The sequence below is a fragment of the Eretmochelys imbricata genome, chromosome 9 (assembly GCF_965152235.1).
Source record: "Eretmochelys imbricata isolate rEreImb1 chromosome 9, rEreImb1.hap1, whole genome shotgun sequence".
In the NCBI taxonomy this organism is placed as follows: domain Eukaryota; kingdom Metazoa; phylum Chordata; order Testudines; family Cheloniidae; genus Eretmochelys; species Eretmochelys imbricata.
In genome coordinates this window covers 6,471,551-6,541,815 of record NC_135580.1, presented here as the reverse complement: position 1 = coordinate 6,541,815, position 70,265 = coordinate 6,471,551, and the positions used below count along the sequence as shown (strand labels likewise).

At 50.9% G+C, this 70,265-nt stretch overlaps 2 protein-coding genes and 4 non-coding genes across 6 annotated transcripts in view; 5 read left to right on the top strand and 1 right to left on the bottom strand.

Moving 5' to 3' along the window:
- Positions 1–40,907: 40,907 nt before the first annotated feature.
- Positions 40,908–52,306, top strand: NCL (nucleolin). The gene is made up of 15 exons (XM_077826278.1): positions 40,908–41,058; positions 42,163–42,273; positions 42,957–43,194; positions 44,047–44,184; positions 44,833–45,012; positions 45,281–45,367; positions 45,687–45,822; positions 47,255–47,391; positions 48,015–48,141; positions 48,347–48,480; positions 49,165–49,291; positions 49,484–49,635; positions 50,338–50,464; positions 51,340–51,590; positions 51,838–52,306. Exons 1-15 carry the CDS (start codon positions 41,041–41,043, stop codon positions 51,918–51,920), a joined length of 2,046 nt encoding a protein of 681 aa, XP_077682404.1. The 5' UTR covers positions 40,908–41,040; the 3' UTR covers positions 51,921–52,306.
- Positions 45,121–45,201, top strand: LOC144270704 (small nucleolar RNA SNORD20). Its single transcript, XR_013347210.1, has one exon. It is a non-coding gene; the product is annotated as a small nucleolar RNA SNORD20 (small nucleolar RNA).
- Positions 45,542–45,609, top strand: LOC144270703 (small nucleolar RNA SNORD82). Its single transcript, XR_013347209.1, has one exon. It is a non-coding gene; the product is annotated as a small nucleolar RNA SNORD82 (small nucleolar RNA).
- LOC144270705 (small nucleolar RNA SNORD20) lies at positions 49,806–49,874 on the top strand. Its single transcript, XR_013347211.1, has one exon. It is a non-coding gene; the product is annotated as a small nucleolar RNA SNORD20 (small nucleolar RNA).
- On the top strand, positions 50,644–50,781 carry LOC144270698 (small nucleolar RNA SNORA75). The gene has a single exon (XR_013347204.1). It is a non-coding gene; the product is annotated as a small nucleolar RNA SNORA75 (small nucleolar RNA).
- Positions 52,307–70,168: 17,862 nt separating the features above from the next.
- The window catches only part of B3GNT7 (UDP-GlcNAc:betaGal beta-1,3-N-acetylglucosaminyltransferase 7), a 5,378-nt gene continuing 5,281 nt past the window's right edge, over positions 70,169–70,265 (bottom strand). Inside the window, exon 2 of the mRNA XM_077826847.1 lies at positions 70,169–70,265. This exon is cut by the window's right edge and continues 1,098 nt beyond it. Coding sequence (XP_077682973.1) covers positions 70,169–70,265 — 97 coding nt within the window.

Genomic DNA, 70,265 nt, shown 5'->3' with positions numbered 1-70,265 from the left:
ATGTATTCCCTTTCCTTTCTCCAGCGTTGTTTGTATTTAGTTCTGACCTGCCAGAGCCCTAACCTCTCCAGGTCCTGTTTGATATCAGCTCGCTGACCTCCTTGGTGTTTTCAGTGCTGCCCAGTTTAGTGCCTCTGCTAATGCAATTAAAGGGAGACTCAGGCCTTTTTTTCCAAGCTCATTAATTAGCCAGAATGAACCTTGGACCCTGGTCTGCACTTTTCCCTCAGAACTCTTAGCTAGTTTTGATTAAAATAACCAGCCTGCACAGATGGAAAAGCAAATAGCCTTGGCATGCTGGTTTTGTTTTTATTTTTGGTTTTTAATGACAGCGCCGGCTTGCAAAATGGAGCCCAGCTGGCAGGAATATCAAACGCCCAATTGCAGAAGCTCTAACACTAAACCATCATCGGTGTGAACTGGGGGCGCTAAAGGAGACCTGTCAGGGGACAAAGCATTGGGGCATGCATCCTCTTCTGTTTTTATATGGTGTACAATGAAGGCCTGAACCTCTCCTTGTAATCTTCTTGAGTTTTGCCTTTCCAATCTCAAGTTTTGTCGTCCCTGGTTTGGTTGGAGGACTCATTGGAGGACCAGAGAGCTGGAGTGGGAACTTTCTCAGTTTGAACTGAAGGAGTGGGTGTGTGTGTTTTGTTGAATTTTTCACAAAGTACATTTTCCTCCCAGTTGTGCGTCAGGCATTTGAGTTATGTAGATACTAATAAACACACAAAACAACTCAAAGAATTTTAAACAATAGGACTAAAAATCCCATCCTTTCTCAATCAGTCAGTGCTCATTTCCATGGTACCTGTGATCCCCAAATCTTACTGCAAGTTTTCCATGAAGTCTTCCAGGAGAAGAAGGGGAGATAAGACCTGAATTTCTAATGTTAACAAGAAGCAGAAGAGACAGCTTGGGCCTCAATCCTGCAAACACTTTATTTAACTTTATGACAATGAGCAGTGGAACTGCAGTTCCCTGAAGTCATGTAGGACTATTCCTGCGTGCATTAGTAAGTCTTTGCAGGATTAGGATCCTAAATGAAAACCCAAACATTTTTAGGCCTGTTCTCCAGGAGGCTGGAACAGTGTCTCTCACTGCAGATAGGCCTGCTGGGGATAAAACCTGGCAGCAAATAGGCTAGCCCGACTCCAAGCACACCAGCTACATTATGTAACGATCATTCTCTGGAGCCTGCCTTTGACGGATTCAGCTGATCCGTGAGTCTTGAATGTCCCTCATCCCCCACCTGAATCCCAGGCTCTTCACTTGCTATCATTTTCCACATCAAGCTCTGCTCCCTTCCTGGAAGTTTAACATCCCCGCTTCCGTGTTTAATTTTCCCCAGAGCTGACGCAGGGTGCTTTGCAGACACCTGTACAATTTTAATGTCCAGATCTGGCTTGTGAAATCCTGGGACAAACATTGAGACACCCTGTGCATAGCTCGTGGATCGCCCCTGGGATACCTACCTGGGATGGCATCTCCAGAAAGCCACTGGCTTGGGCATTATTCCCTACATCAAAGTGAGTCATCAGGGGGTCCCAGAGGTTTCAGTACCTTTCGCATGGTGAGCTGGCACATACCAGAGCTGTCCTTCTCTCCCAATGACGGCTTAACCCTGGCCCTCGCTCCATTTATCACGGGGTTTAGGAGATATATAAAACAAGAAAGCCCAGGCCAAGTAATCTGGTATCTTTCAAATAAGGAGCCATGGCAGGTGCCTGAGAATTCATCTGAGTGAAAGCTGCGAGGGATGCAGTGGAAATTTACATGTGATGGGAGAACCTGTATAGCAAGACTTAATGCTGCTGCCTGGAATGTCTATTGCTTTCCATCTGAGGCTCTCAAAGCACATTGTGAGCATTAATTAGAGCGCTTGAATCTGAGCTGTGCCCTGCCTGCGGTCATTCACCTCTGCTGACTATAAGGACTGAAGGAAGTCTCTATTCCTGGATAGCCCTGCAGAGCTAAGACAGCTCTGGGAGAGGGAGCTGGATTCTATTCTGACTCGTGCATCATCAACAGAATTAACTCATGTCTGATCGCAGAGTATTTTGTCAGCGGTGCTGATGCACCAGCCGGAAAGAGCCTGGCTTGACACTCAGAACCCAGGCTGAGTTTGGAGGTGCTCCAGGTCCTCCATCTTCTCACTTGTAAATGGTAAATTCAGTCTGGATTCAGTGAGACAATGAACATGTCTCCCGCACAATGCCATCCCATGATCAAATTTCAGACCACACCTGAGGCCTGCTAACACACCTACAAATAAGGAATTAGACCAATGGGGAACATGAGGCCTAGAGAGATTTGGACAGGGTTCCCCAAGGAGTCAGTGGGAACTGGTAGCAGAACCCAGGAGTCCTGACTGCCGGGCCTCTGCGTTAGCCACAAGACCATCCCCTTAGAGACACAGTTTAGATATGTTTGAAATCTTCTTCCACACGTTAATCCAATTCTCTCTTAGCTTCTTGGGTCTGGATTCCCCAGTGAATGAAGGGAAAGTAGCAAAGCTGCCTCATTAGTAGAGCTGGGTGAATAACGGATTTTTCAGTCCAAAAATCAATCAAAATCAAAACCATTCTGGACTGAACTGAAAATGAAATTTTTCAGCAAGGCCAATTGAAAAGCTGAAAAAAAGAATCACGTCAAACAAAGAGTTTCCTTTCGATTGCGGACGTTTTAAAACGGTTTTGATTTAAAAAGAAAGTAAAAGTAAGGGAAATGTTGAAATAAAACATTTCCTTTTTTTTCAGATTATTTTTAGGGTTGTTGGGAGGGTTTTCAACTGAAACAATGGGGCAACACTGACACGCCTTTGGGAAACAATCCAGTGTGGCTGAATCTGCGTTTTTCACCAAAAACATTTCAGCCTGACCTTGCGGCTGGACCAGGCCTCTGTTCTTTTGCTTGCCCATTTCAATGACTTTTCACTGGAGGAATGACCATCTCATGGCTCACACGCTGGGCTGCCCCCCTGGAGTCTTGGGTTTAATTCCTGCTCCTGCCACAGATGCCCTGTGTGACCTTGGACAAGTCACTTATGGCTGGATTATTAAGAGTTCTGCTCCAGAAAAAGCTAGCCCTCGATCTCGGGGCCTTGGCTCCCCAGTTTTTGGCTCGTGTCTTAGCCCCCTTCCTCCCACCCCTTGTCAGCCTCGCCTGTTTAGAGTGTGCCGCACGGTGCCTGGCCGGCACCCAGCCCAATGAGATCCCAATCTCAAGGCACTTCTGTAACAAATGGTTGGATGAAGCCTCTTTAGGGCTGAATCCCCAGCCTTGGGTCAGCGGGGTACCCGGCAGAAATCGTTACACCCCGGACCTCTGCCCATTGGGAGAGTCCTTGCCTAGCAGCCCTGCAGCTCCCAAGCATGTGCATGAACACAGAGGGCTTGTGGGCATGCCCAAGGCACAGGCATTGCTGGTGTGGGAACCTCTGACCCTTGCAGACTGTGATGGCTGGGGACTGGGATGGCGTTTGGTTTTTCTTTGTACATTTCCCCCTCTATTTTGCTTGAACTCCAAGCTGCTAGCAGCTGAGTTAAGCAGGAAGCTTCTGTTTCTGCTGCAGACTTAGTAATGCCCCTTCTGCCCTCTCTGACTCAGTACTGCCCCCTGTGCGTCCCCTGGGGTCAGCACTGCCCCCTGTGACCCCAGGGTCAGCACAGCCCCCTGTGCCCACTGTCTGGCTCAGCGCCCCTTTGAGACACAGCCCAATGTGGGACTGATGTTTTCACATTGCCAGATGGGTCAGAAGGCATCTGCAGGAACTGGCCAGTGGTGATGAATTCGGGGGACCCAAGGCGGGGGGACGGCGACAAACTAACAACCTTCAACGCTTCTCAGCTGCTGGGTAATTCTCTGCACCCCAGAGAGGAGAGTAACAATCAAAGACAGAGGGGAGGTTAAGCTTTAAACAACCCTCTTGGCTAGGGATCATGAGCAGCTAGGTAGGGGCCAGGCTGCAAAGAAGACCCCATCATTATTGTGCACTATTTATAAAGCGCCCACAGCATGGTCTGGAAGCGGGAGATGGGCGGGAGGCCAGTCAGCGAGTTCCTGGCCCAGGCCTGTGCCCAGATACCTGAGCAGAAGGCCCTACCTCGTGTTTGCCTGCACTCGTCACAGATACTAGCCCCGCTGATCCCCCTTGATGCAGCAAGGATTAGCTCTGGATTTGTGAGCTCGCAGACTCCCCTGAACTGGGCGAGGCTTGTGATCCTGGCTCTGCCCTACAGCTGGACGGAGACCCAGGGGTGTGAGGATGGGGGGGGAGGGGAGGTGGAGGGGCTGTTTCTGGGACCCCGCTTCTTGGGAAATGATCTCCTCTCTCTGCGTTCAGAACGTGGAGCAAGACAAGCGGCGACTCACTCCCGTTTGGGGCCTAGCCTGGAGCCCTGACCCTAGCGTCTGCGTCAGGTGGCCCGTGGGAAGCTTGGTGTCTCAGCTGCTCCTGGCCTTTTCCCTGCACTGGGGATGGCAGCGAGAGGAGAACCAGGTGCTTGGTGGAGGGTCAGATTGTGCTGCCTGCAGGGATTCAACCATTTCCAGCTAGGTATTTCTGTGGGCCCAGCCCCCCAGTGCCTGAGACGCTCCCCTCCCCCGGGAGCGTTCTCGAGCCCAGAAGGGCTTGCAGGGCGAGATCCTGACCACCGAGCCGCCGTGTGATTTTGCCGGGGGTCGCTCAGCGAGTTACCAGCAGGGCTGGGAATAGGACCTGTCTCCTCGCCATTGGATGCTCTCCACCCACTGTCACGTCAGACGCAAACCTGTGCTAAGGGAGATCCCCTCCCCGGAGACCTGTCAGGGGGCTGGCAGTGAGCTCTGCCCAATGACCGGAGTCTGGGTCTATCTCCTGGAAGCCAGCCGAAGCAGAGACACTCCATGCCAGGAGACTGGCGCCCTGCAGATATGGGGTTACCATTGGATGCTGGGATGGGTAAAACAGTGGCCATGTTCCCTCTTGTGTCCAGAACCTTGTCCCAGGTGGCTCAAAGCTCACCTGTCACTCGCCATCCATTAGCAATATTTAACCTCCTTAGAAGAAAATTATAGGCCTCTCAGCCACCCGTGCTGATGGCAGATTGCTGCAGGAGCCGGGGAGGGCAGGAGTAGCAGGACTCTTAAGAAAAATTGATCTTGACTTCCCAAAAATGTCTCTGAGTCACAGAGCCCCAGGGGAAGAGAAGCAGGACCATGTGCTTCAGAGCAGCAGGATTCTCTCTGGATAGTAAAAAGAACAGGAGGACTTGTGGCACCTTAGAGACTAACAAATTTATTTGAGCATAAGCTTTCGTGAGCTACAGCTCACTTCATCGGATGCATGCAGTGGAAAAGACAGTGGGGAGATTTATATACACAGAGAACATGAAACAATGGGTGTTACCATACACACTGTAACGAGAGTGATCAGTGGATAGTGTATTTGGCAAAAGTTTCCAGGAGGCGTCCTTAAGGCGCTTGATTTCAATGGAAGTTAGGAGCCTAAATGCCCCAGTGAGGAGCCGGCCCTAAATGCTTCTTAAATACCGAGAAGACTGCGAGTTAGCCACAGGAGTCAGTGGCACCTTAGGCCCATTAGGATTTACATTTTCGGCACCACCTTATTTCAAAGCAAGCCCTGCTAATCGTGAGGCGTCATCTTCGGCAGCCACCTGCAGTGTTCTTAGCTGCTGGGCCCTCACTGCCACCCCTTTGCCCCGATATCGGGGCCTTGCAGGGCTTTTTCTGTTGGGAGGAGAAATTGTTGATAGAGATCAGGTCTATTCTTGGGAGTAATCGTGTTTGTTTCCATAGAACGGACACCACGTCCTGTTTCCCTGAACACAGTAGAAGCAAATAGCCACGAGCTGTCCAGCAAGCTCTGTGCCTGGGAGCCCTGTCTGGCTGCTTCCCCTCAGGGTCACGCTCATAGTCACAGCTGCTTCTCCAGGCTTTTGGTCTGTAACCTGCACTGGCTGCAAAACCAGCGCAGGAGGTCCACCCTTTCCAGTGACATGCGCCGCATACCTAGTTGGGCGCATGTCACTCGGCAGGCAACACACAGGAACAAAATGGCGTCCTCCACGCCGCGCAAAGCACACCAATCTGAGAGCAAAATGGCGTCCGCCAGGCGGCATGAGTGGCCTTGCACACACCGTACAGGTGTACCTTTCATATTGCTGGTAACCGGACCCCCGAGGCCCCATCCCTGCTCCACCTCTTCCCTCGAGGCCTCTGTCCCCAAGGCCCTGCCTCCATTGCTTGCTCCTTTCCCCTCGCCCCCCATCACTTGCTGGATTGTCTCCACCTAGTCCCTCCCCGCCGGCTGGGCATCCTCTGCTCTGGGGCTGGGAGGGGAGCTGCTGCAGCCTGACAAGGAGCCTGCCGGCAGGTAGGAGACAGCCCCAGCTGAGCAGGGGCTGGCGTGGGTTAATGACCCGGCATCTCCCCCCACCCTGCGGTAACTGGACTTTGGGTGTCCGGTCAGTACATCTGACCGGACACTGCCAGGTCCCCTTTTTGACCAGACTTCAACCCTAAATGGCACCTGGATACAGGAGGCAAAAACCGGACTGTCCGGGTAAAACCCAGACAGGTGGCAACCCTCGGCCCCCAGGCCGCCAGGTTGGACCTCACCGGGCCCTGAGCCAGGCTCAGCTCTAAGCAGCCGTATGCCTGCAGCAGTAGTCCCTCCCTTGTGCTCGCAGTGGTAGTTTTCAATATAAAGGGGCTTGATTGCTCCTTCTGTTGAGCCTGAAAGGCTTGGCCCAGCCATTAGCTTTAACAAGGGCTGTGATTGCCTTTGGATCAAAGACTCCCTGAATGGCAGCCATTAGCACCTATCCACGCAACAATGCCCGGGCCTGGCAGAGGTGTGGATTCAGTGTTCTTGGGCTTTACATCTCTGTCTCAGAGGACCTTCTAGTGACTAGTGATTTGGGCTGCCTGCTCAACCATGGGACTCCTTAAAGAGCCCTAAAGAAAAGGTTTCAGAGTAACAGCCGTGTTAGTCCGTATTCGCAAAAAGAAAAGGAGTCCTTGTGACATGTTAGAGACTAACCAATTTATTTGAGCATAAGCTTTCGTGAGCTACAGCTCACTTCATCGGATGTATAAAGTGGAAAACGCAGTAAGGATGTTTTATACACACAAACCATGAAAAATGGGTGTTTATCCCTTCAAAAGGTTTTCTCTCCCCCCACCCCACGCTCCTGCTGGTAATAGCTTATCTAAAGTGATCACTCTCCTTACAATGTGTATGATAATCAAGGTGGGCCATTTCCAGCACAATCCAGGGTTTAACAAGAACGTCTGAGGAACAGTGGGGGGCAGGGGGTAGTAGGAAAAAACAAGGGGAAATAGGTTAAAGAGCCCTGAGTCTCGGGGGGGGAGGGGAAGCTCAGCACTGTCTGAAAATCAGGCCCCTTTAAGATGTCTCAAGCTTGGCCCCCAAAATCTGAGGGACAGCAAAACACTGCTTACTTTTAAAAATCTCAGTGTGTGCTCCTAACCCCCAGTGCCGCGCCCCAGCATAGACTGAATCAGGTGTGACTAGCAGGGTGAGGGTTCATATCTAGTGTGAAATCCAGGCTCCACTGAAGTCCATGGCAAAACAACCATGGATTGAGCCAGGATTTCACTCTTGCACTCTACTTTGTTCCCAAATCCATCTGGAGTTGGATCTGCCTGGGACATTGCAGGGAGGGCCGGCTGCGGTTGGAACGCACCACAGTTCCAGCTTCCAGTCCAGTTGGGGAATGGGTTGTGAAGACAGCTAATGACTTCATACTTCCATCAAGCTAGGGGAAGCCCTCCTGGGTGCCGGCTGGGCAGCGATGGTGCCTTAGAACCAAGAGAGAATGGAAAGAATCCAAAAGGGAAATGAGAACCTGCCCCCACCCAGGAAGGACTCCAATGATCTCGCTGCTCCAGTGAATTAGTGCTTCACTCTGCCAGCTTTGTGTCTCTGCAGGTGGTCGCCGAAAACACCAGAAAGGCAGGGGGCTTGGAGCAAGGAACAGACATGAGTCGCTTCAGAGCCGGGGCTCAGATCAGTTAGGGGTAGTGTGGATGGGGGCAGCTGGGGTGATTTGCTAACGCTTGGGGCCACCTGGACCAGGCAGGAAAGTGTCACGCTGCAAGCAGCCATTAGCGGTGATGCAGATTCACATGCAAAGCACTATGGGGCAGCTCAGGGGCAGTCTGGGGCAGCTGAAGAGCAGGCTAAAAGACTAAACATGCCCCTCCCCTGGGGTTTTTTGCAGTTGCATCTGGAAAGAGGCTGTTTCTTTTTGTATGGATACAGTTGGCAGGGAAGAGTCCCTCTCTCTGCTGGGGGCTCAGGAGGTCTGGTCTGGAAGGAGAGCGGCAGTTCTAAAAGGCTAAGATTGATCAAGGCAGGTCAATGGATGTAGTTGCTGTGTGAGATCCAGGAAGGCGGTGACACTGCAATCAGCTGTTAACTCTGGTAGGGCTGGACTTTTTCTCACATAACTGGCACAAATACCAAGTGTCGGAGCACTGTCCCCTGTCCTTTCCCAGTCTGCCCAGAGAGGGGCCCAACACATCACAGCAAAATGGTACCAACCAGTACTAACCATCACCACACTCACACCCCCAACAACAACAGATACTAACCATCACAACCCCACGCACCCCACAACAACAACAACCGGTACTAACCACCACCAACAACTGGTACTAACCACCACCAACAACAACAACCGATACTAACCATCACCACACTTACATCCCCATCAACAACCGGTACTAACCATCACCACCACACACTCCCAGCAACAACAACCGGTACTAACCAGCAACAACAACTGGTACTAACCACCACCAACTACAACAAAAACAACTGCTACTAACCACCACCCCACACTCCCAACAACAACAACAACCGGTACTAACCACCAACAACAACAAAAACAAGCACTACTAACCATCACCACTATCAACCATTACTGACGGCCATCAACAACAACAACAACTGATACTAACCACCTTCAACAACCGGTACTAACCACCACCACCACCAACAACAAGTGGTACTGCCCTCCCCCACTCCCACCACCAACTGGAACTAACCACCACCACACCCATACCACCAACAACTGGTACTAACTGGCCCCTGGGTTGGCGGGCTCAGCAGAGGCCACGTAATGAGGGCACTATGGCGACTTGCCCCCCTCGAGTGGTGAGAGAAGTACAGAGTGAGCTTGAACTCCAGAGCTAGGAGCCTCCCAGGCTGGGCAGTTCAGCCACATGAAGAGGAAGTGAAAGGACAAACATGGCTTGATTCTAAACTAAGGGACTCCCAGACGGACCCTTAAGATTATCCCAGGGTCTTACCCTGGCTGGCCCAGCACTGACCCCTGGTTCTGATCCACCGCCCGCTAGCTCCACAGTCTCCCAAGGCTGCTGCAAAGAGCCAGCTTCTTGCGATGCACGGAAATCTGTGGCTGTGGTTAACATGCCTTCATGGCAGCTGGAGTCGATCGATAGCCATCCATCTCAGCTGAGCCGTGACTAATGCTGCTCAGCTCACAGCCGTGCTGGCTGCGGGGAGGGAGGGGGGTTGAACTGGTGAGAACAAACTGTGGTGCCCTCCCAAGAAGGTCTTGCCCATGAGATCCATGGGAGAGGACCCGTGTGGAGGTGCATGGGTCTGACTGCAGGATTGGGGTCCAGGTGGGCACCTCCTTGTTATGTGATGGGTCCCCTTCCCCCACCTCTGGGACCTGCTGGCCAAAGGACCCCAAAGGTGCCCCTCACTCCTGATCTGCAGCTCCCCTGCTTTTCCACTCCTACCTTTCCCTGCCAGCTCCTCAGCCCACACCTCCTCTCTGCTCTAGCCCTGGGCTTCCCCTGGCCACAGACAGCCAAGAGAGAGCTCAGATTGCGTGGCCCTGCTTTCAAAACATCCAGCACCCAAGCATCTGCTGGGGATCAGACCGAGGCCACCCCATTCATCTCAATTGTGTCCTCGGTGATTCAGGGCTGTCAAAACTGAGTCTCACTCCATAGCTATTTACACTAGCTTGAAGCCCTGGCCCTCAGTTCTGAATGCAGCTCTGCCCAGAGAACAAGAAATAACTGCTTTTAGAAATAACAGAAGCAGGGCTTGGCATTAGTTTGGGGGTTGGTTTGTTTTTTGTCAATCCGGAATGTTATTACAAAAGATCTCGGTGCCTTGGATGTGAAAGCACGGGGGGCTCACGGGGCCGGGATCCTGCCGCTGGGGAAGAGCAAGGGTTTATTTCAAAGGAACAACGCGAACACAGCGCAAAACCCACCAGAGCCTTCTTAAGGAGACAGTACGATCCTGTGTGCGTGTCACCCCACAGGACGGCCATCCTGCGACTGAAGGAGAATTGCCCCAGGGCGAGGTCGGGGGAGGGCTGCCGGACACAGCCCCCACGTTCAGCCCGTGGAGGGAATGGCCGGATCACTCTGCAGTGCAGTGAACTGAAGTCAGAACAGCACCTAGGAATCTGGGCTGGGGGTGGCCTTCGTCTTGGATGGTACTGGAGGGGGGACGCCAAGGGCTGCACCTCCATAATAAAGCACGAAAGCAGCCGCAGTCTGCTCCCGCTGAGGCAAATTATCTGCTGCCCTCAGCCAGCGCTGATGTCAGCTGGGTAAAGTTTGGGTAGGGGCTGGCGGGGGACAGGAGAGCGGTGGATGTACGGGAGGGGAGGAGTCTCAGGGCAGGAAGGGGCGGAGCCAGGGGACCCATTGTTTTTCCTGAGTATTTTTTCTTTGCCCTGCCCAGTGGGGGAGCTGCTGAGAGTTGAGCTGGAGCCTGGCCACCACCCCTGCTAGGATGCCTGCTTATGGGGCTCACCCCATTGATGCGGGCAAGGCGGGGCAGCTCTGCCTCACAGCCAGCTCCTCCTGCCAGCTACAAGGCGACCAAACCTCCCCACTGGGGCTCCGGATGAAGCGAAGGGAGTTCCATGCCCTTGTTGAGGTCCCGCTTGGCATGTCTTAAAAGGCTCTGAGTATCACCGCGAGCCCTGTCATTGAATTCCTGGAAGCCGCCCGTGTCACAAGCTAGCAGCCAGCATGACCCAGCAGGCTACCTGTGACAGGGGCAAAAAGCCATAGGGCCAAATGCTTTGAGGAGTGATGAGGACACTGGTGTGGGCGGCAGGAAACCTGGGTTCCATTCCCAGCTCAGTCACAGATTCCCTGACCAAGTCATTTAATTGCCCCACTGCCTCAGTTTCCCATCCGAGATGCATCAACAGAACTGGGTGGGGGGGGTGCGCGCTGCGCTGCAATAGTGTAGGGAACTGTGGGTCTGGACTGAATTGCTGGATTGCAAGGACTGGGGTGTTTTTGGCACCGTATGGAGGCAGCTTTCCCAGTGTCTGCATTGTGCCAGTCTGGCCAGTGCAAATCGCTCTCATTCAGGAACGATACAGGTACATTCACTTGCAAGCTGAATGGCAAGGATTAAGCATCCCTTCCGCAGGCTGGGAGTCACTGTGGTGGGCTGGAGGCTGGACAAAGTGGGAAAGGATTTCTGACTTTGTCCAGCATCCAGCCCACCACGGTGACTCCCAGCCTGTTGAAGGGATTTTGAATTCTCGTTTTATAGCTTTCCCAGTCAGGGAGCTTCGTCATCAAATTTTCAGCAGCCTCCTTGTGTTTGACGGAAAGGACCTCCAGAGAGGGATTAGCCTCCCAAGGCTCCTGCATCCAGCCAGCGTGCACAAATGCCAACAAACGGCCAAGGCCCGGCTTTCTGCCTCATGGCACCAACTCAGAATTAAGACACAAATGCCACTTAGCAGGGGTGGTCAGAGCTGCGCTGCTTGCAAACGTCTGTCTGAGCCCGGGCTCTTGAACCAGAAAAGTGACTTTTATGCTGGCTCGAACGAGAGGAGCCTGGGGTCTGATGGATGGTGTGAGCAGAAGGGATAGAATGCAGAGGCAGGAACAGGATTTGGGGGGATGTGGGGCTCAGGGAAGCAGTCACAGGGTCTGGGGGTGATGGGTGACAATATAGGAATTGGTTAAGCAGGATCCAGGGAGTAGGGTCTAGAAACAAGACAGAGCAATTAACTAAGCCTGTCTCTCTCTCTCTCTCTCTCTCTCTCTCTCTTTTTAGGGGAACCCTGATATCTTCTAGCTGTGCTCAAGAAAAATACTCTGGGTCCGGTTCTCTGTTACTCCATCCTTGTGCCTGGAATGGGAATGAGGAGGGTGGGATTGTGGTGCTCCGGGAGCATCCCAGATCCTGCCCAGCCCTGGTTTAAGTTAGAGCAGCCCTGAGGCTGCTCTGACCTACGCTTTGCTTCCTATGGCCCCCAGGGATGAAGTGGACAGCTGTAGTACAATGCACTTCATCCATGCACCTTTCCCATCCCAGGGCTGGCTCTCCCTGTACCCCAGTGCAGGAGGGCTGGCACAGAGCCCTCAAGCTAGCTCTACCCCAGTTGGGTAAGGATCCTCAGGAGGCTGCATAGGCTCCTTTCAAGGCCCCTATATGCTGCCAGAGCACAGGCATGGGGCATGCGTGTAACTGGGACTCAGGCCTTCTGGTGTTGGTAGGGGCTGGGAAGGTTTAGAGAGTTGGGCGTGGGAGCGGGGCAGGCAGTGGGGTTAGCAGCTCAGAAATAAAAACCCCCAGTCCATTGATAGCTGTGGATCCATCGGCTACAGCAGCCGAGGTGCCTTCCTGCGGACTCCCGGCAGAGTCAATTAAGAGGCTTTTTTTTAAAATGAAGCAGCTTCACTTCATGCCCTGAATCAAATCATGAGAACAAATGTGGCCACACAAAGCTACCTCAAGTGATCAGCCGGGGGCGGGCTAGTTACCCACCCCAGCTGAGATGGTAAGAAATCCAGTGACGGCTTCTCTCAGGGGCCTGCAAGCCTGTGCTTCCGGATGCCGTGCCAAGTGACAATTAGAGTACAATTAGAGTACATTGTAGTCACAGCCCTGTCCCTGGAGAAAAGGATTAGGACGCTTGGTAGTGAGTGCGAACATGACCCTTGCTAATAGCTTGCAGTTATCGTATTTGGTGTGAACTGAATGTTGTCTGACAAGTGATTGCAGCATAGGGGAGTTTCTGCGCAGTGTCCCCGTGGAAGCAGCCCCATGGAAATTCAGCAAAGAGGGGTGCTTAGCAGCCAAATTCACCGGCTGTGTGGCGGGGTTTGCAGCTGGGGATTGGGAGTCAAGGGGAAACTGGGGGGGTCTAGGGGCAGATGCAGCAACACCGAGAGCTGCAAAGGGAAGGAGGAAACTCTTGAGAAGCTGGGCATGGACGAGCAGGGGTTCTCTCGCCTAGTCAGCAGAGCCAAATCAGGCAAAGCCCCTAACTCTGAGCAATAACCTGGTTTTGGAAGAGCTCAGAGGACCTTCCCGTTCTAGTGCAGGGGAGTGGGACCTCTGTGGTCCTGTCTGGCCATGAAAGGAAGTATTAGCTAGTGGTTAGAGCACTGGGCGAGGACCTGGACTCCTGGGTTCTCTTCTTGACTGTGTCGTTGCCTCACTGTCACCGCATCTTTCCGTGCCTCAGTTTCCCCATCTGTGAAACAGGCATTACACTTGCCTCCCTCCCAGGGTAGGTGCATGTGAGTCTCCGTTACTGAGAGAGAACAAAGGGCTTGGAGACCCTCGAATGTGAGGTGCACCGTGCTGGGCACTGTAACTCAGCCGGAGCCCGCCCACGCCCAGACTGTAACTCAGTCCATGGTGTGTGCCTCGGTGCTTGGCAACCCAGCTCGTCCTTCTGCGGGGAATAAACGGTCCCCTTTTGTTTAGAACGTGCACAGTCCGCCGTATTTTAGCTGAATTAATCACAGGGACAGGCATTCGTTCCCCGCTACTAGCAGCCTGAGTCATAAAGATGCCAAAGTGGCCACCCAATTATTGAATATATACAGGCAAGTGCTAGGCGAGCAGGCTCTGCCGTGACCCATTCCCTCAGCTCGGTGCAACATGGCATAAAGGACTCTCTCCACTTGATGTAGTGTCATTATGTGGGCACAAAAGACAAATCTCTGGCCCAAAGATGTTACAGGGGAGGAATGAGCTGGCAGGCTCCATGAGATGGGCTTATAGGTCAGGCACTGGGTTGGGGGTTAGGTGCCCTAGGTGCAATTCTGGACTCTGCCACAGACACCCAAGGTAACCTTGGTCAAGTCACTTAGGATCCAATCCTGCAACTTTTTTTCCTACGAGCAGAGTGCTGGGCCTCTCCTGAAGTCAGTGGGGTCTGGGAGAGCAGCTGCAGGATCGGGGTCTAGTCCCCTAGTTGCTGGCCTCAGACTTTCCTGGGCCCTGGAGACTGAACCATCCCCCTTACGCTAAGGGCTGGTCTACGCTACAAAGCAGGAGCGATGTAGCTAAGCCCACCTATGCCCCAACGCAGACAGTGCTCGGACGCCTCTCGGGGAGGCGGCTTTACTCCAGCGACACAAGACCCTGTCCCCTCACTGCAGTAAGTGTCTGCACGAGCGGGGAGGGGTCCTGGGAAGCTGCACAGCTCTGGGGACACAGACACTGTCAGACACCAGGCCCATTTCTGACTACAGATGTCCCTCTCTGGATCCCGTGTTTGGACCCGGTGTTCTGCGGCCCCAGCCCTCTTCTTCCATTCTTTGTCACATGTGTGGCTCCGCCCCGCACAGAAGGGGGTGGGGCCTTTCGTTACTCTGCGGGGCTCCGCCTACTGGCCCAGCGCTCAGCTAGGCTGATGCCTTTCACCCAAGCTGATGGCCAGTGGGTCTGAGTGTGAGTGTGTGTGTGCGTGGCGGGGAGTGTCAGGCGGCAGGTCGCCCCATCGTAGGGCTGTAGCTCACATTTCCCTGTGCAAAGCGGCCTGAGGAGGGGTTGCCAGAGAAACCGCTTCACACCCCAGCTGCCTTTAATTGTCACATTGACCAGTGGGAGCCCAGACAGCACCCTGCAAGCCGAGTGTCCCCAGGACAGGCTCGGATCTCAGTGGTCCATCGGTGGCCCCTCTCTCAGGGAGCCAAAGGAGAATCACACCAAGCTGGTCTCAGCTGAGAGTCTCCTTACTCCAGTGAGGCTGCTAGGAGCCATGCTGAGCCAGTCTTCACTGGGACTGGCCTCCCTCTGGCTGACCTGAGCTGGTCCTGCCTTGGAACTGCTTCCTTCTCGCTGCGTCAGTAGACGTCACCTTGAACTGGTCTCCGCTGGGAGGCCCCGGAGAGAGGAAGGCTGGCCTGACAATCTGGCTCAACTGCCCATATGCTCTGTTTCATCCCATTAGGTCTACTTACCCTTTGGATCCCCTGAGCCTTCCCTCTCCCACCTGGGGGTTTACACCCTCCAGCTAGCCAGAGCTGTAATTCAGCTCCTCCATTCTTTCAATATGATTTTTTGCTCCTGACAGAAATTATCCTGTTTAGCTCTACCCTTCCTCAAGCTCCTTTCCCGTCACGTGCTTCATAAAGCCCGGCAGTCGGGCCAGCAGGACATAGAGGTTTTATAGCCAACAGCATTGAGCTTTTAATTGCCCAGTTGGATGAGTAAATCAGGGTTGTTTGTTTGCTGTACAATTAAAAATGAGCGTTATGGGCCGGGTATAAATGTGCTCTGTTCTAACTTTCCACTACAATTCTCAGGTCCAGGAAGGGAGTTGATGGCTTGGGGGGGCTGGAAAACACTTTTCCTCCTAGCAAGCAATGTTCTTCCTTCTCTCTCGCAGGGTCCAAATGGCTCAATAACCTGCTTGTCTCTGGTTAATGGGACACAGCTGGGTAGTTTGTCACAGGCCTCAGGGATTGTTTTACAACATGGGTATTAACGGAGACGTTTTCTTTGTTTGATTGATTGATTTTTTTTTTTCCATTTCAGTGAGAGCAATTTTTTTTTGGTTCAGACCTTACCATCCCCCTGCGGGCGTTTGCAACTCCCACTGCAAACCGGGGTTTCTGGGGGTGAAAACCAGGAAGTGAAACTGATCCAAAATGACTGTGGTTGTTTGCAGTGATGATGTAGCCCTGCTGGATATGAAAGACACAAGGTAGGTGAGGCCATGTCTTTTATTGGACCCACTTCTTGAGGTCTGGGGAAGGAAAAAGAGTTCTGTGGAGCTTGAAAGCCAGTACTTTCCACCAATTGTATTGGTCCAATGGAAGATTATCTCACCTACCCTGTCTCTCTAGAAATGACTAATCTGGGTCCTTGACGTGCCCATGCTGAGTGAAATGAAGAAAGCCAGTGAACAGCATCAATGCTGGGAAAGTACATTCCATTTAAAAAGAAATTCTTTCAATCATAATAATATATAATAATATATGGTATTAGATGGAACCTGCAGATACGCAGAGATAAGAAGATAGAGAAGAGCCTAGTTAGATAATGAGCAACTGAAAGGCTGGTCTTATATGGGTCAGGCCCTGGACTGGGACTCAGGAGATCTGGCCTCAGTTCCTAGCTCTACTACTGACTCGCCCTCTGACTTGGGCAAGTCACATAATCTTTCTTCGCCTCAGTTCCACATCTGTGAAATGGGGAAAACAATTTTTCCCTTCTCCCCGCACAATCTCCCACTGTGTATCTTGTCTATTTAAATTATAAACTCTTTAGGGCACAGGCTGCCTCATGCTACATGTCTGTGCAGCACCCGGCACAATGGGGCCCTGATCTCTACTGGGGCTTTTTCGTGCTTCTATAATACACATAAATACACACACACACTGTAGGACCCATGCACCACAAAGACAACCTGGCTCTCACACCAATGTGCAGGCCCAAGGGCTGTCCTGGGGTTGTGTAATATTTTGAAGTGGTGCAGTTGTTTCAGAAAAGACTCTCAGTAATTAAAAAAAAAAAAGAAATCAATTGACTGTAGCACTCTCCAGCAACCCTAAAACACTGTCTGCTAATAAGACCAGCAGTGCTGTGAAGCCAGCTCCAAAGCAACCAATTGGCTGGGCACATGCCAGCCACAACAAATAGCAAGAGGATGCGATTCAGTTTGCAATGAAGAGGCCAGCACCCAGTAAATCTCCCTTCGCCTGCCCTGTCCAATTTGCAGGGGAGGCCAACTTAACGTGGTCAAAGGGTTCCCTGAGTGCCCATTCTCACCGACGCACCCAAAGCCACTTGGGTTTGCAGCGAGCTGCCGACCCGTGACTTAACACCTGACTCTCAGTGAAACATCTCACATAAGCATAGAAATGCAAGATGAAAACCACTATTCTGAAACGCATCCAGACACGCCGGCTGTTAGCAGAGTAGTTAGCAAAACATGAGGACACGGCCGGTGGCGTGTTTCAAGGGTTTAGCATGCGCTGCAAGCGATCTGTGGCTTCATGATATACAGGTGCTGGGGCCCTGAGCCAACCATGTATGCGTGACCTTGGAGACAGAGTTTGAAAGCATCACCTTTCGCATCACTGGTTTCTACCCAGTGAACGGTGCTGACATATTGCACCCAGCAGGAGGCAGTGCTGAGACCACTGCCAGACTCTCGTGTCAGATCAGTCTGTATTCAGCAAAGTACATAAGCACCTGCTTAAAGTCCAAGTGGCTTCAATGGGACTGAAGCCTGTTCTTAAAGTTAAGCATGTGCTTAAACGCTCTTCTGGATCAGAGATGGTATTGCTGTTATGACCTGGAAATGATCGCTTCAAAGCCCATCAGCATGAGCAATACAGACTGGGTGAAATTCTCCCAGCAAAAGGTGAAGCTACTTGCAATTAGAATCTGTTGGTGTTCTGTGCCTTGAAAATGGGTGATTTGACCTAAAACATGCTCCATTTTGCAGGCATCTTGCTATACGTGGAACACTTTCCCGGGAGAGATGAGCTTAAAGGGCCGTCGGAATCCAATACTGTCAGCTTGAATAATAAATATTGTACGTAGCAAAGTAACAGTGGAGAGTCCCCAGTACAGACCCCACACCCGTGTGAAATGCAGTGGTGGAATGAGGGTGAGACATCAGCAGGACGTGCCACTCGACCAACCCCGGAACCTCCCTCTTTGTCCATAGCACTCTCCCTGCATTCAGGGGGAAGCTAGGGTGGGTCCTCTGGCCCATGGTGCCATCCACCCTGGAGCCATCTCGGCCTGTGCAGTCACTCAAAGGGGGAGTTCCAGGAATGAGGCATCTCAGCCAAAGCCTGTCAGTAGCATCTGCATTTATGATGGAGAGTATTTTTAAAGGCACAAAGGGCAGCAAAGTGCCCAACTCCCAAGGGAAGCACCTAACTCCTTCCTGTGCCTTTGAAAATCTCCCTCCGTGTTCCCTATGAGTATTGCAGTAGCATCCAAAGGCCCCAGTCAGGATCGGGGCCTCATTGTGCCAGGCGCTTCACAAACACGGAAGAAGGCTTGGTCCCTACCCGGAAGAGTTTAGATCTGATTTAAGACAAAAGCAACAAGTGGCTGCAAGTCGACAGGAGTGAGGGAGAGTGAGGGAACTGACGATGTTGTTATTATGGTGGGTGGCACCAGATGGCGCTGTTACACATAGTTTTACAAGTTGTTTCTTTGGGGCGTGCGAGCAGGGTTCCCTGTTCAGTCTTTGAAGAAATGCTGCAGCTTTGCAGAGCCAGTTACGGTGGGGGGAGCAGTGGCAAGCAGCGTGGAAGTTTGCTCTCTGCCTTACTCTCTCTGACTAGTCGACGCTTGAGGCACAGTCACTCTCTGGGACTGGGGCACTGGTGTTTTGGCTGAGGTTCCTGACAGAGGGTTTTGCCTGGGTGCTCTTTGTGACCACCTCTGTTCCAGGACTGCAGTCTAGAATGTAAACAAACAAGCTGCACTAAGAGTATCCCCAGTGCCATGGATTTCTCCTCCAATAGGAAGCCGACCTGCCAGGTCCCAGCATCAGCTCCCGCTCAGCAGAGGGACAACAGTTGGATCATGCAACTGCATAGGTTAGTTACATGCACAACTTGATGGCTCAAGGCCTGGACTGCTACAGAGGAAGCTTGCTGTATTGCTGCCTGTGCCTGCTCTGTGGGTACCTAGAAGGCTGTAGGCTCCAGAGCTGTTGATCTCGTACCTTTCCCCAGCATGGAGTGCACTTAAACAGCAGCCCACAGATATGTGGGAAGATTCTCCCTTATAGGAATTGCCAGAGTGGATCAGATCCAAGGTACAGACACCCAGTGTCCTGTCTCTGACAATGGCCAGTGCCAGATGCTTCATAGTAGCAGATGTGGGGTAATCTGCCCCCAACATAGGTCTTAGCCTGAAATCTAACACGGCTTGGCTTAAGCCCTGAAGCACAAGGTTTCATATTCCTTCCAAAATGTAGTTATCGTTAGTATAACACAGGATATTTTTCATATAAAAGTCCAATCCCATTTTTGAATCCCAAGGAGTTTTTGGCCTAACTGACTTCCTGTGGCGGGGAGTTCCACAGGCTAATTACACATTGTGTGAAAAAATATTTCCTTTTGTCAGTTTTGAATTTCCAACCTTTGTGTTTTATCGACTGGTACCTGTTTCCTGTGCTGGGAGCCAGGGAGAAAAGAAACTCCTGGTCTCTCTTCTCTACCCTGGTCATTATTTCACACACTTTTATCAAGTCCCCTTTTATCCTTCTCCTCTCTAAGGGAACAATCCCAATCTTATCAGTCTCTCTTCTTTCTCTCACCCGCACCAGCTTGACAGCAGTGTAATCACTCTGGCTGTGACAGAGTTACTTCTGCACCAGTGTGAGAGGGGATTCGGGCCCAGGCAGTGTAAGCAAAGGAAAAGGGGGTTGGAAATACAATGTGTTTGCTGGGGGAGATTCTAAATACAGCGCTGCAGAGTTGTGTTCAGAACGACAGCCCTCTGGAGAGCTTTGCTATGTTAGGGAAGAACTGCAGCCTGCACCAACAGAGAGCAGGCTAGCAGAAATGATCATTGCTAGGAGCCTTAGGGGAAAAGCAGAAAAGTATGGACTTGTGCCAAAAGAGGAAGCTCATCCACTGTTAAATAGCAGTGAGCGGGGATGTTGATTACAGAAAAGTGGCTAAAGTGCAGTAATGTAATTCCAAAAGGGAGAGCAGAGTGTGTGATTCGGAGGGTAGCTTAACAACTGCTCTTTTATTGCTTTGACATTAGGCAGAAGGAAGGCATGTGTGAAATCAAGACTCTGGTAGTGCTGGCTAGAGGCGGGTCCAGCCCAGGTGGGTACAATGCATGCTGCTTCACCAGAACCCCGGCACACTTCCATCCTGACACACAGCATCCCCTGCTATCCCAGCCCTGGGCTTCCCCCCTACCCTGGCTCTGCCGATGCCCCTCAATCCCAACCCACAGCCCCCTGCTATCCCAGCCCTGGGCTCCCCTCCACCCCGGCTCTGCCGATGCCCCTCAATCCCAACCCACAGCCCCCTGCTAACCCACCCTCGGCTGCCTTATCTCCACCTACCCCACAGCCCCCTGCTATCCCAACCCTAGGCTGCCCCATCTTCACCTACCCTATAGCCCCCTGCTATCCCAACCCTGGGTTCCCCCATCTCCACCTACCCTATAGCCCCCTGCTATCCCAACCCTGGGTTCCCCCATCTCCACCTACCCTATAGCCCCCTGCTATCCCAATCCTGGGTTCCCCCATCTCCACCTACCCTATAGCCCCCTGCTATCCCAACCCTTGACTCTTTCATCTCCAGGCAGATAAATTGTTCTCGTTAACCTCTGAGGATAGGACAAGAAGCAATGGGCTTAAATTGCAGCAAGGTCGATTTAGGTCGGACGTTAGGAAACTCTTCCTAACTATCAGGGTGGTTAAGCACTGGAATAAATTGCCTAGGGAGGTTGTGGAATCTCCATCATTGGGGATTTATAAGAGCAGGTTAGACAAACCCCTGTCAGGGATGGTCTAGATAATACATAGTCCTGCCCTGAGTGCAGGGGACTGGACTAGGTGACCTCTCGAGGTCCCTTCCAGTCCTACGATTCTATGATTCTGTGACTGACTGGCTCAGCCAGACCGCTGCAGGCTAATGGTACATGAGGCTGGGGATTGCAGCACGCCAAAGGAAGTGGGGCGTAAACTGAGAGAGCTTTACAAAAAGATGTTCACAAATTGAGCTCCCGGCGAGGGATCCCTGAGGATTGGAGCCGGCGTGACCTGACGTGGCCTGAGGGACAGAGCCAGACACCACAGGCCCGTTAGATTTGCCACGGCTGCGGGCAGAGTATCGGGAAGCGTTCGAAGGGATCCTGTGGGAAAGGAGCGTGCAGCGCTCAGACGAAGCTCTCTGAGTGCTATGAGGGGATGGCAGGCTGAGGGGCATGGAGTGGGGAGATGGAGGGCAGGAGGCACTCCGAGGGCAGGCATGGAGTCAGACGGGATCTCACACAGAAGCTGGCATCCCATTCACGCCTCCATGCCGCTGGGAGATGGCACCTCAGGGGGAACGGGGGAGGGGGGGAGTTTAGGACTCTAGCCCAACCTCCCGGACACCCCAGGTCACCAACTACTCCCTTCCCCCCGCACCTGCAGCCTAACCGCAAGAGCCGAAGTGTTGCCGCCCCCAGGAGACTCGCTATTCACCATGGGCAGAGATAGGAGGGGCCGAGGTGCGCTGGTGCCCAGGCCCGTGCACTAGCAAGGGAAGGAGGACGTGAGATAGACCCAGCTAATCCCGGCAAGTGACCCGCACCTACACGCTCCTGAGACAGGCGAAAACCAAACAAAACCCCAGGCCGATGGGAGCCCTTCCTCTGAAGTCATGGCCTACGTATGACGCAGCCGTCCCCAGGGTGCGTGAGCACCACTCCTCCGGAGCCAGGCCGTGCTGCGGCCCGCGGTACGACAGGCAGAGCAAAGGCGCGAGGGCGCGGGACTCAGTGGGCAGAAGAGCTGCTCATCCGGCTCTCTCCACTCCCACGTAATGAGCCACAGATGGGTGGGGGTCCTCCCCCGCTCAGCGCCAGGAAGGCAGTGCCCGTGTTACCCCTATGCCCGTGTTAGCCAGCACCTCTGCCCCCGCCCCCCCGCACACACACACAGGGCAGACCTGAGAGCCCATCGTTAGCAGCGAGGGCAGCAGGGCCGATACAGTTTGATGCGGGGCACTCTGACAGCTCTTGGCATCCGCTCTTCACCCCTGCCTCCGTCCAGGTGCCGAGCGGAGGGGGACGCAGACATCTGCAACTCGTTACCTGGAAGCAGGAAGAGCTATATTATCCACCCCGCTGCCCTTTCTTCCACGCACCCTTGCTCCTTTGACCTGCTCTTCGTGCCGCTCCCTTGCTCAGCCGTGCCTGCCTCGAAGGAAGACGGCCCGGCCCCTGACATAACGATATAGGTAGCTCCATGGTAGTCAATAGAGCGTTGCCGATTCACACCAGCTGGGACCACACCCGGAGGCTCAGATCCTGCCCCCACTGAACTTCAGGGAGGTATCCGTTGAGTTCGCTGGCCACAGGATCAGACCCACGATAGCCACGCTATGGGTAGCAAACATGTCCCAGGCTGTGTCTTCTCTGCAGTAATAACTGTGTATGTATTCAGCAGGGACCTGTGGCCGTGGGCCAACATGGTTTCTTGTTGCCAGTGTGGACAGAAAGCCATGTCAGGCCGCGGCACTTGAGGCATGTCTCCGCCTGACTCGGGGAAGTCAGTTACAACCTGTTTGCTCTCTGGCCTGATGATATCAGGGTTGAGGTTTGTAGCGCTGACGGACCTTCACCGTGTTCCAAAGCCCTGGGCAGCCCAGCTATGGTCCCATCAACACAACCAATCAGAATGGGGTTGTCTCTGGATCCGGGCCAGCCACGCTGTGAGTGGGTTGCCTTTCTTGGTTGCAACTATAGTGTAGATGAGACCTCCTTATATTCCATCCCAGCGTAAAGGGGCCCTAACTGGGCAGAGGGTTCAGAGTCCATGTCCCGTCGTTCCTTGGCCCCTTGCTGCAGTTGCCAGAGAAGCTGCTGGCTGACACCAGTTATGGTTGGGTATTTTTTGTGCCGGGGTGGACGCCTTCTGCAGAGAACAGTGAGACCCAGCAAGCTTGTTCCACGCTTGTTCCACCGCACAACAGCTGTCAGGTGAGAACAACTGTCAATCACGGGCAACTTGGCCTGGACCCGGACCCGTGGCGGAGGGGACTCACGTGTGTGACATGACAAAGAGAGGTGCTAGGGTCTCTCTCCCAGGCTTTTCCCACATGGGGGGGCTGGGGTCTCTAGTGACCATTGCATGGTGGGTGGGAGTATCTGATCTACTTGTGCCCCTTTCCTAGCTGCACTGGGCCCAGGGAATCTCCAGAGCCTATCCTCCCTGCAGCCTGCTTCTTTGCCCAGGAGTTGCTGGTGAATTCGCTTGAGGGATACGGACCTGGGGAAGAGAAGCTTCAGCTCCTTCTGCCTTTCCTGTCTGGGCTGTGAAGTGTGATCGTTCTGCCAGACGTGATCTGCTGCTTCTTGCTCAGCGTGCCAGTGGTTAGCTGCAATCCCCATCCCCTGCACGCTGAGTCCTAGGAGCTGCACTTAGACCTCGGTGAAGGCCAGTGGTGCTGGCTGAACCCAGCTCTGGAGTCAGGAAGGACTCAGATCCCTTCCCTGCTTATATCAGCTGTGTCCTGCTCAGCATAAACAATAGCGTGAGTCTCCATCTCCTCTGCCTTCCCTCCTCTCCACCCCGAACTTTCCTTTCTCCCGCTTGTGCGCCTGATCCAAAGCTCAGTGGAGCCAATGGCAGCTTTCGAGTGACTTCAGATCAGGTCCTAAGCCTAGGTCCCACCTCTCTCTAGACCGCCTGGAGTGTGCACAAGTCGCTGCCCTGGGCGTGTGAGGGGCCCTGCTGGAGGGGGTCTCAGTCAAGCAGGGAGGAGTTTCTGGGGGTGGGGATCCTTAGGGGTGGAGGGGAGTCAGAGAGAAGGGCTGCACCGGTAAGAGTATCAGAACCACATCCAAACACTTGTGTTGCTGTTCAACTCTGGAGAGTCCGACCTGCCGGTGCAAGAAGCAGCGGAAAGGGTGAGATTCTCCTTCACTCCCACATGTTGTCTCCTGCTCTTTGTTTCTAGCTAATACTGCTGTAGTGCCCCCGTCAGGATCAGGGCCCCTGGGTGCTGGGTGCTGCACAAAGATAGGAGTAGACACTGTCCCTGCCCCAAAGAGCTCATACTCTGATGGAGGGCCTCTTTCCTATCTTTTGTGACAATAATGGTATTTTATTTATATGACACTAGTATTGAAAGACCCCAGCTGAGATCTCCATTGTGCGAGGTGTTACACAAACACACAGCAAGAGACACTCCCTGCCTTCAAGAGCTCACAGTTAAAGTATGATGGAAGGACCCCGGGACTGAACTCAGGTCTGCTGAGCCTAGGACAGCCAATAGTCCCACAGAGCCATTGGGAGGCCATCAGAGATGCAGCCAGGGAACGTTATGGAGAGTAAGCACTGCAGGATGTCCCGCTCAAGAGACCCAGAGTGAGGGCACTTTGTGGCCCTCTGACTGGCCAAGCACCCTATTTAACCCCAGGGGTTGGATGTTGTCTGGGCAGCCACACAGACTTTGGCCTGTTGCAGTGTCAGACTTTTGGGCTCTGGCTTATAGAACCTGGCTGTTGCGATTCCTCCAACTCCTGCCTATTGACTCCTGTCCCTGGTGGGTAGACCTCAGCCCAGCTATGACCAGTAGGCCAGACTGCCTATGCCCTGGTCCCTGGCACATCTGCTGAATGCAGCGACTTGCTGACATCTCCTGGCAGGTTCATTCCAACCCACGGGAGTTCCCGTCACGTCTGCATTCCTCTTCTGTTCAGCGGCATGATTCTTCAGTGCAGGACAGCTGGCCAAAGGCAAGAGGGACAAAAGCCCCACCATGTTAGGCCCATGGGACAACACAGGATGTTGCAAGGTGCTGGGGATTGGAGACAGGCTGGTTACAGAGGTGACATGAGTGATGTGCACTGAGTGTGGCTAATTACTGTGTATTATTTGCTGAGGGCACAAATAGGTACTCCCTGCCCCAAAGAGCCTGCAGTTGCAGAGGTGGGCACTGTCAGGATGGGATTCGCTGGCAGATGGGGGGATATAGTTTGGGCTCTGACTGGTAGGCATTGGGCTGACCTGGGTGAAGATGAGACAGGACTAAGTGAGGTGCTCCCAAAATTAGAACGAGGGGCTCCCTGAAATACTTCCCACCACAGCTGGCGAGACACACGAAGTTCCCTGGATAAAATCTTCTCCCTCAAAGGATGAGCCATAAACTAGGCGCACTCTGCCTCACATCCACCCTGAAAAACATCAATTCTGCACTGATCCCCCAAGAGACTCATCAGTTCCATACTGTCCTTCCCTCCACCCCATCAATTCCATACTCATCCCACCCCCCCACCCCCACACAACCACCCAGAGTCCAGTCAATTCCATGCTGTTCTGAGCATCCCTTCCTATCCACATTTGCTTACCCGCCTGACCCTGTGGGCTCTCTTCTATCTCTGATTGCTAAGGCTCTCTGAGATGCTGGCTCTTTCTCTCCTGGCGAAATGTGTTCTCTGAAGCCTGGGTTCTCTGTGACGCACTAATTGGCTGATGGGGGTGCTGATTGTGGTGTCACAGAGCAGAGGGCTGTGGCTTGAAATGAGGAATGAGCAGCTGCTTGCAAATGGGGAGTTTCCAGGCTGGAAGCAGCTCGAGTCAAGAGAACATATTTCCCCCCCGTGTAATTTGCCTGACCTGGCCTTTCCGACATTCCCTTAGCTGTTACTGCAGCTCTCCTGCCGTTATGGTCAGAGAAGCGACTGTGAAAATAAGAGTGGGCTCCTGCATATTCCGGCCTGGCAGAGCCAGATCAATTTTGCCTCCAGTTTAGCCTGGAGAAGATGGTGGTTTTTGCTGTTGTCACTTCCAGCTCCCTGCGGGATCCAGGCTCTTCCTGCCACTTGACTCTGCAATCAGAACTTAGCTGACAGTTTTGTTGCTGGCATGTGAGGTGAACAGACTCCTGGCTCTGTAGCCAGGCTAGCAGGAACTGTGTGTCCCATGGGTCAGGAGGGAGCGGATCTCACCTGAATACACACTTCTCTGCCCGGTAGTCAGGGCCTTTGCGTACCTGGCTAACGGTCACAGGCCCCCCAGGACTCAGTACGGCCCCGGTCACCTGTCTGACTGCATTTGGCTGATCAAACAGATGGATTGTGGGCCAAGCGCATTCTGTAGGGGACCCACAAAATGGGAAGGGGTCATCAGTGGCTGTTTATATCGCAGCAAACAGCCATTGTGCATGTGGAGGGTGCACGTGGGCTAAGTAGTTAAAGCAGGGGGGTGGGAGATAGGGCTCCTGGATGTTATTCCTGTCTCTTGGAGAAGAGAGGGGCCTACCAGTTAGAGTGGGGGAGGGAAGCTGACAGTCAGGACTACTGGGTTCCATTCCCAGCTATGGGAGGAGAGTGAGGTCTAGTGGGTGAGAGAGGAGGGAGCCAGGACTCCTGGATTCTCTCCCCAGCTCTGGTTTGATGGATGATGTTAATAGGGAGTAGTGGAGAGAACTGGCTCCAGCCACCTGGTGCCGGGTATTAGGACAGAGCTCAGTGTCTGGGACCACGCTCAAGGCGGGGCAAGGAGGTGGGCTATTTCCCAAGCCAATGCAGCCCTGAGCGTGGGCGTCCTCAGAGGGGAATGGTCTCCCAGCCCTCCGCAAGGCTGCCACATGAGACCTCGCTTGGGGAAGCGCAGGAGGTGGAGTCAACCAGGGCAGAACAGAGCTGGGGGCAAGGCCGGGGCTGGGGCCGGAGCGGGGCTGGGTGGCATTCCTGCCCTGCCCCCCCGTGTGGGCTGGATGTGTGTGGGGCCGGGGACCATGGCAGGTCTGGGGCCGGGAACAGAGCTGGGGCCAAGGCTGGGGGCAAAGCCGGGGCCAGGGCTGGAGCAGGGCTGGGTGGCACTTCTGCCCCATCCCCTGCATGGGCTGGCTCAGGCCCAGCCACGCACCCCTAGAGGGGCGCACCCCACAGTTTGGGGACCTCTGATCTGGTGGAAAGTGCTGGCTCAACAGCTCTGGAAAGTGATGGCCTCTGTCCACGGCACAAACCTGAACGGCAACTCTCCCAGCCCTCAACCAGGGCTAGGCTGGGAGAGCCGCAGCTCCCACTGCCAGCTGAGACGTTGCCTGTCAGGCTGGCCAAGGACAGTTACAGCTCTCCAGGAAAAGGAGGGAAGTTGGACATGACCAAAAACAAGCAGTAAAAATTAAACCTCAAATAGGGGCAGTAAAGGATGTTCTGGTACCATGGTGACGAGCGTGTGATAGAGAGAGATGGGCCTCTATGGGGCTGGGTGGCTGGGCAGATGGATCTATATGGTGAAGGATATATAGGTCTCTATGGGGATGGATGGATAGAGGGGCTGGATGGGGATGGATGGATAGATAGATGCAAGCCATTTTTAGTGTGCTTTGCAGGTCACATATAAATAACATAGGCCCAGACTTCCGAAGCAGTCCTTTACGTGCCTATGTCCCATCCTACCACCTGAGGTCAGAGGCATTGGATCCGCTATCTACTGCGCAGCATAATCCCATAGGGATGGGAGGTAGGGCCTTCTACATTGTGGGTCCGTGAGCTCTAACCCCGCTGCATATGCCAGGACGCACCACTCAGGCAAGGCTGCTGACGTTTTGGTTTCTGTGTGAGATTTATATCCTCTGAGCAGGGGTTCTTTTATTTATTTGCGCGTCGGGGGCTGTGCTTTGGCAGTTTTTCTCTTTAATTTTCCCCACCTGCTCTGCTGTTTGTTTATTTCTTGGCTATGTGGTAAGTTTTTAGTTATAGGTTCCCAGCGGCCCTTAGGCGCAGAGTGCTTGTGGCCGTACAAATGCATGATGTTTATGATTGCTCCCGGGATGGGGCATTGTGTTTTTAGGACCCCAGCTGGTTGTTGATCAAATGCAGAACTTTGTAGCACTGGTCATCCCTCCAGTTTCAGAGCCTCCCACGTTCTCGGGATGGGAGATGTACCGGGGTAAGTGCCCGGCTGCTCAGATACTCTCTTCTCCATGCGTGCACCTGCAGAAGGTATCACAGTTGAGATCTGCCGTGCAGCTCTGAGAGCACAATTTCCCCTTTCAGTGGCTGTGGGGTTCCCACTTTGAAAAAACGAAATGCAACCCGTTGTCGCCATCTAGTGGGAAAGCCCAGACACAGAAACACACATAGTTTGGGGGAGAGGATTTTTTTTCACATGTGGGTGGCATTAATTTGTACCCAATGCCAGCCCTTGTCAGTGTGTTGAGGTAGATACAGCAAGCTCTCAACTGGAGGTGGTTTTGTTCCACAGAACCATTTTATTTTAGTTCAGTTTTTGATCGTCCTGCCCTGGCCCCAACATCCCGACTGGAGATTGCTCAGTACTTGAACTAATGTCTGAGAATGGTGCTAGGGGGAGCTGTGCTTCCTGGAGGGGCCTGTCTGTCAGATCGGATGTCAAACCAAAGTCCTGATCATTAACAGAAGTTATAGATTGCCTGACGCTTCAGAGGTGGAAGGAGGGACCAGTGGTTAGGATGCTGACGTGGGAGACCCACATTCAGTTTCCTTCTCTGCAACAGATTTCCTGTGTGATTAACCTCTCTGGGCCTCAGTTCTCCATCTGTAAAATGGGGATAACAGCATCACCCAACCTCGCAGGGGTGGTGTAAAAATAAATACAATACAGATTGAGAGGTTAGATGCTCCAGTGATGGGGGGGGGCAATCCAAATAAGTACCTAAAATAGATTTGCTCCAAGAATCAGACTGTCCCACTCCTCTAGCCAAGTTCCAACTTAAGTAATTGTCTTGCATCCCTAAAATTTCAGTTGCATGCAGTATTCTTCACTTCCCATCTTAAACTGTTGCAGAGTATGGGTCTGTATTTATATTGCAGTAGTGTCTAGGAGGCCCATTGTGCCAGGTGCTGTACAAACAACAAAAAGAAGAGCTTTGTGATGTAAATAAATATAGCAGTGCAGTAATCCCTACCACTCTCTCTCTCTATATATATATAGAAAGAGAGATCTTGCTGGCAGATGGTGTAACAGACACAACTGTCATAGCCCAGTGTCCTGTCTTCCTGAACAAGAGGCTGCTCGGCAGCTCTCCAACACGAGTTTCTACAAGCCATTACCCTATGATCCCACTGAGAGTTACCAAAAGCAACTACAGCATTTGCTCAAGAAACTTCCTGAAAAAGCAGAAGATCAAATCCGCACAGACACACCCCTGGAACCCCGACCTGGGATATTCTATCTACTACCCAAGATCCATAAACCTGGAAATCCTGGGCGCCCCATCATTTCAGGCACTGGCACCCTGACAGCAGGATTGTCTGGCTATGTAGACTCCCACCTCAGGCCCTACGCTACCAGCACTCCCAGCTACCTTCGAGACACCACTGACTTCCTGAGGAAACTTCAATCCATCGGTGATCTTCCTGATAACACCATCCTGGCCACTATGGATGTAGAAGCCCTCTACACCAACATTCCACACAAAGATGGACTACAAGCCGTCAAGAACACTATCCCCGATAATGTCACGGCTAACCTGGTGGCTGAACTTTGTGACTTTGTCCTTACCCATAACTATTTCACATTTGGGGACAATGTATACCTTCAGATCAGCGGCACTGCTATGGGTACCCGCATGGCCCCACAGTATGCCAACATTTTTATGGCTGATTTAGAACAACGCTTCCTCAGCTCTCGTCCCCTAACGCCCCTACTCTACTTGCGCTATATTGATGACATCTTCATCATCTGGACCCATGGAAAAGAAGCCCTTGAGGAATTCCACCATGATTTCAACAATTTCCATCCCACCACCAACCTCAGCCTGGTCCAGTCCACACAAGAGATCCACTTCCTGGACACTACAGTGCTAATAAACAATGGTCACATAAACACCACCCTATACTGGAAACCTACTGACCGCTATTCCTACCTGCATGCCTCCAGCTTTCACCCTGACCACACCACACGATCCATCGTCTACAGCCAAGCTCTGCGATACAACCGCATTTGCTCCAACCCCTCAGACAGAGACAAACACCTACAAGATCTCTGTCAAGCTTTCTTACAACTACAGTACCCACCTGCAGAAGTAAAGAAACAGATTGATAGAGCCAGAAGAGTTCCCAGAAGTTACCTACTACAGGACAGGCCTAACAAAGAAAATAACAGAACGCCACTAGCCGTCACCTTCAGCCCCCAACTAAAACCCCTCCAACGCATTATTAAGGATCTACAACCTGTCCTAAAGGATGACCCAACACTCTCACAAATCTTGGGAGACAGGCCAGTCCTTGCCTACAGACAGCCCCGCAACCTGAAGCAAATACTCACTAACAACCACATACCACACAACAGAACCACTAACCCAGAAACTTATCCTTGCAACAAAGCCCGTTGCCAATTGTGCCCACATATCTATTCAGGGGACACCATCACAGGGCCTAATAACATCAGCCACACTATCAGAGGCTCGTTCACCTGCACATCCACCAATGTGATTTATGCCATCATGTGCCAGCAATGCCCCTCTGCCATGTACATTGGTCAAACTGGACAGTCTCTACGTAAAAGAATAAATGGACACAAATCAGATGTCAAGAATTATAACATTCATAAACCAGTCGGAGAACACTTCAATCTCTCTGGTCACGCAATCACAGACATGAAGGTCGCTATCTTAAAACAAAAAAACTTCAAATCCAGACTCCAGCGAGAAACTGCTGAATTGGAATTCATTTGCAAATTGGATACTATTAATTTAGGCTTAAATAGAGACTGGGAGTGGCTAAGTCATTATGCAAGGTAGCCTATTTCCTCTTGTTTTTTTTCCTACCCCCCCCCCCGATGTTCTGGTTTAACTTGGATTTAAACTTGGAGAGTGGTCAGTTTGGATGAGCTATTACCAGCAGGAGAGTGAGTTTGTGTGTGTATGGGGGTGGGTTTTTGGAGGGGGGTGAGGGAGTGAGAGAACCTGGATTTGTGCAGGAAATGGCCTAACTTGATTATCATGCACATTGTGTAAAGAGTGGTCACTTTGGATGGGCTATCACCAGCAGGAGAGTGAATTTGTGTGGGGGGGTGGAGGGTGAGAAAACCTGGATTTGTGCTGGAAATGGCCTAACCTGATGATCACTTTAGATAAGCTATTACCAGCAGGACAGTGGGGTGGGAGGAGGTATTGTTTCATATTCTCTGTGTATATATAAAGTCTGCTGCAGTTTCCACGGTATGCATCTGATGAAGTGAGCTGTAGCTCACGAAAGCTCATGCTCAAATAAATTGGTTAGTCTCTAAGGTGCCACAAGTACTCCTTTTCTTTTTGCGAATACAGACTAACACGGCTGTTACTCTGAAACCTGTCTTCCGACAGTGGCTGGTGCCAGATGCCTCAGAGGGAATTAACAGATCAGGGCAATTATTGAGTGATCCGCCCCCTGTTGCCCAGTCCTAGTTTCCGGCAGTCAGAGGCTTAGGGACATCCACAGCATGGGGTTGCATCCCTGACCATAATGGCTAATAGCCATCGATGCCCTATCCTCCATGAACTTATCTAATTCTTTTTTGAACCGAGTTATAGTTTTGGTCTTCACAGCATCCCCTGGCAGCGAGTTCCACAGGTTGACCATGTGTAGTATGAAGAAGTATTTCCTTTTGTTTGTTTTAAACCTGACCCCTGGTTCTTGTGTTATGTGAAGGAGTAAATAACACTTCCTTATTCACTTTCTCCACACCAGTCATAGACCTCATAGACCTCTATCATATCCCCCCTTAGTCGTCTCTTTTTCCAAGATGAACAATCCCAGTCTTATTAATCTCTCCTCATGTAGTCCTAACACACGGACCATGTTGCATTAAATGGGTCTCTAGCTCTAGAGAAACAATGTAACATAACAGACTGAGCACCAGATTGGAAGCCAGGAGTTCATGAGAATAACTGCCACTGCCTCCCTCGGTGGCCTTTGGTAAGTCACTTTGCTGCTCTGTGCCTCAGTGTCTCCATCTGTAGGTGGGATTTATGTGGACTGACATTTGTGAGGTTATTATTACTATACGCAGGTGGTCATTGCCACTACAGTAGGATTCCAAAGAACACTTTGCTACAGACCGTGACACCTGCTGTGGGGGAATGTTTTGAAGAATGAACATTCGCCTGCCCCTGAAGTACATGAAACCCATGTCTGGCAGCCCTACGTGAGCTGAGGCAAGGAGAGAGAGAGACCGCATGCGTCAACCTGCCGGTGCCTTGGCCAGATTGTTTAGAAACGAATTTGGACATTACATGACTTCCGCCTTGAGCGCTGACTTCTGGGCCAACGCCTCCTAACCGTCATAGTGGTTGCTTGGCACCTCAGACAAGTCTGGGTCTGTTCTAAGCAGAATCCAGCATGATCCCATGCACAGGAAATTCCTGACTGGCCACCGTTCAGCTCTTTGCCTGACTCAGCAGGTTCCCTTCCCATGGGAGGGCTGCAGCGCTATGGAGGTAATTGAGCACCGTGGGTAGCAGTTTGGTGCAGAGCTAAGCCCCAGTGCAGGTAGGGGGACAGTACAATGGCTAGTGCAGTGCAGCAGCATGAAGCTAAGTTGTTGTGCCAAGGGGTGTAATGCAGTGCCACGGAGGTATTGCACCTGGGGGGGATAATGCAAGGAATGGAGGGCAGCGCTAGGGGTAATTCAGCACCATGCGGGCAGTGCAGTGCAGTGCAGTGCAGCTGGGGCGATGCGGCGTCGCAGAGCCTTGAGCAGTGAGGCAGTGCAACAGGGTTAATGCAGTGACACGGGGGGCGGGGGAGGGGGATCAGTGAAAACATTCTTCCTTCCCATTTGGGTACTGCGCTCCGTTCCAAAGCAGCACCGCAGCTCATTGCTGCGATTCACAGGCAGGCTGCGTGGAGACGGAAGGCAATTTGTTGGTACCTGAAAACAGTCTGCTGCCCTCCCCCATTCAGAACACTCCATGAATAACTGATCGAGTAAGAAATATACCAATCTGCTGCCAACGTCAAGCTCTGTCAGGCTGCCAAGCTGTCACTTTCATTCTTTGCTGCTGCCTCTGGGAGAGCCACATCAAAAGACGCAGGCTTGGCTACACTGTGATGGGTTGGGCCACAGAAACCCCCTTGGGAACTGCCACCTGACTCGCTGAGACTACCTCTAAGCCCGTTTCCCCTGGCAGCTTGGGACGTCAGTGCCCTGCCTGGTTTGAGCCAGACATGCCAGCCTGCCGCAAACCCAGACCCAGGTCTGAACCATGTCCCCTAAATGCTGCAGGCTTAACTGAAAACAGCTTAAGAAGTGTTCCTGTTTCTAACACTCAAATACCCAACTCCCAACGGAGTCCAAACCCCAAAGAAATCCATTTTACCCTGTATAAAGCGTATACAGGGTAAACTCATAAATTGTTCACCCTCTATAACACCGACAGAGAGATGTGCACAGCTGTTGACCCCCGCAGGTATTAATACATACTCTGGATTAATTAATAAGTAAAAAGTTATTTTATTAAATACAAAAAGTAGGATTTAAGTGGTTCCAAGTAATAACAGACAGAACAAAGTAAATTACCAAGCAAAATAAAATAAAACATGCAAGTCTAAGCCTAACACAGTAGGAACCTAAATGCAGGTAAATCTCACCCTCAGAGATGTTCCAATAATCTTCTTTGACAGACTAGCCTCCTTCTAGTCTGAGTCCAGCAATCACTTACACCCCTGTAGTTACTGTCCTTTGTTCCAGTTTCTTTCAGGCATCTCCTTGGGGTGGAGAGGCTCTCTCTTGAGCCAGCTGAAGACAAAATGGAGGGGTTTCCCAGGGCCTCATATAGTCTCTCTCTTGTGGGTGGCAACCCCTCTCTCCCCCTGTATAGAATCACAGCTCAACATGGAGTTTTAGAGTCACATGGACAAGTCACATGTCCATGCATGACTCAGTTGTCTACAGGCCAAGCCAAAAGCTCAGATGTGGATTGGCATCTATCAAGGTCCATTGTTAACCAAGTACTTCCATTTATTTGAATAACCCCTTCATGCTATGTTGACCAAACTTGTGCCTGCAATGCCCCTCTGCCATGTACATTGGCCAAACCGCAGAGGTGAAAGTAAGCCGGTACACCCCAATACGGCGTACCAGCAAGAGCTGGTGCACCATACTGGGGCAGCCCAGCTTCCCCAGGGGGCAATTTAAAGGGCCTGGGGTCCCAGCAGTGGCTGGAGCCCCAGGCCCTTTAAATTGCCTCCAGAGCCCTGCTGCTGGAGCCCTGGGGTAGCGGCTGCAGGGCTCCGGCAGCTATTTAAAGGGCTTGGGGCTCCCCTGCTTCTACCGCCTGGGCCCTTTAAATAGCCACTGGAGCCCCGCCGCCGCTACTCCAGGGCTCCGGCGGCTATTTAAAGGGCCAGGGCGGTAGAAGAGGGGAGCCCCGGGCCCTTTAAATAGCCCCCGGAGCCCTGGGGTAGCGGGGGCTCCAGGGCCTATTTAAAGGGCCGGGGCTCCAGCTGCCTCTGCCGACCCGGTCCTTTAAATAGCCGCTGAAGCCCCGCCGCTTCCCCAGGGCTCCGGCGGCTATTTAAAGGGCCAGGGTGGTAGAAGAGGGGAGCCCCGGGGCTTTTAAATAGCCCCCAGAGCCCCGGGCTGCTGCTGCTACCTCGGTGGTGGTGCGGGGAACTTACCTTAAAGGGTGGGCTGGAGCTGGCTCTGACCCCCTCAACCCGGCCCCTTCTGCCCTAGGCCCCACCGCTTCTGGGGGCCAGAGCTGGCCCCAGAGTACCAGAGTAACTCACTCGACTTACTTTCACTCCTGCCAAACCGGACAGTCTCTATGCAAAAGAATAAATGTACACAAATCTGACATCAGGAATCATAACATTCAAAAACCGGTAGGAGAACACTTCAACCTCTCTGGGCACTCAGTAAAAGACTTAAGGGTGGCAATTCTGCAACAGAAAAGCTTCAGAAACAGACTCCAAGGAGAAACTGCGGAGCTTGAATTAATATGCAAATTAGATCCCATTAACTTGGGTTTGAAAAGAAACTGGGAATGGCTGGGTCATTACACGTATTGAATCTATTTCCCCATGTTAAGTATCTCACATCTTCCTGTCAACTGTCTAAATGGGCCATCTTGATTATCACTACAAAAGTTTTTTTTTCTCCTGCTGATAATAGCTCATCTTAATTAATAAGCCTCTTACAGTTTGTATGGCAACTTCCACCTTCTCTGTATGTATATATATGTATCTTCTTACTGTATATTCCATTCAATGCATCCGATGAAATGGGCTGTAGCCCATGAAAGCTTATGCTCTAATAAATTTGTTAGTCTCTAAGGTGCCACAAGTACTCCTGGGTTTTTTTTGTGGATACAGACTAACACGGCTGCTACTCTGAAACCTTTCTCCAGCAAACACTTTAAATACAGGTATAGAGGCAATGCTCATAACTTCAGATATAAAAATGAGACATGCATACGAATAGGATGAATACATTCAGTAGAACATGACCTTTGCAAAGCTATGTTACATGGCATATGTAGCATAAAACATATTCCAGTTATGTCCTATTTATATTCATAAGCATATTTATATAAAGCATTATGGGGTGCAACATCACATACACTTAAAGGGTTTGTCAGTGGAACTATATCAGTATAGCCATTCTAGCAAACCCTCATACTGGAGACCCAGTCTTTAGTGGTAAGAAAAGTCCTTTTGCCGGTATAGTTTATCCCAGTCCCCTGAGTGAAATAAGTTGGCAAAACGACATTTTTGTTGCTATCACTGCACTTATGCTAGAATTTTTATTAGTACAGTTGTGTCAACAAAAAAATCACACCCCTAACTGACAGCTATGCTGCCAACTCTTTTGAGAGCAGCCCAGCCCTTAGTGATGGCCACAGCACAGGTCGTAACTCCCACGAACATAAAGGCAATTACAGAGTGTAGCACCATGAGCTTCCCTCTCTGATGCCATGCATTTTAAGAATAACAAATGGCACCTTGGGACATCCAGGTCCCTTGCTCCAGCAATTGCAGCATGATGAAGAGGAGCCATAGGGAACTTGAGAAATTCTGCTGGGTTTCCAACACCTGTAACAGCACTAGAGATGTTTCCTCTAAAGAAAGAAAAGGAGTTTCAGTGGCAAAAGCTGGGGAGGATTGAAATGATCCTCTGCAGAGCTGAGAACCTAGACACCAGTGAGCTACTCAGGAGCCAGAAATGAAACTGATTAGAAACCCAAAATGAAACCATGAATGAATGAAAAATGAATGATTTCATTGCTCTAACTGTGTGAAGTGCAGAAAAGTAAACAAACAGCATGGACTGGGAAAAGTAAAAGAATTATTACAGATGATTTATGTGTGAATGGTCTCTAGCATTGTCGCATACAGAGATAAGCACAGGATAAATATTGACAAGACAGGAAAGGGGGAAAATGACCGCACACTTTTGATCATATTTGCTGTCTGGACTTTTTAAGGTATACATTATTGGTAAAATGTGATTGAAGTTATCCTTAAGAGGGAGATAGGGGGCCAATTTTAGGAGCATAAATATAGCTGGGGAGCTGAGTGGTGAGTATAGAGACCAGCAGGAAGGTGTGCAAATGTATTACAAATAAAGTGTGCTACTGGAATAACAATAGAAGGTTTTAAGATAGGGAGACACTAGGGTTGCCAACTCTGACTGAAGCTATTCCGGGAGATTTTTTTTTTTTCCCCCAACATGTCATAATGTCATTTTCTTAAAATATCCTATTAATTAAAATTTCCTGGATTGTTTTCAATAGTCACCGGGAGATGGATGCTGATTCCAGGAAACTCCAGGCCAATCCTGGAGGGTTGGCAACCATAAGAGACACAGAGAAAGGCCCAAACTCCTCATGGAAATCTACTGTGTTGTAGGATCTGGTTACATCTTGGTCGTAGCCAATACGGTTAAAACACTGTCCAGCCTTGCAGTGAGATGGGACCAAACTGTGTTAACAGACGATGCTAAAATTTCCAACTTTGCAACCAGCTCCAAAAATATGTTTTTGTAGTGTAGATGGGCCTATGCGCAGAAGCACAAGCTATCCAAAGGAATTCCCTCTGTACCATGGAGCCAAACACCTGGTAGTGTTGCCATATGAAACCCAGTTTGCCCAAAGTTATAGGGTGAAATCAGTGAGTATGGACCGGATAGTGAGCTAATTCAGACACATGAAACTGCCGTATGCAAATCCTGGTACGCCTTTCTCCACTTCTGCAGCTATCTAGCTCAACGATACTCAGACCTCAGGGGTTCAGGAGCCAAAGGAGCAATCAACATTACCCAAAAGAGCCACAGTTCTGTGAATTTTTTCATTTACTATTTTATGTGTATATAATGTATATATTATTCTCATAGCAAAATGGCTGACCAAATATTATTATATTATCAACTACAATTGGTTAATAACATAGTGAAAGCATCCTGATTGGTAATAACTTAGACTGGCTAATAATTAAATCACACAGAGCCGCAGCAGACATATTAAAGAGCCACTTGTAGTTTGCGAGCCTCAGTGTGAATATCACTGATCTAGTTGATTGATAGTGATTAGTCAGTATAGACAAGGGCAAATGATATTCAGCATTGTGTCAGTTAGTTAGCTGTGGGCAGGGGCGGCAAGTTGTATGGGCCCATGGTGCCCAGGCTCCAGCAAATTCAGGGCCCCAGGGGCCTGGCTCCACCAATGTTCTGGGCTGGGTCTCTCCCCTGGCTCCGCATGCCGCCCCCGCACGCCTCCCCCGAGTGTCCCTGCCTCACCTGTGCCCTGGGCAGCAGGCGGCTGCCCCCTGCAGCTCCGTGCTGCACTCCCTGGCTGGCCGCTGCCAATTAAGGGAACGGTGCCAGCGGCAGGCTGACTGCTGCGCCTGCAGAGGGAGGAGGGGAAGAGGCCCAGTGGCATGGCACCCTCCACCCCCCCCCCCCCCACCCTCTGGCAGGCAACTCTGAGGGGGCTTATCCTGTCTGGACCTCCAGAGCAGCAGCCTGGGGCTTGGGTGAGTGTTGTGCCAGGGGGAGAGGGAGGCCCCTCCCCTGGAGCTCACTGCTGTTGGCGCGGAGAGGGCTGGGGGGAGTCTTTCTTTCTGGCCCCAGCCCCAGGGCAGCCTGCCTGCTGCACCCCAAAGTTTGAACTCCTCATCCCTGGGCCAACCCAACCCCAGAGCCCGCACCCCCAGCCACAGCCCTCACCCCCCAGACCCCAACCCTGAGCCTCCTCCTGCACCGTGAACCCCTCATCCCCGGCCCCACCCCACACCCCAACCCTCTGCCATACCCTGAGCCTCCTCCTACACTCCAAACCCCTCAGCCCCACCCCACTAATTTTGTGTAATAATAATCAACAATGGATAAATTTTTAATAAAGTTACCCAGAGAAAAAGAACAAAAGGATAATTCATCAAGTGACGGCCTGAAGTTATACAAAAGAAAGATGCGGCAAATCTAAAAAATCATCAATCTTGGCTATCAAGATTAAAGTGGTTGGAGTCCAATAGCACATTAGACAGAGCTTTTTGCTTTTGTGGGTTATTGATCCAAGAGTGCTGGGTTGTTTCCGTATTCAAAAGAGTATTAATAAAGTTGATATTCTTAGTTAAATAAGTTTTTCTTAGGATAGTGATATTAGGAAATATAGGGAAACTGTTAACGCTTACTGTTTCCAGTCAATTTTTACATTATTTTAAAATATATATATATCAGCTTATAAGACAGGGATGGGGGTGTGGGAGGACTTGGACCCATTCTGGGCGCCACCAAAAATTACACAAACCTGCCAACACTGGTTGTGGGTAAAGTCTACTGGCATCTGAGTTTACCCTCTACTTGCTAACATGATGCTGACCACGGCCTGTTCTTGTCTGCACTGATGAGTCAGACCCCGCCAGCATCATGCCCCTTAACATAATAGTTAAAAAACGTGGTTAAATACAATCTAGTTTCCTAGTAAAGACAAACCTATGTTGAATTACAGTTTTGCCCTTTTCCCCCAGCCTGTAAGTCCCCAGAAAGAATAAAATAATAGTGGCAACCCATTCATCTTAAGCGAGTGTTAACTATGATGACATTAACTTGATCTGCAAAGCTTTTCTGCGTTTGTCAGCTCATGCGACTCATGGTTCATGAAGAGCAACTTATGCTTTATTTTTTTTTTGGTCAAAAAACCTGTTTTCATGATTTTTAAATTAAAAATAGAGGCTCTGATGCCCCATCCTGGATAAACCCCAGTGAGAGCGGTTTAAACTCCAGCCCCTTGCTGATTTAACTGACTAGCATGGTAAGTAGATGCAAAGAGCCTTCCCTTCTCTATCACACTCTCTACTTACAGGTTGGTTTGCTTAAAGTTGTTACATTGCAGCCTTCCAGTACAGAGTGGGAGGGGAATAATGTCACAGACGCCGATTACAGTCAGTGACTAATACGTCCAAGGGGGTTGTGATGTCACTCTTTCACAGAAAATGAAGTTATAGGAGCTAGTGATACAGCAGGAGTTTTAAGTGTGTCTACAGTTTGAGATGGGTGTGACATTTTATAATGTAACCTCTTTGAGGCAGGGATTGCCTCCTACTCTGTGTTTGAACAGTGCCTAATATAGTGGGGTTGGGACCTTGATTGGTCTCTAGACACTATCATAATAAACATGATTGATAATGGTAGAGTTGTCAGCTAAAATGTGCTGGATTCGTACAGGTCGGGATGTGACATTTTGGATGGTTTGTACAAAACAGGGTCCAACAACAGCAAAGATCATTTACTGTATCTAATGGAATCTGTCATCTGCATATTTCCATGGCTCTTACATTTTGTGCCGTCTAAACTCAGGGCTCTCACTTGCCATTGGAAGTGAGCAGAACCCACACTCTGGCCTGTGCTCCACAGGTATGTCTACATTGCAAGTGAAGGTGTGATTGTAGTAAGGGTAGACGCAGATTGTAATGCAGACATGGTGGAACAGGCAGGCTTCACCATGGGCTCCCCTAACGAAGGTGCCGGGGTATGCATTCTGGTTGCTAACCCCTGCCACTCCAGCAACTCTATTGTTACCCCCGAGCTAGATTAAAACTAGCACAGGTAGGCCTATCTGTGCTACAACCACACCTTCACTAGCACTGCTGACCCACCCCACAGAAGAGCAAGTGGAATGAGGCAGAAACAGAGTACAGAGGCACAAGATGGGTAGAGATGGAAGGAAAAGAGATAACGATGATGAGACCAGAAAAGAGAAGTGAAAAGAGGGTATTCTTAAACCCTCACAAACCAAAAGAAAGGGAAAAAACCTTATCCAAAGTAAAGATTTGACCCTGAAAAGGGATGCATGCCTGAGGCGCTAGGACGTCTGCGAGGGTCCTTGCTATTGACTTTATGTGTAAGGAACTCAGACGCCATGGTGATGGGCAGCAGGATAAAAGAGATCGTAGATCAGGGAAGAAACCACCCTCTCCAACCCATCACCAGCCCAAGTCCCCCTGGCATAATTCCATCTATCCCACTACTACCCCCAGGGCTGGGTGGTCCCATTGCCAGACCCCCAGGCCTTGGCTGATCACCGGCCCCAGGCTGGCCCCGGCTCCCGACCCCCAGCCAAGTCGCGGGGTAAGGTAACGACCCCGCTGATCCCCGCTCCCCCTGAGGTCCCAGGCGCACGTGGTTTTCCTGGAGCCACGTGCTGCGCTGCTCCGCTCCTTCACCAGCCCCCACCCCACCCCGAACCCCACCGGAGCGCAGCCGCCTATTGGTTACATTGCCCCTTCTCCCCAGCGGGCACGACCTCTCGCTGTAACGCGCGCTCCGATTGGTCAGCGGCAGCCCCGCGCGGATTGGTGTGCCTTCCGCGCCCGCAGCCCGGCGATTGGGCGGCATTCGGGCGGGCGGGCGGAGCTAACTGCGCCGCGTGCAGGGGTTGGTCCGGCGGGGCGAAGGGGGGCGGGACAAAGCATAAGCTGGAGGTTGGGGGGAGGGGCGGCGCTCTCACTCTTTCGCTTCAGTCCCGGGCGCAGTCGAGTCGCTGCTCGCGGCGCTGCCTGTCGCACACGGACCCAGCCGCCCCGCACCGCACCGCGCGCCGGCCCCGCGACGTCCCGCCGCCATCATGGTGAAGATCGCCAAGGTGAGGCCCGCGGAGGGGGCCGCCCGGGCCCCCAGCCCGGAGAGCGGCGGGCCCGAGGCGGAGCCTTCCAGGCCCCATCCGTGAGAGGGGCGAGCGGCGGCCAGGCCCCCGTCGGGTGGCGGTGCCGGGGGTCGGTTTCTCGTCCCCCCCCCCCCCGGGCTCCCGGAGGGGAGCGGGTTTCTAATCCCGACCCCGAAGCCAGCCGGTTTCGCGCGGCCTCTCCCAGCCCCCGAGGCCGGTGGCCGGCTCCGCGACGGGCCGCAGGACTCGGGGCGGTTTCTAGGCCTCTTTCCGGCCGTTCTGTGTGCGGGGGGGGGGGGGGTTCTAGGCTCCCCCTCGGGGCTCGCGACGGAAGCTAGAGGGTCGGGGCGCGCGCGCGCGCGCGAGGAAGGGGGGCGGGGCCGGAGGCTCGCGCTGCCGGATGGGAAGGCCTCAGGCTGCGTGCGCCGCGTGGGGACGGCGGCCACGTGGTCTCTGCGGAGCCGCAAGCGCGCGGCGCGGCCCTGCCTGGGTCCCACATGGTTCAGGGCCCTTTGTCGATCCCGCCCCCGGCTCGGGCGGGCGGGCGGGTAGGGAGAGGGCTCGGACTTCCCGCGGCCTGGCCGCGGCGCTGCCGGCTCCTCCAGCGCACGTGTGGGCTTGTCGAGCAGCGTGGCTGGGTGTGGGCGGAAGGGCTTTACAGGGGAGGGATGGGGGCCCCCCAGCGTCCCATCGCTCTGCTTTATGAAAGGTCTGCAGGTGAATTAACGTTACAAACGGTTCGGGAAGCGGGAAGTTTTTTCTCCTGTCGACGGAAGTTGGTCCCATAAAAGATCCCGCCTCGCTCCCCTTGTGTGTCGGGTTCATGAGCAGGCATTTTAGCGGATCTGAAAAACGTGTTGGTCGCTGCGGATTTCTAAATTTGATAGGAACGTAGTGGCAGCATGCCGTTGTGATACTTCTGCGAGCACGCACAATATGGAAACAATTTTGCTAAAATGGCACTCGTCTTAAATGTTTTATGGCTTTGGTGTATTTTATAATCTTTTGCCAATAGGTTTGTAAATTGGAAGATGGAATGGGTGAACTTTAATGTATGTTCATATTTCACGTTTCTTCTTTCAGAATCCGAAGAATCAAGCCAAACAGAAAAAAGTGGCTCCTCCTCCCCCAAAGGAGGTAGAAGATAGTGAGGAGGAGGACTCCTCGGAGGAAGAGGACAGCAGTGAGGAAGAGGTGATCATTTTACATCTGGATTCTATTGTGCTCCATGTTACTTTGGGAATAAATTATTCGTTGGGAAAACCCAACCCAAAAGCCTTCAGTGAATGAAATAGGGAAATAAATACAATAAGTGATGAGAAAATACCATAAGTGATGAGACAATGAATTAGCATTAGCAAGTGGATATTTTGAGTGTAGCTAAATAACTTAAAGCTTTCAAATTTGGCTTTGTAAAGTTTTGAGTCTGGTGGGGAAAGGCTGGCTTCTTGAATACTATACTAATTGTATTCTCTTTTCTATTTCTCCCCCATAAAGATAGTGGAGAATACTGCCATAGTTCTGTCAAAAAGTTCTGTCTATTCATACTCTGCTCTTACCAAGGGTTCTTAATGTTGGTTTCTTTTTATACTTGGTAACCCCACCACCTCCAGATGTTCTAGTTGTGGAGGCAGAGAGGGGCAAAAAACAAGCGTAGAGGTAACATAAGTTATGTAGCAGGGAGGCTTATATTGTATATGTAAATGAGGGACAGTCCTTTGGTTCTCCGTGAGCTGCCAACGTGGCTTTACAGTCTGGTCCTGCAGTCTTTCTAGGCACTCCAGCAGAGGGGCTAGTTGGATGAATGGTTGTGGTGGGTTTAATTTAATCTAATTTTGGAGTTGTGTACACTCATTTGACTTGTCTGTTTCTCTAAGGTTGTTCCTCAGAAGAAAGTGGTAACACCAAAAGCAGCAGTTACACCTGGCAAAAAGGCTGCCACTCCAGCCAAGAAGGTAGTTGCCACTCCAGCCAAGAAGGTAGTTGCCACTCCAGCCAAGAAGGTAGTTGCCACTCCAGCCAAAGGAGCTAAAAATGGAAAAAATGCGAAGAAAAAAGACATGGAGGAGGAGGAGGACGATGACGACAACAGCGAGGAGGATGAAGATGACTCTGGCAAGTCAAAATTCACTTTTCTGTTAAATGCTTTGCCATCGTTGAACAAAATTACCTCAACCTAAATAGCTCCTATTTGTCCATATCACAAACCAGTGTGCAGTTCAGCACAACTGCAATTCTTAGTCAAATGAGACACAGGGATTGTGTAGCAAAGGTGGGGGGTAGAGAGGACCGTACTAAGTTAAAGTAGCAGAGCTGTTTGGAGGAAGTTTGTATGGGCTCCCTGTCGTGCATGGTTCAAGCCAACGATTAATTGTTTATCACAGCTTTCTTTACCAGCATTTCATAGATTACATTTCTTGAGCAAACATGAATTAACAGTATAAATCAGAGATGGGCAAACTTTTTGGCCCAAGGGCCACATCTGGGTGGGGAAATTGTAAGCAGGGCCATGAATGTAGGGCGGGGGAAGGGGGTTGGAGTGTGTGTGGGGGGTGCAGTGTGTAGAAGGGGGCCCAGTGCATGGGGGTTGGGGTGCGGGGCCTGGCACCACTTATCTCGAGTGGCGGTTGGGCTAAGGCAGGCTCCCTGCCTGCCCTGGCCCCGTGCCACTCCCCGAAGTGGCCAGCAATAGTTTGTGGGCTGGTACCACCCCCAAAGCTCCCATTGGCTGCAGTTTCCCATTCCCAGCCAATGAGAGCTGCATGGAGTGGTGCCTTCAGGCAAGGGCAGTGCATGGAACACACACACACACCATCCCACCCCACCCCGGCTTCTGGGATTGAATCTTGTGGGCTGGATTGAAAGCCCTGACGGCCCGAATCCGGCCCTCGGGCCGTAGTTTGTCCTCCCCTGGTATAAATGCTGTTTATAGCATGCAGACTAGTAAGTGATAAACTCTTGTTACAGATGAATCTGAGGAGGAAGTAGCAATGCCTGTAACACCTGCAGTCAAAAAGCCTGTACTGGCAAAACCTGTGGCAGTACCTGCAAAACAAGAATCTGACAATGACGACGATGAGGATGACGACGACGAGGAAGATGATGGTGTGTAGGCTACGCTGGTTATGGGAAGGCTTAGGTTATATAGTTTTGATCATTATAAAATGCACACATTTTTAGTTGGCTTGAACCCACAGAGGCTGACATGGCACTAATAATGTACTTAGCTCTTTGTATTATTGAAACTGGTTTGCTAGCCTATTTCACATATGGCAGACCTGATTTTATAAGGCCACTGACGCCTACAAATAAAACTAAGGAGCATATTTGAGTTTAACAAGTTTTTCCTATTGCCGCTTTCTGTGGCGCTTGTTACTACCTACTGGACGCTACTAATGGGTAGCACTTTAGGATATGCGTAGCACTTTAGGGTATGTCTACATGCCAATAAAACGTCCGCAGCTGGCTTGTCTCAGCTGACTCAGGCCAGCCACAGGTGTTTCATTGCAGTGTAGACATAGGCTAAGAGACCTCAGTCAGGTCCAGGATCAAGTTGTGTTAAGCACTGTAAAACAAACTGAGTCCCTGCCCCAAAGAGTTTGCAAACTGAAATGGACAAGACGAAAGAGTGAGATGCATGGCCCGTTTTACCAGAGGGGAAATGAGGGTGGAGATTCCTTCCTCAGTTGCACAGGAATTGAACCATTAAAATTGAATTGAACCCATGAAAGATAGTTTGCTTTGATGTTTCAGACTCTGAAGTTGAGGCAATGGACATAACCCCAGCAAAAGGAAAGAAAGCTGCTCCAGTGAAAGCTGTTCCAATGAAAGCAAAGGCAGACTCTGAGGACGACGACGAAGATGAGGATGATGATGATGACGAAGATGAGGATGAGGACGACGACGAAGATGATGACGACGACGATGAGGAAGGTGAGCTGAATGTTCTATGTTTGTGTAAATCCCTGCTGCGTAGTAATACACAGAACTCATTTTCAGCAGCAGTAGGCAAGAAGTATGTCCAGCCCTGTCTTCCAAAGCTGGAACTGATGAACAAACTGATGAAATGATGTGATGAAAATCACAATGAAAGTTTCTCAAGATAGTCAAGTACTGATCCAGTGTGACGGAGGGTGGGGGTGTCATTGGATGCCTTACTTATTATTCTAAGATCCTTCTAATGTATCTTCCCGTACCACAGAGTCTGTGAAGGAAATTCCCGGAAAACGAAAGAAGGAAATGCCCAAGCAAAAAAGTGTCCCAGAAGCCAAGAAAAAGAAAACTGAAGGTATGTTAGTGTGATGCATCCTTTAATGTGTTCTAAGTGCAGCTAAAGTCAAGGCTCCCCTTACTGCAGTGCTCCAGAGAAAATGTTCAAAATTTTTTCATTTAATGTGGGAAGGTACTAGCTGGGGAACTTGTACTAAGGGGTTTGAATCTTTGGCTTTTAAATGGTGCTGCCAGCACAAATGATGAATACTAGGGACTTAATACTGAAGTCTGATGTGACTTTGATATAAACTGATGTGCCGTAGTCCTTTAGAGTAAGATGCCTCCAATTTGATCATCCTTTAATTTGCCTAATTGAACTTCACTTATTCTTAAAGAAACTGCTTCAGCTTTCTCCCTGTTTATGGGAAACTTGAACGCCAGCAAGGACTATGAGGAACTGAAGACTGCCATCAAGGAGTTCTTTGGCAAAAAAGACCTTCCAGTTCTGGAAGTCAGAATTGGTGGTTCCAAGTAAGCTCTTCACTATAATTCTGCTGCCACTCTCTTTATACCAAGCTGTAAACTACTGGCACAGTTAGGAGGCGTAACTGGGACAAACAAAATGTTTAAGTGATCATTGAATAGTATGTGGAACTGTTAAACCAAGTTCAGCTGTATGCTATTATGAACAAGGTGGAGCATTTCCTCTCAGGACCGGTAGATGCTTCAAGCAGCATGCCCATACTAAAGAGGAAGGCTGCAGTCTTCATTTTATGCAATTTATGTATAGCCCTTGTTTGGGTAGCTGAGTCTACGCTATTATACTTTTCTAAAGAGCTATTTTTTGAGTGTCTTGGCAATTTGGTTTCATTTTTCTGAAAATATTTAGTACTGAACAACTAATTCTTACTAGTTCTGTGACTTGGGTAAGTGTGTCCATTTGGCAGATGTTCAGAGAGGTTAGGTGACTTTTCTGGGGAGGCACAGGAAATCTGTCCTGATTTGAATCAGGACTGTTTTAAAGAACTACACCAGCCCACCTTGTAACTGAGATGTAAATGGTCTTAATGCATTTGGATCTCTAAATTTGAGTTCCAATCTGAAAACTTGTTGTCTTAGTAAAGCAATCAACATGATAGGCTCCTTGTCGAGGAGCCTAGCTCTTCTGACTATGTTAGTTGTGTAATGTTTGTTTTGATGGCTTCCACTGTAAAGCTGCTTCAATCATTTAACTCTTTTTGAAGGCAGCTCTTAGGGTAGGTGTACACTGCACTCTAAGGCTTTGTCTACACTGGACTTTCATTGGCAACACTTTTTTGTCGTTCAGTGGTGTGGAAACACCCCCGCCCCCCATGACAAAAGTTTTGCCAACCAAAAGTACTGGTGCGAACAGCTACCGCCGCTCGTTGGAGGTGAGAGGAGGGGTTTTTTGGCGTCGGGAGAGCTCTCTCCTGCCGACAAAAAGCGGCTACCTTGCGTGCCTTTTAGCGGCACAGCTGTGTCACTAAAAGGTGCGTGGCGTAGACATAACCTAAGTCCGGTCCTGATTCAGCTTTGAGCACAAGTCCCCTTTCCATCCACACACACACATCAGTCTGACTTGTATCAGCAAGCAAGCAGGACTTCGATCCTAGGGTGGGCCGCCACTGTGATTCTGGTCCAAGCCCTTGTCGTTTTGCAATGTGGATGCAGCTCAAGCCGCAGGCCCAAGTCAGGAGGTCTGTGCAGTGCAGGGTGGGTGCATTAGCATGGCTGTGACACCCGAGTCCAGCAATTGTGAGCTCAGGGTTACAGTGCAGTGTGGATGTTCAAGCGTGGGTTTGGAAACACCAAGTCCATAAGCCTGGGTTGCACAGACTATGGTTTACAATGCAGTGTAGACATAGCCTTATTGACTATATTTCCACAATGTGTTCTGACACTAAATCCAAAGTTCTGTGTATTAAAGTCTTTCTCCTTTCAGGCGGTTTGGATATGTAGATTTCTCATCAGCTGAGGATCTGGATAAATCCCTTGAATTTAATGGGAAGAAATTCATGGGTTTGGAAATCAAACTGGAGAAAGCAAGGAGTAAAGAAATCATTAAAGAAACAAAGAAAGGTATGAAAACTATCTTCGTTCTTTATCTACTAGTTTTCTGGGTAACACATCTTGTCATGTTGAGCGAGCCAGTGACTAAGTGTCTTCTACTGGCCTGTTCAGTTTGGTGATTGTGAGTAATACCTGCAGAAATGGTTAATGGTTTTAAAACCATAATTTTGTTGTATCTTCATACTGTTCAAGAAAGAAATTGCACCTCTGATATAAGCACTTAGTAGTTAATCAGAAATCATTAAACTTACCTAACATAAAAAGTTTTGGTTGTATTAGTTTACCATTTCCTTATCAAAGCCTTGTTATATGGGTTGAGATTTTCAAAGAAGTCCGTCTCGGATATGGAGACGGAATTCAAGATGATCTGGATTGTGTTTGGGGGAATGTTCATATTACCAGCAAACCAGTATGTGGTAAAGATATTTCTGCTTTTGGATGTAGAGCCCTTAATGTGTAAAATTACAATTGTTCCTGGCACAAATACAAAATCATCAACTTTACTTGTATTTTGGTGAGATAATTGAATTACTTTTGGCTTTCCTGGTGCTGGCATTTTGTTCACTGTGGTACAGTGTACCAGAGAATCTTAATTTTTTATTTTTATTTTTATTTTTTTTGTCTTTTTGTAGAAAGAGATGCCAGAACACTTTTTGTTAAGAATCTGCCTTACCGTATAACTCAGGATGAATTGAGAGAAGTATTTGAAGATGCGCTAGAAATCAGGCTAGTGGCTGGCAAGGATGGGAGCAGTAAAGGGTATGTACTTGTGATAGTTTAATTTTTCCCAGGCATGCGTTGCCTGTTTAACATAGACTGATGTCTTTTTGCTGTCTTCAATGGCTATTTAGAATATTGAAATTAAGTACTTGTCCTAAAAGCATTATTTGGGTTTTAGCTTTTTGTGCATGTTCAACACTCCCCAAAGAAACAGCTTGTTCATCTGCTGTCTTCACCATTCTAGGATTGCCTATGTAGAGTTTAAAACAGAAGCTGAGGCAGACAAGGCACTAGAGGAGAAGCAGGGCACTGAAATCGAGGGTCGTTCCATCATCTTAGACTACACAGGAGAGAAGAGCCATCTAGAGACACAGAAAGGTATTTATGCAGCACTGTTATGTGCTAAAGGTACATGATAGGCTGTGCTGCTATCACAAGCAAATTATAGCAGTTCACAGGAATCCTTTGGGTAACATGGAGGGAATCTTGTGTATTTCTTCTCCCTCTTTTCTTTCTACTTTCAATCCCATGCACTTCGTGCCATTTTATATAGTTCTAATTTGCATATTAGTGGGTAAGAGGTCCATCAGTTCAGACTTGAGTCAGCCTGCCCCATCAGGCTTGACCTTGTGAAACAAGTACCTTCATTCTCTAGACCTTGACCTAGAGAGAGAGTGTTGTACATTGGTGAAATTCTTGTATTTGGGGATTTGTTCTGAAGTCTGTCAATCCAGCACCTTGCACAAAGGACACTTAAACCATTCTTAAACTCCAAGAAACTCCAGAAGGATTTAAGTTGTACAGAGATTCTCCAGTTCTGAACAATCTAGGTAGTCCAGATACCAATTACCCTGACATACAATACACTAGATGCCAATTAAGTGTATGAAGGTTATTAGCTTGTGCTTGGGAGTCGTCCTTGTGCATGGTCCCTGAGGCAGATACCGTAGTGGAGCAAAGAATACCCCATTCCCTCTTGCTCCTAAAAGCACTGTTGGTTTACTTTGGAAAAGTCTGCCTGTAAGTGTGCAGTTCTAAGTTGTCTTTCTCTTTTCCTGATAGGTGGAGAGTCAAAGACCCTAATTGTTAACAATCTCTCATACAATGCAACAGAAGAATCTCTTCAAGAATTGTTTGAAAAAGCCTCTGCTATCAGGATGCCACAAAATAACCAGGGCAAGCCTAAAGGGTGTGTAAGAGTGGACTCCTCTCCCCCCCCCCCCCCCCAAAAAAAAACAAAAACAAAACAAACCTAACAAAACCTAAGTGATCCAGCCCCGTAGTAAAGATTTGAATATTGGCAGCATGACTGGTTCTATGCTATCTAGGATCCATATGGGAACAAGTCTCCAGTCTGATCAGAATTTTTCTCTCCACCTAGATATGCGTTCATCGAATTTTCCACATTTGAAGATGCTAAGGAAGCTTTGAATTCCTGTAACAACACAGAAATTGAAGGCAGAACAATTAGACTGGAATTCAGCACACCAGCCGGACAGAAAGGTGGTGGTAACTCCAGAGGAGGATTTAGTCGTAAGTGACCTGTGCTTTATCCTGACCTACAGAGGTTTTGAGACTTTGATGCAGCTATAATTCATGCACACTTAATTCTGTTCCCCAAAAATCATTTGATGTGGACAAATGATATAAAAAGACCTGCTTCTCAGATGCTAGGAACAACAGCAAGAGTTAAGTTTAAGAGGTGGATATGATGGCTGAGATACTGATGAAATAATCTGAAAATTCCTCTGGATAGTCCGGTACTGATCAAGCTGTGTTAATTGTAGTTATGATTATACCTTCATGACTAAACTTGTTTTTTGTGAGCATTTCTGTTGTAAATGCTTCAAGTCTAACAGGACAGTTTTTGTTTTTGTTTTTCCCCCAGGTCAGAAACGAGGGTGGGGGAATTTCTTGGCATAAGCTGCTAATTTTTTTTCCCCTCTTTTAAAATCTCAAAAGAAAAACACTTTAGCTGTTTCTGTGTCAGTCACTTAAATGTTTTTGGCCTTTCTATTTTTGCAGTTGTGGCCCAGAAAAGCAACCTTATGTTGATGTAGATAATGGCTTTTATCTGACATCTCAATTAGTCAACAGTGTTCAATTGGCTAACTTCTCTTTTTTCTAATGTAAAAGGGCTTGATGTATGGTGGCTGGGAACCTGGCTCACATATCTATCTTAAGGCAGAAACTTTACAAAAGTGGTTGATCTGAAAATGGATTCTCTTTGTTTAGAACAAACCAAAACGCTGTTTGTCAAAGGCCTTTCTGAGGACACCACAGAGGAGACATTGAGGGATTCGTTTGAGGGCTCTGTCAATGCCAGAATAGTCATGGACCGAGATACTGGCTCATCCAAAGGGTATGTTAAATTCTAATCTGGAGATGGTATAATTCACTTCCTATTGGAAGAGGTCTAGATTAATCGATTGAAATCCTAACTGACCTTGGATTGGTATTAATAACGCTGTCAACTAGTTGCTAAGAGGAAACAGGCTTGCAATCTTGAATATCCTGTGAACAGTAAAGGTGTAACATCCTCCCTTCTCAATGAGCTCCTTCCTGCCGTAAAATCAGTGGCAGCCTATGGATTCGCACGAGAAGAAAATTAAGTGCTCAGTGCTGGCATATTCACCTTCTGGCTTTAGATGGGTGATTAGTCAAGGCTGTGGGACACTGTGAATGTGTGTTCTTGTATTACAAGCTGTGCATAGTCCTGTAGCACTCCTGACAGGATGGTCATGAAAAATGGTGGTGTAGATCTTCTGCTCTGACTACCAGTGGGCCAATATTAATAGTGCAAACAGATCCTTCATGATAAGGTGCTCCCTCCCCACCCAGTAGCTCATACCAGTTTATTAAATCGAGCCTCCTTTGGGATATTTAAAGGTCACAGCTTTGATCGCTGGTCCAACATCAGACGCCCACTAATTTGGACTGAAAGCGTTGTGAAGAAGCAGCATAGTCTAGGGTTCAGTATGGAACTTGCCTCCTTTACACTGAGCATTCTTGCTGCAAGGAGCAGGTTACACAGATAATGCAAAGACTAAATATAGGACGGTGGGAAGCCAAATACAGTGGAACTGTGCACAGACAAACCTGCGTGTTTTTTTTTTTTTAAATGCATACATTAGTGTAGCTCTTCAGTATGCATGGTATTCTAGTGAAGGGTGGAGCTGTGTTGCATGGCTCACTTCAGTGGAAGGTAAACTCTTGTCTCTTCACTACCTTGCATAGATTTGGGTTTGTGGACTTCAGCTGCCCAGAAGATGCCAAAGCAGCTAAAGAAGCTATGGAGGATGGAGAGATTGATGGAAACAAAGTGACCCTTGACTATGCCAAGCCCAAGGGTGATGGTCAGCGTGGCGGTGGATTTGGCGGTGGATTTGGCAGTGGATTTGGCGGTGGATTTGGCGGACGCGGAGGAAGAGGAGGACGGGGTGGCAGAGGTGGATTCGGTGGACGGGGTGGCGGCAGAGGATTTGGAGGTACGAAGAAAATATAACCAAAGCTTAGCATGTTATTGACTTCAGGCAACATTTTAGATAAATCGAAGACTGACTAATCCCAGGCTAGGCGCATGCTTTCAGATTCTCTGAGGTGGCACATTGGAATACTAACATGTGCATTCCCTTCCATGTCCTGTCATCTTCCAAGTGCATACTGAGGGGGAATACTAACTTCTGAGTCAGGCTAAATGCAGCTTGGTTCCTAATCTCTCCAATTTCTTTCCAGGTAGAGGAGGTGGCTTCCGGGGAGGCAGAGGAGGAGGAGGAGAACACAAGCCACAAGGGAAGAAGATAAAATTTGATGACTAAGCGTTCCCTTTTCCTTCTTTCTCCTGCTATCTGAAAGGACTCTGGGGTTTTTATTCTGTCACCTTGTTTTGACACGGAGCCTTCTGAGGACATTCCAAGATGCAAAGCAGTACTGTGAGCCACTTGGGAAAAGTAACTATCATTTCAAAGAGTGGCAGCTTGACTGCCCGGCTATTCAAGTGAACTTTTTAAAGAAATGAGTGCTAGATGTGGGAGTTTCCCCCTGTCTGTGAGTTGTCTTGAATTTATAACGTTTTACCCCATGTACAAAAATATTTTTTTCCCTATAAATTTCCGTAGGTTTTTTGCTGTAAAAATGCAGACCGTTTTATCATTTTTTGTGCTTCGGCACCCTGTCTCAGACAGATTAAAGGGCCTGAACTGGTGCATGTCTTCCTGCCATTATTCTTCAAGTGCTGATGAGTTAGCAATCTGGGACAGGAAAGCAAGCAAGCTGTAGATTAGAGCCCTGCTGCGGAACTGGGATCTTGCAGGACCTGCTTTTGTCATAACAGGAGTGGGTGAGAGCAGGATTAAAAAATAGTCCCATGCAGGGCTCTACTCTGGATGAACCTTTGAACCTGTTTATATGTAGCGATACTAGTTTGTCTAAGATCTCTGCTTGCCACCTCTTGTTGCTCAAAGAGTGCACACTCTAACTCACCGTAGAATGGCTGTTCCAAATCCTATTCCTGTGCTCGCAAGCCTCCAGTATTGCAAGTTGCCATTTTGAAAGGCATGTAGCAGCTCAGTATATAGGATCACTGTGACGGTAGGATGGACAAGTCTGAGATTTAAAAACTGCTGCCTGTGAAAGCAGGTGGAGGGAAATACAATATTATGGCTTGGGCAAATCATTTAAAAAAAAAAAGCACCCTGCATTCCTAAGGGTGGTATTAAACGCCCAGCTCACTTGCTGTAGCTCTGTGCCCCCATCTGTTATGTTCAGAGTTACAGAATCTAAACTCATAAATGAAAGTTTCTAGCCTTCTTGGTTGGGAATAAAACCTAAATATACACTGTTGGAACTTCTTCCCAAAACATTTAACCAGCTCCATTGCTTTAGCTCTAACAACTGATGATGTCTTAAATGCATATCTGATTCATTGCTTCCTGATGTATATGGGGAATGGAGCATGTGGGGCTGGGAATTAGGACTTCTTCCCTGGAGGGAAATGTGGAGGAAAGGAAGAGAGGAAACCTCTCCCTGCTCCTATCACTGTAGTAATGGAGATTAAACTAAACATTTCACTAAATAAAACTTGGCTAGCTAGACAGAGCACATCATTTACACAAATCAGAATGTTCCAAGTTTAGCTGTCCTGTAGTAATTTAAGCTGTCTAATGGAATATATCAAAACAGACAAGTCGTGGAGAATTTTAGAGATTTCCTGAAAGGTGCTATTCTCTAATGTAACAAAACTCTAAAAAGTGTGAGCCTGCCACTTCTGTCAGTAAATCTAATTCTTGCCGTAGAAGCTTATTGGAACATCTGTCATGGATCTCTTACCTTCTCTTATGCTGTGCATAACAAGTCATCTTTTACATTCCTTTGAATGCCGAGCTGACACTAGACTGGTGAAATGACGTGTGCAGAGGCCCCATTGTATTAGGCACAGGATGGAGTAAAAGTACACCTATTTCGAAGTGTTTAACATCTGCATCGATGAAGACAGGCTGGGAGAAGGAAATCTCCATCTAGGGCTGGAGGCCTAGTGCGTAAGCATTTTGCCCAATGTAACAGGAAGTCTGACACAAATTTCCATGTGAACACCAAAAGGCATCATATTTCAGTGGTGTGAGCACATGAGTGTTGGAATCTGATTTTCCTCCTGTCAACTGTAATTACACCTGTTTCCCATGTAAGCTGGGATATCACTTAGTCCGTGTGGATTTTCTCTGCTAAAAAACTAGCATTTGCCTCAGTAATGTCAGATTACTTGATACAGTGCCGATTTAAAAAAAAAAAAAAAAAATCGATGTATTTCCACACTTTTGTCTTGAAAGGCGTGCAAGTACCCGTACTTAACTCTCCCACAAACGATAACTAGATGTTACACGTGTATTTTAAGAGAACAATGGAGGCTGTCGTTGTAGCATAGATTCTGTGCCCTATAAGTTGGGTAGAACACCACATAACCACGAATTGTATGATGATCTGCTGTATTTTGCACAAGCCAAGGTTTTAAAAAGTGGCTTCTATGTGTTTGATTGGGGACCTCCAATTCTGTGCAGTACAGCACATCTGAAACCCCCAGCAAGGCATGGTTATTCTGGGACAGCTTGCAATGCCTAGATGTTCTGTTTACTGGAAAGCTCTTTGTGAGGCTCATCACTAGTATCTGTGTGGCAGTTAGTGCACTTATTCCTAGGCATGCTGGGAAGTGTTAATTGTTTACAAGGGTGAAACTGAGGCACAGACACACCCTGATGAGAAGCAGGTCCTTTGTCACTACTCCAGATGGAAGACTTAGAGGAGGAGCCAGGAGCAAAATCCCCATGAACTACAGTGTTGATGTCTTAACTGCTGTTTAATAATTAAAATGAATTGTATAACGTGCTGTTGTAAAAATATTCAACTAAACTAGGTAAAGGCTTTCTTGATGTGTGAAATCGTCAGTGTGCTGGCCTAGAATGGGTTCCTTGCTACACCTGTAAGTACCCCAGAATGCTTCCTTTCTAAAGCCTCAGAGCAGCAATTCCCACTACAATTGCATCTTCGGATGTGGCTCTGGATGAGGGCGATGTGGTGTAGGGTGAAGTATGGGTCTTGCAAGCAGTTTGGAGGTCCTTCCTGTCTTCGGCTGAGTGTGTATGGCACAAAGACCTTGGAGTAACAGGTGAGAACTTGCTATGCTGTGGTGATCCAGGAGCTTGCAGGCCAGCCATATAAAAGGGCCGCGCATTTCTAGGGGCAGGTCTACGCTACACATTGGTATAACTATGTTGCTCAGGGATGTGAAAAATCCACCCACGAGTGATGTTACATTGACCCGCCCCGACCTAGACCCTGCTAGTGCCAACTTTGCTCCTGCCTCTCGGGGAGGTGTAGTTATTAAGCTGATGGGAGACCACTTCACCAGACACGCTACAGCTGCACCCATAAGAGTTTCTAGTGTAGACCTTCTCTAAGAGATCTTACCCTCCCAAGGTTAGGCAGCTTAGAGGGGTTAGGGGGTTGTGCACAAGCCAAGCTGTTGGAGCAAAGGGACGTTCTGAACACTTGTGCCTAAACGTTAACGTCTGTGCCCCCTGCACAAAGGGTGCATCTTGGAATGTGGAACAGATGACAGCCTGTCTCTTCAGCCTTGCAGTTGTCCAGGCCAGGAATACATCTCTTCTCCTTTATGAGATGAGTGACGGTAACACATGGATCTGTACAACCATGGTCAAGGCAGCGGCTAGTATACTTCTGCAGCCTGCAAAGGGACAGTGGTGGTAGAAACTTCCCTAGTAACTAAGCTCTAAAACCAAAGCGCATGAGAAATTCCCAGACTACAACCGTAGTGCCACTCTGAGTGTATGATGTGGGGGTTTTACACCGTGGCTTGATGTGATTTTATGTGCTCAAGGAGAGTCTCTTCTAGACACAAGCTGGAGTGCTGTGCATGTCCTTAGGGACACAGGGGGAACTGTTGTACGGTTATATCATTTTCTGGCAGATTCGAATGGAGCGAACATGTCTCTTCACTCACACTGCATCTCAGGTGTGAAGGTTCGTGCAGGAACATGGCAACTTTGGCAAAAGTATGTGTCCGCCTTTCAGAAAACCATTCCCTAGAACGCTCGGAAGTACCTCCAGGCCTGGCTGTCGCTGCTAAAAGTACTGCCCTTGAAAGATACTAGAGGAACAGGGCAGATCATTTGTTACCTGCTGCTCCTCTGCTTAAAGCTGCTGCATCTTTTTTTGCTTGTACCCCCTTTCGAGGCAATGCCTCTGGGAGAGAGGGGGGGCACGGACTGGGAGTTATCCTGCATTTTATTCTGACTAGTTACTGCCATGATCACTAGTAATAAGCAGGAGGTGACATGGAAGCTCCCTCTCCTTCCCTTTGTTGCTTGTGGTACCCATAGGTCCCAATTAAAATTAGGCTCATTGGACAGGGGGGCCGTGCAAACACAGCAAAAAGCAAAGCCTGCCCCAAAGAGATTAGTTCCTTTCCAAAGCCCACCGGGGCATTAGGAAGTGCTGGCTTATTTTCCAGTCTTCTACCTCACCACTGCACAGAACAGTTCACAAAATTAAAGCAGCCAGGTTGTAAATGTTCCTCATCTGCGAAGGAAAGCAGAGACTAGAAAGCACAGGAGTCATGACAGCAATAAAATATTTTAAAGTCATTTAACCGGTACTCCCCAGGCCTGCTAGGAGGATTTGGTGAATATGGTTTAATTTGGGTATCAGCCATTTTAGAAGACGTGTGGCTGCTTAGAAGCAATACCAGCAAATGGTTGAAAAGGCTCTGCTGCTATTCTCTGTAAGAGCTCTAGAGGGCAGCATTTGCTTTTAGCAAGGCCTGGAAAAAGCTGTTTAGGGGATTTTTGGTGCATGTGAGATGATTACAGGTTCTTACAACTCAACCGGAGTCTGTTGCTGAGCTTTGAGGGGTGGGAGGCTGCAGGTAGAGAGCCTGGGAGAGCTGTGTCGGAGCAAGGTAGGAGCACTTGTTTCCTTCTTCTCTGAAAGGCTGGTGAGAAATCACTTGTTTTTTGCGGGAGGTGGAAGGGTTTGAAAAATCCAATCCCATTAAAACGATACCAGGATTACCAACCCCAAATGCTCAGAAGTCATGTCAATGTCTCTTCAAATCAGCAGATTGTCTTAAAATCAGGAGATTAAAAAAATTAATTTTAGATGGTGCTTAAGAACATAAGAGCGGCCCTACTGGGTCAGACCAAGGGTCCATCTAGCTCTTCGAACACTGGCCAATGCCAGCTGCTTCGGAGGGAATGTGTAGACCAGGCAATCACTGAGTGATCCACCCCCTTTCTTTGCCTTCTGGTGTTTGAGCCTTTAAGGGGCTATATTTTCCAGCTTTTCTGGGCAACCCGGACGCTTACTATTTTGATTAAATGAAAGCTGAAATTCTCGGGTACCTATCGAACTCTGGGAGCTGATGCTTTAAAAAACCCACCAAACACTACGAACCAAGAAACAGAATCACAAGAGAAGGGAAACCCTGGACATCGTCAGAGCAGATGGCATGAAGGAACCAGCTAGGGATACTGGCCTCTGCTGCGTTTGTCCAGAAACTAAGTTAAGGGGGCTGAGTTTAAAACGCTGCTCCAAGCAATCGACTGTGCCTGGGCACTGGGGCTAGGGTGGAGGCTTGGCAGAATGGGGTTTGAAAGCATGCTGTACCTAAGAATTGACAGACTACGGTGTCTCTATACTGCCGCTGTGATAGCACCACGATATAACCGCTTCCTACATCGCTGGAAGGGGCTGGTTTCACCAATGTAATTACCACATCTCTCCGAGAGGCGGGATCTAGCTGCACGGCAGAATTCTTCCATCAACGTAGCCATGGCTGCACCGGGAGCTGGGTCGACTCAACTACGGCGCTCAGGACGATGAATGTTTCACAGCCCTCAGCGGCTGAGCGAGGGCGAGCGAATTTTTAAGTGTAGCCCGGGCCTACCTAATACAAAGGGGTAAGAGAGGGGCTATTTCCCAGTAGCTGAAGCTGGTCCCTTGACACGACTGGAATGGCACCAAGGAGCCCCAAGGCAACGAAGCGCCAGGTTCATAGTATTTAACGATCCTCTCGCAAACAGGCATGGCTCTGTCCACAAGAAGGTAGTTCTAGTGTGTTTAAACCTGAATCCCAGGGTGGGCCTGGCAGCCAGGAGAGAGGAGAGTTCTAAACCAGCAGCCATACTGAGGGGTGAAGTGTGGGATTGCGTGGGAGCCAATGCCTCCTCGATGATGTCTCCAGGATGAAATCAGGGGTGTGGTTAAGGACTGGGATGCGGTCTGTGGGCCACCGTAGACTGGCTGCGTGATTGTGACCTAGTGAATTAACAGCCTTGGCCCTTAAGACAATGAGAGATGAGGTGACCACCGCTGTTATGGCCAAGTATGTTGGTTTACACACCCAGTGGCATCTCTGGGCCTCAGTTCATTAGTAAAATGGGGCTAACTTTCGGCTGGGGACTCACTCTCACTGTGTGTGCCGCGCTCGGCACAATGGGGACCAGATCTCACCTGTAATGGACTCCTGTAATTGAACTAACAATACACACACCTGTGCCAGTTTGGGGCTGGACTAGGTTGTTCCTCGTGAAGCGACTGGTACTCACAAGACCGAGGTTTTGGTTCATAGATTTTTAGCAACAGAAGGGCCCATTCTGCGCCTCCAGTCTGGCCTCCTGCGAAACAGGCCAGAGAACCTCACCCACTAGTTTCTGCAGCAAGCCCATAACGCATCTGAGCTAGCGCAGAAAGAGACAGCCAGTCCCAGCGATGCCACCGCAGCCCTAGACTCACTGTGACGTAAGTGGCTAAAGTCCAGCGCAGGGGTGGGGATACTGCATTCTAACCACCTGCCCCGTCCCTGCCTTCCAAGGACACCCAGCCGCAGAGCGGTCACAGGCAGGCAGGAAGCTGCTTTAAGGCGTGATGTGCTAAAACCAGGCTGGCACTGCCAGGCTTGAGCCACAGAGCAGCTGCACCTGGCTAAACTTCCCACATAATGGTGGGGTCTGAGCTGCCCTGGAACCCAGAGTGCATCAGGGAACTGAATCCACTGCAGTATAGACACTGATTAATAGTTCTCCTTAATGGAATGTTCCTGATTACCTGAGTGCAGCGAATGGGTAGCATAGCCATGTTGGGCCTAGGATATTAGGGAAACAAGAGCTTTTATTGGCCCAATTTCTGCTGGTGAGACAGACAAGCTTTTGAGCTTACACAGAGCTCGTGTTCAGGTCTGGGAAAGGCACCCAGAGTGCCACGGCTAAATGCAGTGGTGTAACGCAAGACGTTAACGTGTTGCAAGAGACCATTCAAGGTATAGAGAGGGCAGTGAATAGGACAATAGGGGGATTCATGGATAAACAGTTATTGTAATGAGCCCTAAATCTAGTGTATTCACTGAGGCCACGATTTGTGGTGTTTAGCAGCATTATGAATGTAAATTCCCAGGCTCCTCTTCTAACGGTGTGGTACAGGTGTCCCTGGAGGCCGAGGCGTGAGCAGTCACATCTGGCATGGCTGTTTTGTGATAGCAATGTGTTTGTCTGTTGGCATTTTATCGATGTCCTATGTGAGCTCATTCGAGAGCGTAGTGAGTGTCGCCCACAAAGTTGTTACTGGGGCAGTTGGTGCACTGGGCGAGGTACACCGCATACTGCGATAGGCGCAGGGATCGTGACAGGTGTGTGTGTGTGTAGGCGGGGGGATAATTGATCATTGTAGCAGTGGAGCTAGGGCTGCAGGTTTTGCAGCTGTTACGGAGCAGCTGTTGCCGTGTTTCACCAAACAATCACTCCTTAGAAAAGATCCTACCTCCTCTGGCTTGGCTCTCGCATGACTTGGAGTGGCAGATCACAGGCCACTAAGGCCCAGCTCCTGCAATCAGATTCTGCCAGCAGGTGCCCTAGAGCAGTGGTTTTCAAACTGCAGGTCGCATCCCAGTACACGTAAGGCACTGGGTCGCGGCAGCTCTGGTCAGCACCGCCGACGGTGCCGCCTGGCTAAGGCAGGCTAGTTCCTACCAGTTCTGAGACCGCGCTGTGCCCCGGAAGCAGCCAGCAGCAGGTCCGGCTCCTAGGTGAGGGGGTCACGGGGCTCCACACGCTGCCCCTGCCCCGAGCACCGGCTCTGCACTGCCATTGGCCGGAAACTGGACCTGCTGCTGGCCACTTCCAGGGTGCAGCATGGTCCACAGGGCCAGGAGAGGCAGGAAGCCTACCTGCCTTAGGACCCCCACTGTGCCGCTGACCAGGTGCCACCTGTGGTAAGCCTGTGCCCCAATCCCCTGCCCCAGCCCTGAGCCCCCCCCCCCCAACCCAGAGCCCCTTCCTGCACCCAAAACCCCTCAGCTCCACCCCAGAGCCTGCACCCCACCCCGGCCCAGGGTCCTGACCCCCTCCTGCACCCCAACCCCTTGCCCCAGCCGTGAGCCCCCACAAACCTGGAGCCCCCGCCTGCATCCCAAACTTCTCATCCCCAGCCCCACCCCGCAGCCCTCTGCCCCAGCCCTGAGCCCCTCCCACACCCCAAACCCCTCATCCCCAGCTCTGTTGGGCATCAACAATTTTCTTCAACTGGGTCGCCAGAAAGAAAGTTTTAAAACTCCTGACCTAGAGAAGTCAATGGGCTTCTGTGTGGGTACATGGGTCTGCTCAGGCAGGTACGATTGCAGGGCAGGGGCTCCAGAGGGCAATATGAGCCAGAAGATGAGCACGCAGGCCATTAGGGGGCTGGCATGGGACAGCTTTCCCGCGTGACCTTGGCCAAGTCACTTAGCCCCAGATCCTCAAAGGTATGTAGGTGCCTAACTCCCATTGAGATGATCTATGGGAATTAGGTGCCTAAATATTTTGAGGAGCCAGGGTGTAGTCTCTCTGTGCCTCAGTGCCCTGTCTGTAAAAGGGGGATGCTAGCACTGCCCTGCCTCCCAGGGGCGTTGTGAGGATATACAGGAAAAAGGGCCATAGGCAACTGGGCCTTTAGCTTGACAAGGCATCCGCTTGATGGTGATCAGAAGCTGTTGTCGTCGGATGGTTGTTTGCTGGCCTGTGTGAATCGGGTGGACCCAGGAAACAATACCACACAGAGCGCTGAGGGCCTGCGGGTAGGCAGGCCGTAAGGGCACTTGGCTCTGCCATGAGGTAGCCTGCCAGTAACTTCGGGACCCTTGGGGGGACAAATGATGCCAAAAAAATACGGCCCGTGTGACTCAAACCAGCCCAGTGGGATTCCAGGTGCTCCGCTGGTGCCAGATCACCTGTCCCAGGTACACGGATCAAGAGGCTTTGGCTAGCTGCCCTCAGCACTGCCTTGCCTTGGGCTAGGAAAATGCGGCAGCCTGGCTGGCGGGTGAAGCTTGCCCTTGGGGAGGCTAGCCCTCGGCCCGCCTCTTCTGGCCAAGGCCCTGCCCCTGCTCCTGCCCCTGCTCGCTCCTTCCCTGCCCCCCTCCCACCCTGAGACCACAAAAGCTCTGTGCCCCCGCCGCAGCTCAGAGCCATGACAGGGAGCGAGAGCTCCTCCAGCCCCGGGGCCAGGGCGGGGGGGAGATTTTTCAGGGGCCCCAGATCTGCCACCGCCTCTCCCCCTCCCCAGCAGCACGAGGTTTGGGGAGGCTTAGCCTCCCCGGGGCCTCCATTACTCGCTGTCTGTGTCCGGCAGGGTTTGTGGTCCCCGGTATGAAAGATGCTGCAGTGGGTCCGTGCTCAGCGATTCTCTTGCTGCGTGAGCCAAACGAGAGGCCAGTAGCTGATGCTTCTGAATAAGGCCAAAAGAAACCACAGAGGAAAAGCCAGAATGTGCGTTACCGATGAGGCCCTTCTCAGGGCACGGGTGTCCTTTGTATAGCTGGGAGCACGGGGTGCCACGGCCTTCATCAGTGTAATTAGACGCGCCGCACTGTGGCCCACCAACCCTTTACGATACCAGCTGCGTGCCAGGTGTACCACGGCTCCGACGCACGTACTGCGAGGCCTGGCTGGCTCATTGGGGGCCCCCTCTGCCCTGGCCGCTTACCCCGTCGCTGCTGTTCCCCATAAGTCCCACACAGACCTGGTCCCAGCTGCGGGTCTGCCATCGCACCCAGCTCCACCGCGGTTCCCGGGCGTCTGCTGCGACCTACGCTACGCAAGTCCCGCGAGGTGTCTTCCTGCTTCCCGCCAGCAGCCGGCTTGCCACACCACGGCTGCTGCCCAGAAGGACCCCGTCCCTTCCTGGGTTGGGGTCTTTTCATGGCGTTTCTGCCCCCTCCTCCTACCTGGCCAGGAGGAAGTGGATCTGCAGCAGGGAGTGGGATCAATAGGAATCACAGTCTCCTGCTTGGCAGATCTGGCCGGTTAGTACACTGAGCCACTCCCCCAGGGTGATGCTCCTGGCTGTTCTTCTGCATCTGTGCGGGTTTTAGGTAGTGGGGGCGGGGGGGCACACCCTAGGGAGGCAGATATCTGTGTTCCTAGCTGGGAGGCCAGGTCCTTGGGCAGACACTTGGCTTAGCTTGGCTGCTGTGATCCACTGGGGGTTGCAACCAACTGGGGCTGCCTCCAACTGTGCCCTGCTTCTTTGAGGAGCAGCCACTGGGGAGCCACCAGGAAAGCCCAGGCCCAAACCCTGTCTCCTAGGAGATAAGGTCTCTCCCCTCTTTCCAAGGCTTCTGAGAACAGGCCAAGGCTCTTTCCTGCCATGCCGCAGTTGCATGGAAGAAGCTGGCTGCTGCCTTTCCGTAAGGGGTTGCCCTAGAGATTCCTGGGCTGCACTCAGTGCTCTGGCCCCTCAGCAGCAGGAATGACCTGGCGTGAGGGGACAGATGGGCTGGGACGGGGACAGCAAAGGCCAACAAGACGGCCCTTGGAAGGGAGAGCATGTCCCTCAAACAGGCTGGCTCCGGAGCCAGCCAAGGAGAGAAGGAGCTCTTTGCCCTGCTAGGTTGTGGGTTCAAGTTGGTATTGCTACGTGAGGGCTGCTTGGCTTAGGGGATGGGAACTCCAGCTAGTTTGTGCCAGACAGGCGTCCATCCTATAGCACAAGAGTCATCGTTGCCCTTGGCACCAGTTTGCTACCTAGTGCTTGGGCTTGGCCAAGAGGCCAATGGGGACTAAAGTGCGTCACAGCTGGGGCGCATGGGTCAGGGGTGGGCCAAGGGCCCATCTGAGTGTCACTCGCTTCAGGGGTTAATCAGAGACCTCCATGCCCCTTTCACCAGTTTTACAACCCTCAATAGAGGCGATTTCAAGGCGAAACCAGGTTTTCATTAATTTCTGCTGCAAACCATGGGGACAAACAGCTACCTCCAACCATTTTGCCAAGGCCGAATCCCTTCAGGACAGCTCCCTCGTGCCAGCTGGTGGGGCTCGTAGCGCTGAGCGCCTCCCTTCTGGCGCCAGGCCTCACACAGCGAGGACTGGGCTGGGCAACTGTGACACAGCTGGAGATGAGTGTCGCACAGCCTGCAGAACACCAAGCTCAGTGTGGGCTTGGCCTCGTTGTTTGCTGGAGAACGGCCCTTTCGTTGACTCAGGTGTAGGGAAAAGGTGCCGGGGGCAGGTCTGGAGAACAAAGATCTCTCCTTAGCCCTGCACGTGGTACAGCAGGAGCAGGGCCCCTGACCCCGACCCTGCGCCTCCTGGTTGCTCTGGACAGACCACCTCAAGGGCTCCCTTTCAGCTGAGGCTGCCAAGTGATGTGGCCGCGTGTCCCTCAGGAACCAGAGTTCAGAGTAACAGCCGTGTTAGTCTGTATTCGCAAAAAGAAAAGGAGTACTTGTGGCACCTTAGAGACTAACCAATTTATTTGAGCATGAGCTTTCGTGAGCTACAGCTCACTTCATCAGATGTATACCGTGGAAACTGCAGCAGACTTTTACCAGAGTGACACCCCACAGCTCCTTTCACACAGACCTGGCCTGATGTGTGCTCACAACACCCACACGCTGCACTAACCCATCCCTTCCCAGGCACTGCTCCAAGGGCTGCTCATGGTGACAGGGTCAGCATACTCTTGCGACTGATTGCACTTATAATCTCCGTAGCAGGCTCAAATAACAGCTGCTAGGGGCAAATCTGACGTCAGAGGAACATTTTTATTTGTCTTGCGTCTTTGTGTTTTCTTTTAATAAAAGAAAACCCCCATCAGTTCCTAATTGATGCCTCACGCACTGCATTCCAGCATGGCACTCAGCTCGAGGGCAATGGAGAGCCGAGCAACAGAGGCGGAAACTAGGGTGCTGATGAACTTCTGTATGGGGCACTGGAAATGCCCCGGGCCCTCGGCATTGCTGCGTGTGCTGTTTGCAGGTTTCCAGTGGCAGGGCCAAACAGTGGTGCTGGAACAATTTTTACAGTAGGGGTGCTGAAAGCCAGTGGTCCCCAAACTTTTTACCTCGCACCCGTTCCCCCTTAGCCCTGTCTGTGCCCCCTCTCCCCAGAGCTGGCTCTGGGACGAGGGGGGTGGGGGAGAGGTGATGCAGACAGGGGTAAGGGGGCTGAGGCTGGAACCACAGCTGGGGGCGGGAGCAGAGCCCCCGGTGTGGGTCCTGCAGCCGGGACCTCACATGCGGGGCCAATAGTGGAGCTCCAGGCACAACGCCTGCGGCCAGGACCCCCCACAAAAACTGGGGGTTCTGCAGCACGCCCCGCACCCATAGTGCCCGCACCTAGAGGGCCGAACAGTGATGCGCTTGCTGCATTTCAAGAGCTAGCAAAGCAGGTCAAGAAGATGAGAGCCGCCGGGCGGTCCCTGGGATCACGCCGCAGTCTTGAGAAGGAGCTGATACCAGCCTATCAATACAGCATGGAGAGGCGCCAGCTGGTGGGTGCAGAGGTGAGCCGTGAGCTATGCTGGAGGGAGGATTCTGGGTCAGGCAAGTCTCTTGCGGGTAAATAATGAACAGCCTCCAAATCAACTGCAGTCGCGTTGTTGCCCCTCAACCTGAACCTGGCCTCCAGCGGCAGGATCGCTCCCTTCAGAGCTTTCCATGGGTTCACACCTGCGGATGATTCTACAGCTCTCCAGGAGATGGCAGGCCTGAGCTTGGTTAGGCACCCCCTGTGCAGAGAAGGCTCCTTTACACAGACAGGGCTTAGTGAGGTGCCCCAGAGCATCCCTGATGCCATGTTCTGGGTGGTTTTTCCCCCACTGGGGGTTAGGTTGGGGCAGGTCCTAAGTCCCCCTGCCCCGCTCAGCATCATGGCATCTTTGCTTCCATAGCATCATCCCCCTACCTTTCCATCAGTCACAATTCCTCTGCCTTTGCCAGCTCTCTGACATGTGCCACTGTCTGTCCTCTCCATAACGCCCCTCCCTTAGCCCTGACCCACTGCCTAACTATGGCCCTGGCTCCCTCTTTCCCTTTCCCGCTCTGTGGGTGAGAAAAATGCCCTGCTCTCTCCACTCAGCTGGTACCCAGCATGGTCTGGACTGAGCTTGGGTTAGGGGCAACCCCGCAGAAATGCCCCTCCTCCACATCCCTAAGGATCTAATTGCTCCTGTCGGGTCCTGCTTGGTAGCCATATGAAGCTCCGATCTCTTTTAATCAATGAGCGGCCTGCTCTGTTGTATTACATAATGCACACTGACGGAGGTGGGTCAGTATCAGGAGCTCCTTTTTCCAAATAAACAAACTGAGGCACAGCATGGGGCGGTGACTTGACCAAAGCCACCCACTTAAAGCAGTGGCAAAGGTAGGAAGAGCAGCCAGGCATCCTGACACCCAGGTGCCAGCTCTAACCAGTAGGCCATACTGCCACGCCTCAGCCATTCAGTTCCAGTGTGCTTGTTTTCACAAGTATCGAAGGGCTTTGCACAAACAGGGGAGGTACAAAAACCTTGCACTAGCTCAGAAAGGAGGGCGAGTTCACCCTCGAAGTAGCACATGTGGCTGGCTGGCCGCACCAGGAACGCTGTGTAATGCACATGCCTGCCTGGCAGCGTGGAACACAGTTCAGGGGTCTAGCGAGGGCCGATCAGCAGGGGCAGTAACTAGCATGGTAGGGATTGTGTGTATGGGGCAATGACAATGCACCAGGCCCTGCCACCATGAGCATCATTAAGCACTGAGCCAAGCAGTACAGCAATTCGGCTGCACTTGCCTCTGGGGAAGTGGCCTGTTCTACGATCGCTCTGCTGGGGGGTGCCATGGGCTCTCCCCCCAACCCTTGCCACGCTCCAGGGACATGAAGGAGCGACTTCCTTGACAAAGCATAATGGGGCCAAGGAAACTGACCAAGCTCCTGGGAAATTCACAGGAACCTTGCTATGTCTCAGGCCAGGCTAGTTAGCAAAAAGCCCCAAGCGTTCAGCCAGCTACAGGTGCATGCTGCTGAGCAAAGGCCGCTGTGAACTAGCCAACAGTGACATCCAACGAGCAGTGCCCCTGGCAGGGGGAAAGAATTTGCAGCGAAATCCCCCGCCACGCACACATGCCCCACAGCAAATCACTGCAGCACAAGGGAGCTCCAGCCGCACACAGCTGGGTGCCAGCAGGCGATAAGCCCACATGCTGGTTACATGGTTGGGGCTGTGTTGGTAACATGGGGCTTGGTAAGTGCCAGGGAGAGAGAGCGCACAAAATGCACAGGCCGGATGCCCCTTGCCCAGTACTTTGCCCTGCTCAAGGGACAAGCCTGGCACCACATTTACCCACCTGCTAGTGTGAAAGCCAGTTGCTGCCCATTGAAAGCTGCTCCCGGTGCTGATGCGTGTACTGCATGGTCCCCCGTCCTATTGCTCCCAGCCTTAGCGAGCTGCAGGGCTTGGGCCTGGTGATGAAGCTTTGCAAGCCAAGTGCCCTGCCCCAAATCCCACCTTGTGCTGGGCCAGAGCAAAAGCCTGTACGCAGTTCAGTGCCCTCTGGCCTGGGCCATTCTCTCGCTATAGATATCAACAGTGAGAGGTGCAGGGTGAAATCCGTACATTGGACAGCAGCTAGGCCCTAGGAGACAAACCATGGCTCTGTTACCAGGGTGGGACCCTCTCTCCCCGACCTGATTACACCAAACACAGCCAAGGTGTGTCCATACGGGCAGCCTTTTTTCCCCAACCACGTGTCACTGTTCAACACCCACTGCGCCGCCTGCATTGGCTTTTGTCTCCGTGCATTGTGGGATAAGTGGGGGCAGCTATCTCAGAGGGCCTCGGCAGGGCAGCCTTCGCAGCGAAGATGCACCTAGAGCGGCAGCAGGATGAGGGCACTGCATTGCGGGGGGTATCACGGCACAGCCGGGGACGGAGTGCTCAGGGTGGATACAGTAGCAGTGAGAAGTCTGGCCACGCCGCACGGCATCAGTTACTGATCGCCATGAGCCAGCCTAGGGCTCTAGCGGGGCAATACACCAGGACTGTCTACTCAGAGCTGCAGCAGCAGGGTGTTAGTACAGGCTGGCAAACCACCCAAGGAATTGCCCAGGATTCGAGGTGGGCAGGTACCACCCAGGCTTCTGGGCTTCACTGCTTTTGGTGCCCGCGCTCGTGAGATCAAAGCTAGCTCGGGGATGCCTGCAAGTCTTGCAGTCACACAACCCCCCCATCCCCAATGGTAGCGTAGACATGGGTTTAGTGCAGTGGGTCTCAAACTAGGGGTTGGGACTGACACTCGCGGCTGCGCCCGGTTAGCCGCACAGTTGCGCATCAGCAGCAGATACAGCACAGTATCTAGGGTGGTGACCGTCAGGGAGTGGGGCTCTCTTGGGCCGAGCCAAACCATTGTGATGCCAAGATCGGAGGTCGGAGATCAAATCTGCAGGACCACAAGTCACAGGTCAACTCTAGGCAAAATTGTTTCCCGTGAGACACATCCATGGTCCCCGCTGACCCCGCAGCAGCCCCAGCTGCTAGGAAATAGTGGAGGTGATTTTTTTAAAAAACCCTTTATTTAGAAACTAAATGTCCTCAGACCTACCATATTTGTCTGTACAGCTCCCACCACGGCGAAAAGCAACCTTGAAATGTTCACGTACACAGTCAATACTCGCCTTACACATGCACATGATACATACCTGTCTACGGTATACCCTATAAATAGACATACATAGATACTGGACCCAGACATACATTACACAGATATGTATAGCGAGAGTGGACGTGTGGACGTTCGTTCGTTCGGAAATAGCGCTCCCTGAAGGAGGCCTCTGGATTCTGCAGGGAGACGGGTGGGGGCGACACTGTGCATCTGCCGTTCACCGTCAGACACGCAATGCGTTTGCACACGGGACGGGGACGGTGTGGGAGTGGAACTTGCACGATTTTGTTGGGGGGTGGAGTGGGGGGGGGTGGATTTGTCCATTTCCAGCCCCTTTCCTTTTCCACCCTCCCCCACCACAAAATAAAACCCTTAAAGCTTAAATAAAAGTTCACAGTAACTAAGTAAAGCACAAATTTTCCGGACCAAATCCTAGCAGGCTGTCTGCCTAACCGTCTAGTTCCAACCTCAACAGCGCTGGATTTCCTGCGTCTCCCCCCTCCCCAACCTCCCACTTCCAAATGTGCAAGGCATTTGAGCAGAAGGTGGGCACAGGCCAAGGGTAAGTGGCGAGACCTGGCATGAAGTTGGCTTTTTTGGCTGGCTTTTCTCCTTTCTTGTTTGTTTTCTAACCTGGGGAACGTACAGACTTGGAGTGAATGAAACCGGCACGTTTCCAGGCCCCATTCAAAAGGTGCTGCACAGGGGGACCTTTGAGGTAGTAGGAGTACTTTCCTTTCAATGGCTGGCACCGGGGAGAGAGGGTGTGTTTCTCTCTGCGTGCTCGGGGTACATATGAGGCTGTGTGCTCACCCATCCGTGAGTGCGCACACATCCATGTCTCGGTGCACATCACAGTATGTCCCGTTGTGTCTATGCTGCAACGTGCTATGCTCACACCGACGTGCTTTGCTCTGGCCCGGGTGTGTGCATGAGCACGCCTGCGTGTACAGGACTGCGTGACATCTGTGAGCCCTGCCTGTGCATGTGTGTATATGTGCATCTCACTGTGGGGCTGTGCGTGGACATGTCTGTGCACCCGCGTGTGCACGGATGTAGCTGTGTCTTTGCAGGTGTAACGGGTGGGGGTGCATGGTCATGTGCATTCCGTGGTTGCACGGCTGCAGCTAGGCCCGACCCAGCCACGAACTGGCCTCCCGCCCTTGGCTACAGTCCCCCCCCGGAACGGTGCCGCTGTCAGGCCGCTGGCAGCGTCCTCAGAGAGTCTCTGGGGCCACGGCCGCGGGCACAGGGAGGGAAAGGAAAACCCTCCGTGGAACTACCATCACAAAGCTCAGGGGTGGCACCACGCCCACCGGGGCGGGGAGGGTCATGTCTCCCGGGGCCGGGGTCGGGGCCGGGATTGTCCTGGAGTCTCCAGGACTTAAAGATTAATCTTCATTTAAAGATTATGTCATGTGATGAAACCTTCAGGAACACAGCCAACCAAAATTGGCAACGCTAGGGGAAGGGGTAGCCGACTGCAGACTGTGCCTTTGGCTGGAGAGACAACGGTGTGACCAGCAGTGGAAGGGTACTTGTCCAAGGCGATGATGAGCCATAGGCAAATGAAGCCATTAGAAAGGGGGTGGCTGCAGCCTATTGTTCTGAGGCAGCGTGCAACTGCGCTGGCCAGACCAAATTGCGATTCACTGTGTGCTTGTTTTGAAATTCGCAATCCCCCATCTCCTTCCCCCTAGGAGAGAGAAATCTTTGAGGAATTCACACCAGGTGCATTCCTCTGTTCAGGGGCTCCCAGGCAAGAGGATGACACAGGGACGCTGCAGGGCAGGGCATGTGCCAGTCAGTCAGAATCATAGGACTGGAAGGGACCTCGAGAGGTCGTCTAGTCCAGTCCCCTGCACTCAGGGTAGGACTAAGTATTATCTAGACCATCCCGGAGAGGTGTTTGTCTAACCTGCTCTTAAAAATCCCCAGTGTTGGAGATTCCACAACCTCCCTGGGCAGTTTATTCCAGTGCTTAACCACCCTGACAGGAAGTTTTTTCCTAAATGTCCAACCTAAACCACCCTTACTGCAATTTAAGACCATTGCTTTTTCTCGTATCCTCAGAGGTTAACAATAACAATTTTTCTCCCTCCTCCTTGTAACAACCATTTATGTACTTGAAAACATATCATGTCCCCTCTCAGTCTTCTCTTCTCCAGACTAAACAAACCCAACTTTTTCAATCTTCCCTCCTAGGTCATGTTTTCTAGACCTTTTATAATATTTATTGCTCTTCTCTGGACTTTTTCCAATTTGACCACATCTTTCCTGAAATGTGTCATCCAGAAGTTTCCCCCAAGATGATCCCCATTCTCTCTCTCTTTTTCTTTTCTCTCATTCTCCTTTTTCTTTTTCAGTGACTCCCCAACCCAGTTGGGGATAAAAAAAACGCAGTACAGTACAAAAGTACCCCATTAGAAACCTTCCCTCCCCCCGAACACAGTCTCTCTTCTCTCGTTGCTGGAAGGGAAGGCTCTGGAGTAGTCCCAAAACAGTTTGTTGCCTTCATCTGGTTCTAGGTTCTTTCCCCTCGCCCCGCAGGACAAGGTTCCAGCTGCTCCAGCCCTTCCTGATGCAGCTCCTCAGGGAAGCCACACGCTAAAGGACGTTGAGCTTTCTGGAGCAGGTTAAGTTACTGTGGACCAGGCTCCACATCTGGAGCAGCTCCAGGGGCAACAGTTTGTGAACCACCATC

What these genes read in the sequence shown, in the direction of transcription:
- NCL (XM_077826278.1), top strand. An exon ending in AAGGATGGGAGCAGTAAAGG is followed by an intron (nt 48,142 to 48,346) that starts GTATGTACTTGT and finishes TCACCATTCTAG; the next exon opens with GATTGCCTATGTAGAGTTTA. An exon ending in GATACTGGCTCATCCAAAGG is followed by an intron (nt 50,465 to 51,339) that starts GTATGTTAAATT and finishes TACCTTGCATAG; the next exon opens with ATTTGGGTTTGTGGACTTCA.